We start from the raw sequence: 72,089 nt of genomic DNA on the forward strand, positions 1-72,089 counted from the left end.
GGTGGACATTACGTGAGAGGACAGTAGGCACAAATCTGCGTGTCGATGTGCTGCAGCTATAAGAGGATTGCACATGATAATAGTGCTGTATTAGACTGACTTACAGTGTCTGGGAATGTAAGGAAGGAGGGGGTGGTGATGGTGATAATGGTGGTGGTGATGTATGTGCGTGAGTCGGTGCTTTTTAGCTTTTGTAATCAAAATGCAGAAGTGTGTGTGTGTATGTGAGAGACAGAGTTGTGTGTGTGTGTGTGTGTGTGTGTGTGTGGGGGGGTACATTGAAAAATAGGCTACAGATGGCAGCTGCAGAGGAGGAGGGGGATTCAAAGCTTTCTACTTTTACACAGGTAGTGGTAAGTGGAGGTCGAATAATTGACAAAAAAAAGAGAGAGAAAAAAAAACTTGAAGTCGCAGTGATGCCTGGTGTGCTGCGACTCGGCCACAATATTGGAGGAATGCGCTTTTGTCGCTCGCTGGGGGTGGAGTTACAAAGTGAACGAGCGCTGCCTACCAAACAGAGAGAGGAGAAGGAGGAGAGAAAGAGAGAGGGGAGAGACGGGCTGGCAGGCTGCTCGCCGTAAACGATGGTTGTCGGATAGAGTCTTGAAGACCTAATGAAACTGGCTCGTTGAATTGTTTTGCGGCGGCTCCAGAGCTCAGCAGTCCGGCGTGCTGTGCATATCTCTGGGATCCTTGGAAGGAAAGGAACTGCATCAGAAACGCATGATAACAGTTTAAAAAAAAAAGAAGAGGACTTGCTTCTTATTTAATATTTTCCCACTGATTTTTTTTTTCTTCCCACCTGTAATTCCCACCTCTCCGCGTGAGCAGCACACAACTCTTTTCACAGAGGAGAGGACTGATTCATGCTCAGGGGGACACCGACCACCCGCTTGGACTCACACCGGCCTCCCACACTCCTCTGGCGGGCTCAGAAGCAGCAGTTCCCGGTGAGGAGAGAGAGGACCAGGCGCTGCTCGGTCTTTAAGGGGGGACCCGCTCATAAGGACTTCCAGAAACCCCCCTCCCTTGTTTGAAGCCCCTGGATTTGTTGGGGGAGGGAGGGGAGGAAAGAGGGGAGGGTGGTTCGCAGTGTCTGGTTTTTATTGGGGGGAGAAAAAGGGGGCTGGGGGGGAACCCAAGTCACTCCACAGCACAATAGACTTTTTTTCTTCTTTTTTCTTTTTACAACACTTATTAACCAGAGCAAGTCTTGATAACAGTCTGTGAACGTATCCGTTTGTGTGCATGCATGAAGCTTTTGTTTCCCCCTCCTCTTCTCGTCTGTTAGGCATTTGCTGGGATGTTTGAGTCGCGTTGTTTGGTGGGGTGAAGGGACCGAGAGAGTGGCCGGAGAGACCGAAGGAGGACGGAGGCCGAGAGGAGCCGAGAGCATGGCTCTGATAGCGCTGTCTCTCCTGGTGCTAACGAGTCTCACCTGGGCGAACCTGCTCCAGGTGTCAGCCAACAGGCACTCCGTTTACTGGAACAGCTCCAACATACAGTAAGAGACCCCCCTCAATACTCCTCTTATTTAACTCTGAGAGTGTGTGTGTGTGTGTGCCATTTCTTTTCCATTCCTCTCTTCTCCACCTGTTAAAGGGAAATGTCCCGATCTGCAGGGAATCAGGTTCACACTTTGACTTGAGCTGTGGTTTACTGCATTTTATTTATTTATTTATTTATTAGCTTTGCTTGCATATGTGCCTCTAATGCTTTATCAGGTTTGTAGCATCGAACCGTCCACTAGAGAAGTGATACAGGTCCTCACAAATCCATTTTCAATAGGCCTCTCGTGTGTTTTTCCTGCAGGGTAAAGCTATTTTTGAGTGTCGAGCTGAGCTCCTCTGTCAGACCCCGATTATGAACCATCTTTCCAACACCTTCACTTGCACAGCTGGTCAGACATATTTAGTTTCTGCTCCTAGGTCCAGCACCGATCCGTGCACACCTCCCAATTTATTCAGTTGCTTCCCTCATTTTCTACTCTCCCCTCTCCTCTGCCTCCCAGCCATTCATGGCAGAGGAGTAGAAAGGAAAAAGAATCACATGTGATTCTCTTGCCTTCCTCTCTTCCTCCTCCTCCTCCTCCTCTCTCTGTCATGTGGCTCTCCTCTCAGTCTTTCAGGGCTCTTTCTCTCTGTCTTCTTCTCTATCTGGTTCAATTAGGAGCACTTCTTCATCCTGACCCCATTGTGTTGTAGCAGTGTCACTATTCAATCTCTCCTTCTCGCTCCCTCTCCAACTTGCCTCTCTCCTTCTATCCCTCTCTAACCCCCTTTCTTGTTTACACTCAGTCCGTTGGCCTTTTTGTTATCCTCCTAATCCCTCTCTCCGATCTCGATTCCAGTGAAAGATTTTTTTCCATTCTCTCTTTCTCTTTTTTGAGAGCTGCCTTTTCTTTTCTTTTTTTTTATCACTGTCCATGTGAGTCCGTGGCTCTGCTGCTGGATTCTTAAGAATGTAGTGTCAGTCTGCAGTAATGCACTCTCCTCCAACCATTCACAGTCAAATCCTGCAAGTTTACATTGCACCATCTGTGTTTCATCAGGTCTTCATCTGTGTGTCCACATCTCATTCGTCAATTTTATAGATGCTTCCTTCCCTGCTGAAAATATGTCAACGAAATGTTGCGAATTTACCACTAAATGTCATATTTCACATGAAATATTGGCTTTCTCATTTTTCCAAAGGTTTGATTTTAGTGAGCGGGTCAGCAAGTCGTCATCTATTTTGAGTTTTTCCGATAAGGTCATAAAATAGTGCAACCGTCAGCCTAAATCGTAGGTCTCGGTGGTGCATGAGAGCGCATGTCACACACACTAACACACACCTTCCTCTTCGTTCTCCATCTTGCAGTGAAGCCTGTCGCCTGTGTGTTCACTGTCTTTCTCGGCTGCACTCAGAACATCTCAGTATGTGGTGTTTACATCTTCAGCAGAACGTGTTGGACTCCTAAGATGAGCAGTCGGAAAATACAGCAACTCACACTTTATGACCACACTAAAGACATTAATAATGTGAAAACAGATCTCGTTTGCCGACAATAACTCACGGGCCGATGATTTTTTAGTTTACAGCGAGAAATAAAACTATGAGCAAATTTAATACTACACATGACGTATTTCGTAAAAATAATAGGCGTGGAAAAAATAAGGTTATTGGTTGTGGTGTGATTCTGTAAACAATATTAGTTTTCCTCAATTCGAGAAAATAATTTCCGCACATTACAGAAAAAACTAATATTGCATGCACAGTTGCTTCCAGTGCATTTTAGCTAATATTTTTCTGCAAGTCTGAAAATGAAGAGGGCCCAGTTTCAATTTCAGCTTTTTTTTGTATTGGCCCAGTAATAATTTTATAATAAATGCTAATGAAATTCCACCTTTGGTTTTCATACCAGAGACAGAAGTTGAGTAAGATAAAATTCAAGGGAAAAAAAAGAAAAATGCCTAGAGGCATGGAGGAAAAGGAAGATGAACCCAGGACCTCGATGTAGCAGCAGATATAACCTTGGTGGAATGTATCCTCAGTTAAGTCATATGTCAGCTGTTCTCTGCTGTACATTCAAAATGTTAACTGTAAAAAAAAAAAAAAAGTAAATAAAATAAAACAAGCTGCAGTTGGTGTTTCAGACAACGCGGAGGGAGGACTAACGCAGTCTGGAGCAGCCTAACCTTTAACCTGACTGTCCAGGACCTGAGTACTGCAGAGCCCCGCAGTCTCTCTCTCCTCCCTCTCTCTCTCTCTCTCTCTTTCTCCACACTTTCACTGCCAGTACTGTTTTCATCCCAGCGGCAGAATATTCTTAGCCCCTGCAGTGTGAGCCTTACTGTGTGTGTCTTTTAAAAAAGACTGTGGTTAATTAAAGAATGGTGCATCTCAGTGGACCTGCCTCATCCCTGATCTTCCCATCTCTTTTCTCTCTGTCTCTTTCTCTCTGCACACATGCACAATGACAATGTATGAGCAGTGAGTGGGGATAACTTTTTTTCAATTCAGCCTACTTAGTGAATTAGGAGACAAAGGGGCCATAGACAGTGACACACAAAAGAAAGACAAACTGCAGAATAACCTGTCTAATCTACTCTTTCATACACTTGTGTTGCCATTTTTTTCCTTTTCGGCAGCACAGATCCCATTTCCGGCGTTTATTTTAATCTCGGCACTCGAGCGCCACAACACCCAACGTTTGTAGGGTTGGCTGGCGTGTCTCTAGCCGTTGGCGATCGGCCTCTCTGGAGTTTCACTAACTCGCAGTGCAGTGTGGAGGTTTAGAAGGCCAATAATAAGTTGTAGTATGGCTGTCAGTTTGAGTGGTAAACACATTGTAAAGCCTCAGGACTCTGCAGCTTCTCAACCAGCTTCTGACCCCGAGCCACTCATCAACCACAAGAGACAGGCTGAGACTGTTAAAAAAGATTAACTACACGCGCAGACAGCGACACAATGTGCATGCATGCTAACATCTGGACATGTGCACCGCTAGCATGTGCACATATTTATGATTATGTTGACACACAAACATGCTCACGTCCCCGCTGTGTACTTCTTTTTTTTTTTTTTAACTTTGTGAAGATGGATTATTTCCTATGTTTGCTTCTTGCACAAAGGCTGTTGCCACTGCCTATCAGTCACTTGTCACTGATATCCCTGGGCATGAGTGTGTGTGTGTGTGTGTGTGTGTGTGTGTGGGACCAAGAGTATGTGTGTGTTTGCCCTGTTACAGATGTCTCTGTTCATTGATGGGTGACTGAAACAAAAACAAATCCATCAGTCCGTTAAATCACACATTATCTTCCACCACCTGGCAATTAACCACCGCTGTGAGTGTGAGTGTGCAATGCGTGCATATACATGTGTATGTGTGTAATCTAATAACGCAGCAGTTAACCGATTTGCATAATAGATATCTGGTGATATCTCTTAATTTATCAGTTGTATATTTCGGAAGCGATTAGGTTTCGAATAAACAAAACGCGTAAACATTTGCAGACAGTGTGAGAATGTGTGTGTGTGTGTGTGTGTGTGTGAGATCGCACGTGCGTGTATCCATGACACTGTCACCTCGACGTATGCCACTGGAATGAAGCCAGCTATCGCAAGCAGAATTTGCTCATATAAATTCACATGCATTATGTGTGGTAATCGACAGCAAGGTGGAACTTGTTTTATATTCATCCAGCTCGTCAGAGTGCGCACAGACACGTCACGCAGGGCAGGAGAGAAATAATGCAAGAATATGAGAAGAGAGAGAGACAGAGGGAGAGGAATGCTGTGGGACTGGATGGAGGAAATCAGGAAGAATACAGATGGATTTTGTGTGGAATTATAATAAAGTGGGGGAAGAAGGTCATCATAATAATGATAATAATGCTTGGCTGGTGCCCTGATCCACACACTGAGTTCTTACATTAGGCACCATAACACAGGATAACACAGGCCTTGTTAATGTGTGTGTGTGTGTGTGGGCATGAGAAAGGGATAGGGAAAGTACGTAGACACAGACGAGCAGATTAAACAGGCCAATCAACCATCCCCTTGACAGCAACACAAACCTATCTGTCTCGCAGCCCCACTTAGGACAACAACATTTACATTTATGAATATCTTCACAAAGGAGAGTATTACTCACTCACTATCACAAGGCCTGCCCGTGCACGCGCGCGTGTGTGTGCGCGCGCACAAAACCCATCCATCATGGACGTTTGTGTTGCCTCTACATGTGTCATCCACTACTCTGATGTGTGTTCTACGCACATGCACGGACACAGTGAAATCCCACACCGGCTCGCTCACACACACATACACACACACACACACACACACACACGCACACACACAGAACCCTCAGCGATCATCCTAACAGTTATACAGATGCAGTGATCAGACGATTCATTAGCAACGAATAATAAGGCCACATAGCGAATGGGTGGATGGAGCCAGGTTTGCATCATGATGTGTGTGTGTGTGTGTGTGTGTGTGTGTGTGGGGTGTACACACAGTCGCAGAGACGTCATTAATTAAAAGCAATAGGAACACCTGTATGATGGATGACTGCTGTTTGCATAATAAGATCTAGTGGTCTTCTCTCTCTCTCTCTCTCGTGCTGTTGCTGTGTGTGTGTGTGTGTGTGTGTGTGTGTAGGCGTAAATACATTTTTCTGATTGGACAGGTATTGTCTGGTACAGGCACACAGCAATAAGGGACATGTACAAGAAAGGAGAAAAAGAAATGAGTTATTTTCTCTTCCTCTATCTTTTTTTTCCTCTTTGGAGGTGAGCTAGATTTCAGGAATGTGCTCCCACCTCTCTCTCACACTTTTGCAGGGGGGTATTTTTGGGAACTGTTTTAAATGTGAATGTTATGAGACGACTTCCCTGCCAAATTAAATCCAAATTAAATTGGACTGAATCTTTCCAGTGCTAGAAAACATGTTACCAATACCTTGCATTGAGATTTGCCTCACCTCACCTCACCCCACCTCACCTCACCTCACCTCACCTCACCTCACCTCACCTCACCTCACCTACCTATTCTGCCAATTGTCAACACTGACTCCCCTCCACTCATTTCATGCTTTTTTTTTTTTTTTCTTTAGATTTTTTGACCAAGCCGCCTCTTATGTGGCCCTCTCTTGACATGCTTTCTCGCTGGATCCCATAAATTTCCCCCCAACACACATAAAACACTCTGATCTTGAGAAAAAGACAAGCCGGAAATATTTTTCCATATCTCTTGATTGGCTCTTTCATTTCCTCAAACGCTGTCCCGCTTACACGATCGACTAATCGAAAGCATTGCCGTGAAAATGGAGCACTGATGTTCAGTGGTTGTGCTAGCTCGGCCTGGAGTCGCGCGCTAACTACTCAGTGTAATGGTTTGAATTCAAAGGAAGCCGTTGGTAGGGGTTTTAGGGATGTAATTCTGCTAAGACCATGCTTATGTGAGAGTCAGACTGAGTCAAGCAATTCTGATCAAGCCTGGCACAAAGTAAAGGTCTTACAGGTATAAATGCCCGGCCTAGGATTGGTATTGATTTAAGTGACTGCTGATTCCGCGCTGGTGGCTCGGTGGTTAGCACAGATGCTTCGCAGGCTGTATTTATCAGGCTTTTAAGAGTCATTGCTAGAAATCGCTCTGAATGATTTGGCTGGAGTTAAAAACACTTCTACCTCAGAGAAAGAAAGTGGTTTCTTTCATGAAACTTCCCACACAAAGGGAGCAAGGAGAAGTCCATCAGTATTTTACAGCAAACTGATTCATAATCACAGAGCTTAGAAAGCGGTGATTAGCTCGTCTGAGGTGGATTCAACACATTCCTGACCGTGAATGGCCAGATGATCTATGCAGTAAGGTTGTCGGAGGGAAAAAATGAAATAAAAATGCAGAAAAACAGTGTCACTGTGAATGTTTCCCACTGCTTGAGAAGAATTTATTTTTGGTTATCAACCTCAAGGGAGGTGGAGGTGTAGCGTGGTGGGCTGCAGTGAATTCACAAGCTAAGATCTGCACATGAATGCTGCGCTCTGGCAGCTCGAAGCTCAATTTCATCCACATTCTCACACAAACTTTAACAAGAGGAAACAAGGAATGCAGAAACTGAAAAACTGAAAAGAAAAGTGTGTCTGTGTGGGGGGAGGGGGGGGGGTTGTTTGGATGGGCCACCCAAATATCGTACATGAGATCACACCCCCCTAATGCACAAGTGAGGATAAAAGAGGTTTTTGTAAACTATATATACAAATGATACCTCCAATGAAGTATACATTTTTATAGTGTGCATTGGTCAAAATAATAATGATATTTTGGTGCTGCTGTCTGTCTGTTTTTATGGTCCGGGCACGTCTGTGTGTCATTTGGACAAAACATCAAGGGTAATGCATGCAGAACCAATATGTGTTGATAAAGTGATATGGATTTATTTGGAACGTGTCCTTATCAGTGCTTGGAGCAGTGATTTATGTGATTCATGACACTGACAAATCCGAGAAAGTCATAAATGAAGCCGAAATCTTTTCTCAGTTTTTCTTTTTCCATCACTCCTAATGTCAGGAAAATGTATGGTGTCGGGGCTTCGAGGTGCAATCACAGTTGTTGTTTCCCACGTAATTGCTGTATTTTGTTTTCAATAAAGCATGAATGACATGTTTGGAGGGAGCATTATAGCCCAGATAAAATCATTCACAGTACATCTGAAATATTGGATCCAACCAGTATCTTTGAATATCTTTTGATTTGTTGTTTTAAATAAAACATTCAGTATTTAATATTTCCCCGTCTGCTGAAATGTATCATCTGCCGCCTGCTGGGAACAGCTTAGAGCAGCTGCGCAGCTCTGCTAAATCCTGAAAAAGACAGACTTTTGTCAGTTGAAAAAACTTGATGAAATGATTTTTTATCCAACCTGACCAAATATGCATCACTCGGACACTTTTGTGTCCGTAAGGAATGATTTCCTAATCAGAGATGCTTGAGTGTGGGCGCCATCAGTTACACTGTAGAGTCTAAATTACCTGAAGGTGTGACTGAGAGGGTGAGTGATGGCTCTGCTTGCTCTTCCTCGTGTTAAGACTGTGGTGCTGTCTGGACACTCTGGTAGTGATTAAAGGCTCCTCTCAGGTGTGAGACAAGCCGGACCTGCGTCGCCCAATTACTGTAACTTTCTAAAATCCACCATCTGACAACCACACCTGCGCTGCATCCAGGTGTGCTCTGGTGTGAAAAAGGGGGGTGAGCTCCAAATATGGGGCATTTTTTTTGTTGTTTTTTTTCCTCTCCACATCTCTGTCCACATTCAGCGCTGAGACGCACCAGTCACTTCCATGCTGGCAACAGCAGAGAAGCTGTTTGCTTTCAGAGAAAAGATGAGAGGATCGCAGCCAAAATTGGGATCAACTTCAGAAAAACAACTGGCACAGATATGAGTCGATAGACTCTCATTTCACCTCCAGTCCATGTTTTTGGATCACGCTGACTCCACTCAGGACCTCAGTGAAAACCAGGAAGGATGACATCTTGTTTGATGCCTGTAAACACAAGGCTTTATTTTCTGTAACCTATTAAGCTGTTGCACAAGTGATTGCTCCCACTTTACCTGTCTTCTCTATGTTGCTGCTGGGCAGTCGCAAAAATGTCACAAGACTTTCTTGATATGGTTTATGATGCAAAATATGACTTTTCCTGTGAGAGCACATTCCTGGTCTTTGATTAAATGGCACTGCACCCTCCTGCTTCTCACCCAGTGACCATGAATAAGCAGGTATGGATGATCAGGACAGGACTGGAGGTTATCTAAGGACAGCGACAGTGTATGATTAATGTAAAGGCATAGAAAGGGAATGCAGAGCTCACTGTCCTGTCGCCACACAAATCTTTCTAGGACAGTTTGGCTGGACAGCAGTGTGGGTCTTTTTCTTATTGGATCTTAACAATGAATTCTCACATTGCAATAACAAGAGAAGCTGTGTCAGAGTCATGCAGCGTTTGTGCCGATTTAAGTTAAAGCGACGGCGTCTGAGGCGGATGAATTCCCTTCCCTTGACAGCCAAATTATTGAATGGCCGTCCTCCCTTGTTATCTGTAGTTTTTAGGCAAAAATGCGGGGCAAAACAGGAATTTATCTTCCCCACCCATGTGTTAAATTTGAACAAATTGTCCACAGAGAACAAATCCCTCAGCGATGGGCTGGAGGCAGCGCACAAAAACACTCTCACACACACTCAGGCGCACACACTCGAGTGTTGTTGTTGATATTAACATTATTCTCTGAGCCGATGCCTAAGCTCCAACAGTGTAATCAGGTGCTAATAACAAGGCTGTGATGTTTACAAGCTGTTTCAAAGCGCTTTATATAGTATCTGTGTGTGTTAGCGTATATGTGTGTGTGTGTGTAAGTATTCTCTATGTGATGTCTACCCTATTCCCCGCCAGCACTGTTGGGGCTTTGTGGGTGCAGGGAGAAGGGGTTGGGGGGGGGCACTAATAATGCAGACTGTCAGCTCTTGCACACACACACACGCACACACCAGATGCTCGTATGGTGTGTTGGTGACGTGGCTAATGATGGCAGCGTAGCGGCAGTCTGAGGCCATATGCTGAGCCTGATCGCAACAGAGCAGCGTGATCTAGCATTAATAAACTCTACCGACATGACAATTAGGGATCCTCCACGTAAAAAAGGCAGACAAAACACAGTTCCGTGCGAAAATGCAGCTGTTTTCGTCAAACCTCGCACACTCCAGGAATCAACTGTCGCCGGCCGGGACTGGACAGAGGAGCAGCAGGGAGGAGCACCGCTGCATTGACAAGAAAAGTGTCTATTGTCACTGCTCGCTGGGCAGAAATGATGCACATTGTTGAGCTGTGATTATGGATGATGTTATCGGTTCATCAAGATGTAAACAACTTCAGATCTCAATTGTGAGGAGCGGTTTTGTCCAGTTTTACTCCGGAGGTAGCTTCTCTCTAACAGGTTTTCATAAGGGGCAATTATGGCAGGACATGAGAAAGTCTTGATTGTAAAGGCTTGAGGCGGAATAAAAAGGGGAAGGCAGGGCCGTCTCTTCAACAAAACTGCAGAGGACACAGAATTATGCTTATTCCATCCACACAGAGAGTGCAGCAGAGAGGGAGAGAGTCTTTAATTGAGGTTTTATCCATTTAAGCTGTCACTAAGAGGCCAACTCTGAAACCTTTTAACCACTCTCCTCTCAGTAATGACACAAATCAGAGAGGAAATGTGTTTGTGTGTGAGCGTCGGCGCGAATGTGTGCGGGCGCGCGTGTGTGTCCGCGCGTGTTAGCGTTCACGAAGCAGGAGGGTAATTATGCGGAAATTGGGAAATGGCTAAGTGAATTATGACCTTGTTTCAGCAGAAGGCTTTAATCAGTCCCAGCCAGGCCAGGGGAAGGAGGCAGAAAATGTTGGCTGCACAAGCACTCTGCTCCTGATGGCAACAGCAACCAGTCGGTAAAACTGACAGTCAACTCGTCGTCTGATGTGTCAGTGGAAAGCAGCCAGTCAACCAGTGATTACAGACCAAAGATCAGGGTCAGGAAATTCAAGGGATGATCACCAGGCCAGAACGGTTTTTGAAGCGACGTTGTAGTTTGTCATGTGCTGTGTGTTGTTTCTGCATGAAGGATGAGGGGCCATGTGTGTAGGGCCGGGCAATAATTAGGGCTGCAACTAATGATTATTTTCATTATCGATCAATCTGCCGGCCATTAACTTGCTTGATTGCTTTGTCCATAAAATGTCAGAAAATAGAGAGAGAGAAATGTTTGCTGGGTGTGATTTCCCCAATGAAAAGAACATTTTAGGCATTTTATTTTCTAAAAAATTGTCTGAAACTGTTATTTGTTTAGCCTTATTTTCCAATTAGTTGACAAAGTCTCTCAGTCCTAACATGCCTAATTGAAATGTTTTTTAGAATCGTTGTAATAGAAAAGATTGGGGCTATTGGTGATATCAATTAAAGGTGACACCATTGAAACAAACCAAAAAAAAAAAAGAAACCAAAGGAAACCAAACCAAAAGAAATGAATATTCAGTTAATGATGTAAACAGAGAAGAGCTGCAACTTTTGAAATATCTGATTCAATATTATGGTATTGATTTCAGCCATATTGTCCAACCCTGAATGAGTAGCTCAATATGCTCAAGCTGTGTCTCTCCTATCAGTGCTGTAAAAACAAAATAAAACTCACTCACATCTGGATTGTTTGCTGCAAGGAGATTCATGTCAGACTGAGAGAGTCCTCTCAAATCATCGATTTAAGAACCAGACTTAAGTGACCTATTCTCTTTATGGGCCTGCTGAGGGTTTTATATGTTAATCCAAAGTGCACAAATTTATTTCCGTGTACGTGAACAAATTGTATTTAAACCCCAGGTGAAGTCTCAGCAATAAACTGCTAAACTGATTGATCTCAGAATGAGTGAAGAAAAGAGGAGCGTGAACGGAACTGGGTGGGAACAAAGTAAATGTGCAGCTCAGAGGAGACGTGAGAATAATACAAGAATTCATGTGATGATGCTGACTGATGGCAGGTGGTGCAGCACAGAAGTGTGATCGACGAAAACGTGGAAGCAAGCATGTGGCACGTTGTTGTGATTGAAGCCAATGCAACATGTCATGTTGGTCTCAATCTGGACATTTATCCTATGTTCAGTTTGTGTTTCAGCACATTTCGGCCTCTAATGTTCACATTTCTGTGTGTGTGTGTGCCTGCTTGTGTGTGAATTGAAGGAGAGTGTGTGTGTGTGTGTGTGTGTGTGTGTGTGTGTGTGTGTGTGTGTGTGTGTGTGTGTGTGTGTGTGTGTGTGTGTGTGTGTGTGGTTGTTCATGTATGAATGGCTCTTGCTGTTTGGATGTGTGTAGGGTCAACAGCACTGCTGTGTGTCAGTGTGTCTCAGAGTGCCTCAGTTGGTTCTGGTCTGGCTGTCTATTTCTGTCAGTGTTGGATCGATGGCATCCTACAGACACTGCACTCCTCTCCTGGATGTTCAGCCTGTTTCTCTCTCTCTCTCTCTCTCTCTCTCTGTGTATCTGTCGCTCTTCCCTCCTCCTCCTCCCCCTGCCTCTCTGTCTCTCCTGTTGCCTCTCCTGTTGGCTCGGCCATCACTTCCTCTCCTCCTCCTCATTGTCCTCCTCTGCACCATCGTACTACTCTCAAGTCTCTCTTCAGATCAGTCAATGAGTTCTCAGTGTGTCCGTGTGTGTGTATCTTCAGAGTGATTATTACCACTTATTTATGAGGGATTCCTGTTCTTGGCTTCACATCTTGGCCAGTTTGTGTTGCAGTGCTGAATGCCAGCACGCGCTACAACTCCTTGCTGCTGTTTTAATGGATTTGCATGTGTGATTTAATACTGAAACAGTCAATTATTATCTACAAAAATCAATCTACATGATTTTAATAAGCAGTTAATGGTTTTAAGCTAAATGCCAATTACTCACTGTTAAAAGCTTGAACCAAGGAGAGTCTGGTTCTCTGTTTTATATTGTTGTTTTGGACAGAGTAGGCTGTTTAAAGATGTTATCTTGTGCTGTGGGAAATTGTTTTTCACTTGATTTAATAACTATTTCAATTTGCTTTATTGTTTCACATTTGTAAAGCCAAAACAGCAAAGAAAGGTCTCTCAATGCTGCTAATTTCTGTCTAGACAAAAATGTCTTTGGATTTTAGATGGCTTGATAGACAAATTAAATGTATAATGGAGTGATAATGATTTACTGCCTTTAAAAAACAGTTTCATATCTTAATATCAAGATTAATATAATTATTTCATCAGACAGTTTGGGCATCAGACCCTCATCATGCAAAATTCAAGTTAAACCATTAGTAGTGTGGAGAGTGATACATCTCTTGATCCAGTTTTCGAGTGTCCATGAATTCTTAATTGTTACCTGCTGGAAATGTCAATGAGAAGTCATCAGATGAAATACACAAATGGGAAAGTCGTTTTTGCCTCATCCAGTAATTAAATACCTGACAAATCCAGGCACTTTATCATCTGCGTGCAAAAAATCCATAAAGCACAGCGACCATAAAGCAACTCCAGTCAATGATTTGCAACTTTTTCTGTAATGGCAATTGACCATTTTCTATTGATCCACAGTATATATTGTCTATTCATTCAAAATTACCTAAGGTGTATGTGTGCCCGTGCTTGTGCGATGTGCCTCCATGTTTTGACCCTTGATGTGCAATTCAACCAGATTTTTTTGTTTTGTTTTATGTGCACATGCGTTTATAGTAGGGACAACTGTGTCTACACTGAGCAGAGTGTGTGGCTGTCAATGGAGGGAGAGAGAGTAAGGATGGCTGAGAGCTGGCGATGCTGCCTGGCTGGCCTTAGTGCTAACACCCACGCTGTCTGTAGGCTCTCTGCTCTGCTCCTACGCTTTGAGGCACAGGAATGTGCTAGCTCTGCCGTAGTAAGACCGCCGCATATGAATGAGTGTTTTACTATCTCACACAGCCAACTTCCTTCTCCTGCTCGACTATCATGTCTTTAATGAAAAGTCCGGGACGGCTGCTGGAGGTGGAAATGCACTGTGTTTTAAATTTTTATTTCGCTTGTACGATAGGGAGTGAGACGGAAAAGTAGAGTCTGGAGAGGGGTGGAGAAAAGAGGGTGGAGGGCGGTGGTGGTGTATGGAGGATGTGGGGGTTGCAGGGTTGTTGTAATGAATGTACTGCAGTTAAAAAGAATTCTGTGTCACTTCCCCGGAGAGAGAGAAATAAAGGTGGTGGTGGGGGGAGTAGGAGATGTGGGAGGAGATGTTGCGAAATAGGATGTGTTGTGTTGATGGAGCAGGGTTCTTCGCAGCCAGGCAAACTCTCCTCCCACCCTAGTATGTGAATATGTGAGTGTGTGTGTGTGTGTGTGTGAGTGTGTGTGGTGTGGAGAGAGAAAGCAGGAGGGACGGCAAGTGAATGCCCCACAGCCTACAAGCATACCACCCACACACATTACCCACATGTATTAGACCCATACATATGCATATTTCTCACTTCTCACCTCCATACATGTACACACACACATTGGTTGTCCAACACACACACACATGGTCTTTCCCCAGCAAACACACACACACACAGAGGGAGAACTTGTTTCATGGGGACAATATCTGTCATTACCTCCCACAGATTCCTCATGGGAGTACATTGTTATTTTCTTTCAGCCCTGATCAAATAAAGTGGAGGAAAGAGAGAACACACACACACACACACATAGACAAACACAAACACACCAACATATAGAAAAACACACAGCATACGCTCAATGTTTGCAAAAGCGTGATTGAATAAAACACGGAATGATGACACCCATCCATCGGCCCGCTCCTCGCTGTGCGTGCTGTAAATTGTTGCTCACACCAAACACGCTGAGTGTTGTTCCCCCCCTTGAGGTGAATAGTAAATCCCAGCATATGTAGCTACTGCATCACATATTGTCATTTTCTACAGTATCAGTCCAGATAATCAAAGGCTCCTTGACACCCTCCTCCTACAGCTGACAGGGCTGCAGAGATGGGAAGATAGCAGATAGGCAAAGAGACCAGTTAAACTCTGCATTAGTCGTATCTGTTGGCCTCTGTTGTCGCTGAAGAGAGAGTGAGAGAAAAAAAAAAAGACAGAGCGAACTCGCAAGAAAGATCAGACTGAGAAAAAAAATCATTGATGGAGGGCGAAGGGGAAAAGGGGAAGAAGGGGAGGGCACCGAAGAATAGAGAAAGGAGGGCCCTGCAGAACAGTACTGCCAAAACCGAGGTCAATTGTGATGAAAATGGCCGTTCACATGACCACAATAGCAGCTGAGTGACAGCACTAAAGCAGCATGGACGGGCTTATCCTGATCACTCAGGGCCTTGACTGGGGAAACCACAATGCCCTGGAGATCTGTCCTTTTTGGGCTTGGAGGATCACAGAGCGCCCACGGTCCCAAGCTTTGGCCCTGAAACGTCCTTTACATTACCATATCAATGCCGTCCCAGCCATTCCGCCAAGGAGCAGGGCGGCTAGTGATAGTGCCTCCCGGTTAGCATCGCCCCGCGCCTTCACAAGGCCATTCAGCGGGGAGTCAATGCTAACTCAATGCTAAGTGTGAATGGGAAGAAGTGTAAGCTCACTCCTGTAGCGTGAACCCATGTCTGGCGGTGCATTCAGGCTTGTGTTTGTGCGAGTCTCTCAGTGTCTAGCAGGGGTACTTTATCTCTCTGCCCACTCCGTTTTTTACATTCAAAGTTGTTCTAACGTAGGCTCTATTGGACGGGTTATCGAACCTCAATACGTTTTTTTTTTGGAGCCAGCCGAAACATGTATCAACGTAGCTCAGCCAGTCCTTAATGCTGTTGCTCTTATTCAATAACTCTTTGATCACACTTTCTGTTTGGAGTCAACATTTTGCCGACTGTTGAGTATTTTTGTTTTTTGAGCCAAGTTCTTCTCCAGCTAGACAATATATACATTGAAATTCTTTGTTTTAGATTACAAACAAGAGTAATCACATCTGTGCTCAGAGAAAATGGAGGATTTAACATCTTTTATTCCAAAGACAAATAGACAAACTCCACTGAGACTTTCCATAAATCCATTTTTGAGTTAGCGTTGGATCTATTGTCTAGTGATTTACTAACTTTGGTTGCACCAGTAAAATTTAAGCAAAGACACTGTCTTTTCATACTCAATCAAATTATGTATAGTCACAGTAGCATCAGTTGGCCTATAACCTGTCTTAAACATTACACATAGCCTAATTACCAAATCCTATGTAAATGTAAGACTTTGATTTATTTATATGTGCATAAGTGTAGAAATAAATGAATTCATTCAGTCCATGGACATGAGAGATGAGTGGTTGGTTTCAAAGCTAAGCTAAAACTAGCTTCATTCTCTAGTGGCTGTTGGTGATGTGAGAAATGTGAGCTTAATGCCTCTGATTGAGATGATACAATATCTTCAAGATCTACAGAAGAGCTAGTACATGGACCTTTTGGTGTGTTGCTGTAAAAAATAGTTATTTGGCCGTTGCTAACAGGTATTATATCTGTTGTAGCAGGAAGTCCTCCATGACCTTGTAGGCTACAGTGTCCTTAAAATAGAAGAAGACTAAAACAGCCGAGTCGAGGGTGTGCAAAAGAAGAGCGATTACAACCTTCCTGTGTTGCGAGGATATTATATCACACTCGCAGTAGATGGCCTTTGATAACATTACAATGCAATTAGAGATATTAGCCAGTAAGAGTACAAGCCACAATGCAGTGTTAACCTCATTATTACGCCATGGGGAGGAAATGGATGATCTGGAGGAGAAGGGCCGGTTTTTAACTGATGCAGAGGGGAACGGAGGAGGAGATGGAGAGAAAGGAAGGAGAAAATCGATGGCTAAAAGTAAAGGATGGGAAACTAAAAGGGCAATGAAGAGAGGAAGATGAGGAAGACAGGTGAGATATTGGCCATAGACTTCTTGCTTTGTCATTGGAAATCAGAGCCGTTGGGCAGGACGCTGTTTGATTTGCTGTTCTTGTTTTAATCTGTCAGTCAGTGCACATGCACACACACACACACACAAATAGCCTCCAGTCTGTCACTTAGTATCGGCAGAGAGCTGAGAGGTTATCATGCGTAGTCAGGTGCCAGACCGACTCTTGGTAGCAGGTTTGTCATTTGTAATTAGAGAGAAAAGGAGAGCTGGCGTGTTTTTTTTTCTCGCTTCTCTCTTCTATTCTCTGGCTGAAGGCTGTCTCTGCGTATCGACAGACAAGTGACGGGACACACACACACACACACACACACACACACTCACAAACACAAATACATGCACTGACACACATTTGATGGGCCAAGTTTGATTCCATTAAGTGGAGTTTGTCAGTTAGTCGGTGAAGTGTTGGGGTGAATGTTGATGGCCAGACACTGAAACCCACAGAGATAAACAGGATCTGAAGCAGCCTGTACAGACACTCACAACACTGAGGGTGACTGAGCAGTGGCAGGCCTAACTATGACTATTTTATGTCAGTCACATATACACACACACACACAGACACACACAGCCTATCTGGTGTTGTATGGCTATGTGGTCACGGTCCATGCGGCTCTGAGTTCTGGTCACGGTTAAAAAGGCTTCCTTCTGGAGAAGAGGGGGGAAGTGGAGTCTTAAGACGGAGAAGGAGATGGGGAGGTGGTGGCGGGGGGAATAAGAGGAGCGGGAGATAATAGAAGAGGGCTAACAGTGGGGGAGGAGGGCTGGGATGGACCAAAGAGGGAGTGAAAAGGGGAAGATAGAGGCTGAAGGTGGGTTTTCGGAGTATGAAAGCCTGCGTGCCTCCATTCCTGTGCCATTGATGTATTCTAATGCTAAGTGTGTAATGCTGGGCCTCGACTGGTCTCTGGGAGAGACGAGTCTTTGATAGGCACCACCAAGCTCTGGGACAGATCCCTCGCATGCCATTCATATGCATATCTCTCTCCCTTTCTGTATGTGTGTGTGCGCTTGTACACACTATTTTTTCTTTTTTTTTGCTATTTAACTAACTGTTTTTAGCCAATTGCACCAGATTGGTCTGATTTCCATATAAATGTGAGTATGTTTTCGGCTGTTTTGAGCGTCACAGACCCTATAAGCCTGAGTTACCCCCTAGGACCAACACTGGTGGATGTTTTTTTTTTTATAATCTGGCATCCCATGATTCTGTGTGTTTGTGTGTGTGGGAGTGTGAATTTTCCATGGAGGGACATTTGAACATGCAGCGTCTCGTGTGTGGCCGTGGTGTAACAGACCACATCTGATCATGTAATTGGCCATCTGCAGAAGAGGGCAAAGTGCAGAATCTCAAAGATGCTCACATCTCACCAGTGTGTGTGTGTGTGTGTATGTGTGTGTGTGAGAGAGAGAGAGAGATCTATGTGTGCCTCCATGAACTATATGTATGTGTGCGTGTGAAGAGATGGCCCGTTGTTGTGCGGATCGCTTTGTTTGCCATGTGTTCCGGTCCCCGACCGATTATAGCATGAAATTCTGCACACATTGTATAGCAATGGGGCGTCTCACATGTGGATAGGCACACACAAACAAGCGCACACACACAATGACACACCAAAGTGAGAAGTCAGGGAGGCCTGTTAATGACTGTCGGGGACAGAAAGGGAGCAGCACTGTGGTGGTGTCAAGGCTTTGTGACAGATGCTGGTTGTAAAATGCCTTGCTCACAGGTTTATTGTTATGAAAAAAAGTAACGATCAGATCCAGAAAGATTGATGCCATTCCTTCTTTCAGTCTCTTTTTTTCACACACAGACACACACAGACACTCACAGACACTCACCCTCCGTCCCTAATCCCCCCTCGGAGCCCTGGAGAGTCTCTCTCGTCAGTGACCCTCCTTCCACTTCAGCACTTTGGGGGTTTTTCTTTCTCTCCCTCCTCTTCCTACTCGGATTTGTTCTTCTACTTCAACCCTCCTCTCCTGCTTGTTCATCTTACTTCACCTTCTCTCACCCGTGTACTTCACGGACGACTGTGTATTTATCTGTGTGCGTGTGCCCAGTGCACGCGAGCTTATATGTGTTTTTGCGAGATACAGAGAGGAGAGGGGGGGTGGGGGGGTGGAGGGTGTCAAAGAGCGCTCGCCTTTATACTTTCATTGCTTCTCTTTCTGCTCAAGAATATGATGGATGTTTCAAAACAGAGCAGAGCCTGGATATCAGTGCCAGCCACTGATGTTGCTCTCACCTCCAAGTGTGTGTGTGTGTGCGTGTGTGCATGCGTGCTTAGAGGCACTGGAGGTTATTTGATCTCGTTGTGTTGTTGGAGAGGAGCTGCTCTCTTGCTTTATGACCGGAGCTGTAGGGAGATATTCAACTTCACCTGCCTCTCCTCAACAATCCATCATCCCTCTCTCAGCAGACAAACGCACTCCACTCATCTTATTACTTCCTCTCACACTCTCAGAAACATTTAAGACTTTTCTCTCACCAGCTTGCACTTGCACGAGCCGTAATAAATGTATGCACGTACTCTGTCTCATAGGCAGAGAGGGGCGAGCACATCTACCTGTGAGTTTGTGTGTGTTCCTCGGTGTGTAAACGAGCGACAGTGTGAGCACACTGCAGGTGATTAGAAGCCGTTGCAGTGTAAAAGCAGCGCAGCTCCTTCGTTAAGTTGTTAAGTGTGTGGTAAACTGAACGGGGGGACGAGGACACCCGGCTAATGACTGTTTCTGCACACTTCATCAGATTGCTCACCCACAATATTGCCTCATATCACTCCCCAGCACCATTGGCGCTTAATAGCGTGTGTACATTTGATAGTGTTTGTGTGTGTGTGTACGTCTGATCACAACGTATATTGCTTTGTAGAGCCATTACAGTTTAATAGGCATAGTAGAGAGCGCGGCGCGTTAATGCTCCGGCAACATGAAGTAATGACACAATAAAACAATTAAATATGGTGGAGGAGAATTACTTTTTGAACAAGCCGCACCTAGAAGCAATTTGGACTGAGACGGAATAAACAGAAAGTACTGATCAGGCTTATTAAGAAAAGAGGGGGAGCTCTACCTCGCTCTCTCTCTTGATTGGCTTCCAACTCTCTGTCAGTATGACTTTATATCTGCTGATTCATAGACGCACGCACCAAGAGAGAAATTCTCCTTGAAATTAGAAAGAGGTGATTTCTGAGTGATTACATGCATGTTATCGTAAGTGCGTTGCAATAAGAGGTAGTGTGTTTCTCTATCACAGTTCTCAGATTTAGGGGTGTTATTTCCATTATTGATCAGTCTGTCAATGATTTTCTCTTTTCAGATTAATTGTAAAGTCTATAAGATGGCAGAGAATTCTGAAAAATGACCATCGCAGTCTTGCAGAGCCCAAGGTGACAGATTGATTTTTGTTTCGATAAAAGGCGCAAAACCTAAAGATGTTCAATGCATAGTGAAATTAAATGAGACAAAGCAAGTCTTTGTGTCTGAGAAGATGGAAATGTGAGACATTTTTGCTTGATAAACCTAATGAATGAATGGATGTCTAAACGGTAGACAGATCAGCACCAGATATTTTTTCATGTTAAAAGAATCATCAGACTAGATCAACAGTATTGCATAAAATCTTAATTTTTTTTTTTCGTAAAAACCTCCTAAAAAACCACTAAACCTTTCATTACTTACCCACTTATTTATTACTTACTTGCAAATAGCAAGATGCTGAAAATCAGTTTATTTCTGTCTCTCTGGAATTTCTCTGTGTGGAGCTCCTCTGTGCCTGCAGGGGTTTCCTCCCATCATCCAAAACAGCTGAACTGAAGAGTCTTTGTGCTTGTGGTTGTCACTGTGAGTGCCCTGTCCAGGGTCGTCCTGTCCACCCCTCCCCTCTGCCATCCTGTGTTGGATGAGCATAAGAAATTTAGTGATTTTGATCATTTTTTCATTGTGAGTCTGTGTTATAAGAGGGAAATGATAAATCGGCAGAGTGCTCTTTGAAGCCCTCAGGCTGGAATATATTGGTCTTGGTCAATAAAAAATTTCTGAATACTACAAGTTGTGCTGGAGGTTTGACCACCGACTATTTCCTGTTTTACTGCACCTACAGAGTTGGTGATATTGTGCCATAAATTTATACTCTACTACTCTTGAGCCTAGAGTATGTAAAGTAATTTGAAAGTGTGTGTGTGTGTGTGTATGTGTGTGTGTCAGTGGGTCTCAGTTTGGAAATGCAGCACTACCGTAATGAGATGCGTCATTTTCTAAGGTTAATCTAAATCACATCAACGGTGTCTGGAGTTAATTTGAAACATGCCGCAAATAAACACGGAGATCTTTTCCCAAAGCCTCGTTAAAGTCTGGTCATCATCGGGAAAACCAGCAAACAGAAGGAAACCAATTTGGGTCAGATCACGGCGTGGGCGGCAACCATATGCGTACAACTGTGTTTAAATGTCGATTTGTTTGCGTGTTGGTAAGTGTAGGAGTCAGTGTGACTGTGAATCCACTGAATCATCGACCAGACTGAGGAACCACCAGGAAGTTTTGAGGTGATGTGTTGATTTTCATGTAGGTGTTCATCCAAGAGTCTCCCCCTCTCTGCTTCTTTTTCTTCCTCGACTCTCTCTCTCTTTCCCTTTTTGTCCTCTGTCTCACACGTGTGTCTTTATGTAATCGTTTATAGGGATCTGTTGAGAATTAGAGATCGAAAACCCATTTACAGAGGTTACCTACGTAAAGTCAGCCTATTTGTCTGCCGCGAAATCGAAACCTTACCCTCTGCCGCTCGCTCTCATTTCTCTCTCGCTCCTATTCCCCTCTCCCAAACTGTCCCTCGTGCCCCTCTGTCTCTCTCTTGGGGGGTCACAACTCCTCAATGGAGGAGCGATAAGAGGAGAGATAAGATGATTGGGAAGAAATGAGGGAATTTGTTAAAGATAGAGAGAAGGACAGAGGTCGTTAGCGAGGAATAAAGAGGGGACAGAGTGTCGGGGTGAAGCCACATTAGATGAAGGATGGAGAGCATAAGGCCGTGTCCACATGAAGGCATTTCTTTTATTTTGTTGTTGTGCTGTAACAAGCAGATGATGTCTACCCCAAAAAACAAAGCCCTTTTTTTATTTATTGGTTTTCCGTTTGAACACAGAATTCTCATTACGGAAAATGTCAGTATTGTCAGCATGAAGGTTTTCAGTGACATACCAATGTCTTATTTTATGCCTGATATCACTCCTTACTTTACACACAGAGTATTTTGTAACGTCAAACATGAAACAGCCATACTATATATTACAGTGGTTCCCAACCTTTTTTGGCTCGTGACCCCATTTTGACATCACAAATTTCTGGTGACCCCGCGATCATGTGCAGTCAATCAAGATACGCCAGCTCAGATATTTTTATAAGCTACATTTTATTTGAACTCGATTTATATTCAAGAAAGTGAAAGTATAGTATACAGTTGTTTAAGATTAGGTGTAGTGTTTTTAATCATAATTTTAAAAAGAATAGTAATCGGTTAAAAAAATATTTGTATCAATTACTAGACATTTCAGGCGACCCCATTTGAATTCCAGGCGACCCCACGTGGGGTCCCGACCCCAACACTGATATATTAACTTAAAGAAATTCCAAAATAGTGATGATCCATTATCTAAAATCTCAATTTACTCTTCACCATTGCGTCAATTTTTGAGTGTCTGTAAAATGTTTGATTATAACGTATGGACAAGTGAGGGTTATTTCAGACCTCAGAGTAAAGTAAACCCTAACACTAACCCTTAATGCTTATCATTGCGGTGTTGATGTCGTGCACATGCACACACCTCAGCCAGGGAGCAACACTAATGGGATGATCTCAGCTTGTTAAAGATCTGATTGAGAGTGTGTGTCAATGCAGCTGCACAGGAAGCTCCCAGTCTTATAGTTTAGCTTGTAGCATTTTATGTCCATTGTTCAAATCACTGTAATATTTGCACAGGATGATAACGGACACTGAGAGTTGTGGAGACCTGTGATAGTTCAGGTAGCCGTGAAAGTCATTTTAATAGTCACATGTTCTACACATACTTCAATCACATATGTCCACAACCTATTTCCTCCTGCTCCTCATTCGCTCTTCCTACATCTCTGAGCTCAGAGCTCATATACATCTTTGCTGCTACGCTGCTGCCTGACTCCAGGAATTTAATTCCCTCCGCCAGCCCCCTCAGCCTCCTGCTATTTTAGCATTTGCTTGTGCAGGGACTTTGAATGTTTCTTTTATTATGTGTTCATGTTCATTAAATGTTTCTTAGTGCAGCTTTGAGCTCAGGGAAAGTCCGTCATGGTTTCTTACATTTTGTCCCTCCCACAGAAATCCACATTTTTTTGTGCACAAGACTGAAAATATTGTACCCCAAAATAAAAAAAGCCACTGTTATTTACTGCTTTTGATTACAGCCCTACACCTGGGCTCAACTGAAAGGCAACGCTTTTGAATTTTACAACCTGAAGTTACAGAGGCACAAACATGTTTTCTCTGCAGTTTTCTCTGGATTTTTCCTGCATAAAAATGTGAATATATGACCTGTTGTAGTAGCTTCTGCGTGGGAAACACTTTGTAACAAAAATCTGAACCAACTCTGTGTCAATAGCTGACACAGTGATGTGGGAATCTAAGAATACTTTGCACATGCAGGATCAGGAGTTTTCAAACAATGTATAATTCCTCAAGTTTGTCTTAAGACACACCTAACGTAGATACCAAGGCCAAAGCGTCCCATGGGTGTCTGTGTTTTTAAAGGTTAAAACATGACTTGAATGCCAGTAACAATGTGTTCTGTGTTGGGCTGAATAAGATTTCAGATGGTCATAGGTGACAGAGCAAATGTTTTCTCTCTAAAACCATGTCTGCAATCCTCACTAGATGATAATGACGGCGAAGCACAGTTTTGTGTTTGCCAACTAAAGACAAGGAAGAAGAACAGATTTAGCTTTTTTAATTGTCTCGGCTCAGATGGCAGAGTTTCAGGAAAAAGTATCAGGAATGTAAGGGTGGATGGAAGCCTGTTTGGCACAAAAACTGTGTTTTCAAATGTGTCTGCATTAGTGTTGTCATGGCTAAAGTGAATGAGAGAGGGAAAGAGATGGGAAAAGATGGGTTGGACGGTTGGAGGGGGGTGAGAGTGTGTTATTAAATGATGCGTGGTGACTGATGTGTGTGGAGAGAGGGGGGGGGGGCGAGAATTTCTGGTGAGAAATAGCATGATGTGAGTGTGAGAAAAGAGAGGAGAGCGCGGAATGATGGAAAACAGGATTAGATAGACAACGCCGCAGGGAAGTGGTTTGGGCCTGTAGCGAGGAGGACTGCGTGAGTGAGTAAAGTGACGGAGGGAGCCAGTGCAGCAAAGTGAGAGAAAGAGTGTTTGTTTGTGTGTGTGTGAGAGAGAGAGAGAGAGAGAGAGAAAGAAAAAGAAAAAAGAAGCATGAGAGAAGAGGCATAAATGAGTCAAGGTAGGGAATCAGAGTGGATAAGCTGGAGCTGGGCAAAGGAAGTTGAAGAAGATGTGTTGGTTAGAGGGGGGAGGCATCGACAGGAGAGAGAGAGAGAGAGAGAGGAGGAGGAGGGAGACAGAAAGTCAGTGTAACTGTAACAGAGTCTGACACAAAGCTCCAACCTAAGCTAATAGCTTGTCTATTAATATCTTCAGCTAATGACTGCCACTCCCTGTCACTGACTGGCATAGAGCGTAATCCTTATTCATCAGTTTTTCAACTTTTACTTCCTGAATAATGATCCTAATGAATTCTTTAAATATGGAGGAGAGCAGAGTGACCTGCTGTGTGGTAGCCATTCGAGAATGATATAGGAGCTGCAGCGGCCTGGAACTAGTGAGAAGACTGGGCTTAAGGCTGGAAGCTGCACCCGAGAGGGGGCCGAGGGGCCACCATGGGGCCGACTCCAGGGCCCGAACCATAAATCCGCCAGTTTGAGCCTTCCTCAGATTTATATATCAGTTTCTGCGTTGGTTGGCCCGTGGATGTGAACACTTCTTTTGTGTTTAAACTTTGTAGGTGAACTGTAAACTGTCCTCGCATCGGTTGATCCACTTGAAAAATACAGTTTGTTACGTTCATTCAATTTTTGGATATCTCATTTATATAGGTTTGTTCCACACAACACTGTAGGGCTGATGGGCTTGTGAAAAGAGAGCGTTAAATTATTCATTATAGGCTTTTGCAGTTTTTGTAGTTGTTTTTATTTTTTTTATTTACAATTTGGAGTTCACTGCAGTGCTGCATTGATGCTGTTTTGAACAATAAAAGTAATTTATTATTAAACAGTAAAATGTTGTGCTGCCCTCCAACACATATTTGTTGTGTATGAATCATATTTGATGGGTCAGGCTGCATAAAATGTATAATTATGCATACATTAATCACTAATGTACTGATTATCCCTTTTTTTTTTAACCCCCTGATATCAATATCAAATCGGCCCCAGAATCCCACACTAGTTTGACCCCAGCAGTCTAGTACTGTAGACCTACTGCTGAGGTTACAAAATAATCCACGTTGTTTTTAGTCATCAATGAGTTGTAACAACTATCAGCCCCCAAACACTGGTTTGTAATTTTATAAACACAGACTTTACAACTCATTCAGCAACATCAGTATGACAACAGTAATTTGGATCTTAGTATTTGCCTGGTAAACAGAGATTAGAGTACTGCTGTTAAGTAATCTGCCGCGGGATCTCGCGTGTAGTCGATTGTCCAATACAGGGAGTTGCCAGATGACAAAAAAAATCCGGAGCCAGGTTCAGATGTGTTATTTGGCCACGGCCCCTCTGCAATTGCACCACTGCAATGTGAATGAGAGGCTACATTTTCCATGCAGCGCTAATGCTGCTCTCCAGCCTAATGCTCAATTCTCACTTAACAAATTCCGTCTCTGTGCCCATCAGCAAGGCACTTAAAGAGTGATTTCAGTGACTGGTGTTTTTTTGCTCATATTTTACATTTTTCCTCCCTTCATTGTTAATTCTGTTTTAATACGCATGGTTAAAGACATTTTTAAGTACTTCTTGCCATACCTCTCAGGCTCATTAATTCCCATTCAATTACAAACAGCACAGAAAACCCCAGAGACATCTACTTCAGTCAGTGAAAGTAATCAGTCAGTGTGAATGAGAAGCCAATAATTGTTTCTTAAAGTGTTGCATCAGCTATAGAGCTTCACAAACAACAAGTTCAGCTCGCCTTTTCAGATAAATCTACGCTTTTCTCAGGGAAGTGTGAAAAAACACACTACACATTAAAACCTGAAAACCAGAGGCAGTGTTTGTGTTTCTACTTTCTCCTGCTCAAATAAAACTTAAGAAGATGGTGGTGGACCTCAATTGATTTCTGGGTCACAGGCTGGAGGAAGGAAGGCAGAGAAGGCGTGGATGAATAAATTGGGAATTAAGTAAAAAAAAAAGGATATGTAGATGTGTTAGAGGCTGCCTTTGGAAAAACCACACACCAACAGGCAGACAATGCAAATCCATTGACAAACCGAAGCAAGCTGCGTCTAACAGTTAATGAGATCTAGATTTTACAGCTCAAAGCAGGCGCCTCTGTCATGCAATACTTAAAAAGCTGTTTGTTTCTGAATATTAAAACAACTTGAGGTTTCACGTCCTGCTGAAACACTTTGGCATGTGCACACGGACAACCAGAGGCAAGACCAGCAACCCCTATGTTCAACTATCACCATGTTACGAAAGCAAATTGTGACTAGAAATAGAGAAGAAGTTCGGCTTAGATAATACTTACTGGAAAATTAAAGTTGCAGTAAATTCAAACACAATTAAAATCGCCACAGTAGATTAGCTATGACATCAAATGGATTATTTCCTCAACATTAGTGCACAGAAGTTTTGATTGCAAAATATGAACTTGCACAAAATAACTTTATAATCAATGAAAGGGACAATTCTTAATTAACAGTAACCAATTCCACTATCTTCCCTCTGCTCTCTTACTGTTTATTCACCTTCCCATCATCGCATACACTCCTCTGCTTCTCTTTTTATTAGCCTCTTTTTAACTTTGTTTTTTCGCCTCCTTTCTTCCTTCACTTGCATCCCCTTATTGCTCCTTAGTTCTGCCCTCGTGCAACAGAGGAAAGAGATGTAAGGCTCCAGAGTAACGGACAGATGAGTCGGCGCAACACTGATTTGTTAAGTGGGATGTCTTTGCTCAGTGAAGCGTCTTTGTATACGTCACACGTTCCAATTAAAGTCTCGCAGATGGGATGGAGCTGTGCTTCCTCTCTTCAGGCTTCCATGAAAAGTGTCACCCGCCCCGAGAACTAGATGAAATGTCCCAGACAACAGAGGGTCTGGATCGATTTTTCTGCACAAAAGCTGGAGGATGGAGCGGGGCGGAGATGAAGAACCAAATCTCTCTTTCCTCCATCTCCTCTCTGTCCAGACTGGCTGCCCGCCTGTCTCCATTTCTTAAGAGTTTCTCTCCCTGAACCGTCTCCCTGTCGATCTGACCCCTGGTGCACACACACACACACACACACACACACACACACATACACACACACAGACACAAAACAGGGTACCCAAAAGCCAAACCACACACTCCCAGTGTTTTACTGTCTCTCAGGCTGCCCCACTTTGCTCCTTGCAGAGCAGTTATGTAAAGATGTAACTCGTGTGTTCTCACTGGTAGCACTTAACGCACACACACGCGCGAAACAGCATACATACACAGTAACAACGTCATGTCATTGTTAAATGGTGCGTTTAGCCCTTTTTAAGGCACGACTAGGGGGAGCAGTGAGATGTATAAGTGACATCATATAGGCACAGTTGCACTGGAAGACATGATGACATGACGTGAGTGCCGCCTCTCTGCCATAACGACTGCACGGAGCGGGGTGGGGGAGAGGGGGAGCGAGCCGGGGCGGGGGGATGGTGAATAAGCGGAGAGGAAACTTAACAAGTTGAGGAAGAGAGAAGCGAGAGACAAGGGGGTAATAAAGAGGAGGCAGAGGCTTGAAGGCTGACGCCGCACATTCGTATAGTCAGTGGGAGGTCCAGAGTGTTTGTGTGTCTCCTGCACCTCAGAAGTTTCTTTGTCTCATTTAGTCTTTCATAACAACACAGCATAACACACATGGGTGTGTTTGTGTACGTCTGTGTGTGTGTGTGTGTGTGTGTGTGTGTACGTGAATGAGACACGTGTCTGGGCTGTCTGCTGCTGCATTCACTGACATGCAGAAGACCTTTAGAGTCACTCGGGTGTTCTGAATACACACACACACACACACACACACACACAGGCCTGCCACTTATAAATGAACAGCAATCTGTTCCTTGTTACAGCTATCATGACTCATTGTAACAGTGCATTGCCTCGAAAGGGACACACACACACACACACACACACACACACACGTACACACAGAGAGAACATTAGCCAAGCTTGAAGGTTTATGCTGCTAGAAACAGCACAGTCCTCACCCTCCCCTTCTTTTTCCCCCTGACCTCTCTGGCCTCTCTCTCTCTCTCTCTCTCTCTCTCTGACCACCCTCACTTCCTCCCTCCATCTCTCGCTCCTTTGTTCCACACATCACTCACTTCTCATCCTATTCGCCAATTTCACCACCAGCAAAAAATTAGCTTAGGGCTTTTTCTGTGCTTTGCAATCAGCACAGTAACAGATATAACAACGGCAGCAGCAGCAGCAGCAGCAGCAGCAGCAGCAGCAGCGTGGTGTGTTATGTGCACACATAGACACACAACATAAACAAGGATTTAATTTGTGTGTTTATGCAAAGCCAGCATTTGCTATTCAAACCAGCCAACCACAACCAATTACAACCAATCCAATTACCTTCTACATGCAACACTTGATATCAAGAAAAGTTCTGCTCAGACCTCAGCGAACAATGCTCTGATTCAAACGAACACATGCGGACGATTGTGTGTGTGTGTGTGAGAGAGAGTGTGTGTGTGTGTCTGTGTGTTAGCTAACCTGCAGGTTATTCCCTGGTTGGCTCATCGTCATGTCTGATTGGCTGCCTGCCGGTTTCATCACATTGCACCAGAGACAGAAACAGACCTTGTGGCCTCTCACCCACAGGTCTCTCTCCTCCTCCCTCCCTCTCTCTCTTTCTTTCTTTCTTTCTCCCCTTGTGTGTGTGTGTGTGTGTGTGTGTGTGTGTGTGTGTGTGTGTGTGTGTGTGTGTGTGTCTCTCTCACCCTTTCTGTTTGTCTCTCAGTCCAACTGAGCCGAGCTCAGAGCCCAGTGTTGGCTGACTTTGGTTTTGTCTGGCAGGCCGAGCTGTAGGGAAGCACTTTGATTGAGGAGACAGAACAAAAGCTCACACTGCCATCTTTGAAGCAGCTGTCCTGCACATGACAGTGTCATGGATAATACACACACACACACACACGCGCCAGACAATCCTACTAACTGACTCACAATTACACACACACAGACACACATGTGAGGATGAGTCAGTCTGCAGAAGCAGCTGTGACACCTGTGAATGTAAATGTGTATGTAACCTGTTTGCTGCTCGCACACATTAGCAAACAAATGTCCCTTTCTCATAACTACACACACACACACACATAGACGCCACCACACATACACACACCATCTGCTTATCATCTCTTTGGTTAACAGCTAATGTTGCGGGCACTAACGCTTTACCTTAATTTGCTCCAGTTTTTAAAGGCGCTCAGTGTAACAACCCTCACTCTAATCTTTGTAATTATGCTGCTGCATACAAGGGTGAGTGACACAGCCATCATTTCGGCTGCAACTATTGATTTATATCATTGTCGATTGATTTGTCAATGATTGTCTTGTTCAATAGTGTGTTTTAAACATCAGGAAACATCAAATTCCCCAAGGTGAAGTAATCAGCAGTTTTGTCCAATTAATGGTACAAGAAAAATATTTAATCACCGTGATGGAAGTCAAAGAAAAGCTCAAACACTGTCATGTTTTAGAGCTAAGAACCATAATTTTTTGTGTGTTTGTGTTTTTTGTGATTGAAAAATTACTAATGCAGTGATAAATCACTTATCAAAATAATTGCTAGTCAGTTTTCTTTGGAGTAATCAACTAATCATCACAGCTCTTACTGTTAGAATAATAGAGTATATAATTTTATGTGGGAATAGTATAATACATGTCAAGATATAATACATTTTCTGGAAATTTAATTAAGAATCTATTTTTAGATTTGCCATAAAGGATGGAAATTAGCGCTGGAGAACTTAATTACTGTAATATTTTAAAATAAATACCTTGAATAAGGCAAGCACTTAAACCAGTGATATTACATTTATTTATTGCCCAGTTCTCAGTGTTCACACACATCAGCCTTAATGTCAACTATCACCACTGTCTCGCTGTCTCTCATTCAATTTGCTAAGGAAAAGGAAGGGAAGTGAAGGGATAAGCACAAAAGGTGAGAAAACTGGTTCACTGGAAGTAATAGTGGAGGACAGGGGGAGGAGGCAGAGAGAGGAGAAGAAGAAGGAGAAGTTTGGAGTTTAATGCACCAGTGGATGCGTTTCAGAGTTAACTCTGCCTCTGTGAGACAAACTAAGTTCAGAGTTCAGACAGATGAGCGAGCGCTGGCTGCTGCTGCTGCTGTTAGCTCAGTGGTAATGATAAACATTACAGCAGGCTAATGGATGGACGATTCAGCCGCCCCGGCCTCTGATGTTGCTTTATCTTCTCTCTTAACACCCAACGCCAGATTGCTCACAACCTCCACGGCCTCGGACGGGAATGTGTGCTAAGCAAATCGCCAACCGCACGGACCGATAATAAAGCTCAGGTTTGAATTTCAATCAGCTTGTGACCGGGAGGAGGGATGGAAAGATGGAGGCAGGCAGGCAGAAGGAGGGCGCTGATGAGAGGGGGAGAGATAGAAGGATGGAGGGAAGGAGGGGAGAGATGAAGGGGTCAGCCCAACGAGATAAGGGAGGGCAGGGAATGAGAAATGGAGTATGAAAGTGAAAGTAGATGGGAGATATTTTACATAGAGGCAGATAGATGGATGACAGGGGGTGCAACGAGGGGACAGGGCAGAGAGATAATTACTAAGATAGAGAGGGAAGTAAACGTCAGGAGAGAAAGGGGGAAAAGGATTACAACTTTACACCAGGGTGGATAGATTGGCAGAGGCTGACAGAGAGAGGGGGGGACACAGAGGTGCAGGAGGCGAGAGGAACAGGTGATGTCAAACAGAGATGGAAAAAACTGAAAAAGAAAGTGCGTTTGAAGGGGAGTAAGGACGGTAAGCGAGAGAGAAAGTCCTTGCCGGGGGGGGATGAAAATGTCAAATAGCAAACACTGTTGATTCATGTCTCTCATGTCTTTTTTTTTCTTCTTTTTTTGGTGATGTCAGCTGTGCCCATTTGTGCTCCTATACACATCTGCGAAGGCACCGACACATACAGCATTAATCCTTAGCCAGCTGCAAACACACACACACACACACACACAAGCGCACACACAGCCATCCATAAAGGCACAACAATGGCCTCCCAAGACAGAACAGCATTTTTTCATATTCCTGAAATTGGCTGATCAAAGTGCTGTTAACAAGGCAGGGAGTCGGACTGTCAAAAGAGCTCCGCAGAAGCTGAGGTGAGCAGGTGGCACATGTGGTTTCAAAAGAGGTATTTTTAAATCTCATAGCAGAAGGAAGCACGATACCACACTGTAAAAAACCCAATGAATGACATTTTGGGCTAACCAAAAATATATTGCTGAATCAATTTCTTGGCGTGGTATCAATTGACTGAACCTGTTAATCTATGTTGGAATGATCATTCTTTGGAAATTGTTGAAAGAACTAACATATTCAAATACAGTGAACACCCACAGTTAGCTGTTGGCTCAATTAAAAGACATAAATCCAGTCAAAGAGATGCTGGCTGTCATGTGACATTTCATACGAGTGACTCGTTCAATCAATGACAAATGATTCATTAAGTGAATGAAGTCAAAACTTGTCCACAAGGCCAGTGCAAATGTGCCATTCGAGGAGCAGCATCTTCAGAGACCAGACAAGGTGAGTTTATTCACATCAAGTTGCTAAATAATAAACTCTACTTTGTTGGTAGTTGTATCTTAACTCATCATGGTCGACGTGTTCCTAGCGAACAAGTTAAATAACCGTCTTAATATTTCTTTGGCTTTGATATTCTAGCTAGTTAGCTAACATTAGCTAGCTGACAGACTGACTAGCTAATGTTAATGTTGGCTGGAGGATACCGGCCATTCTGTTTATAGATCAGCTAAACTAACGCTTAGTTTTAATATTTTTTCATGCGAGAAAGAAATCATTTAGAGTCCCAATCTGCGGACAGTTAATCCAAATGACGCCTGTTTGGAAATTTGCTCCCACGTTTTTGGAGAAGTGAAGCTCCACCTGGGGAGCAGCCACAGAGAGTAGAGGGTCGTCAAGGAGTCAGCAGCTGGTTAATTCATGATCTCATTGAATGGTTTGTTAAATGAAAAGTGAGGCTCCAGGTCAGAAGAGCAGCGCTGCCCCGGGGCTCTGGATGTACAGAAATCATCACATTCATATCAATAAATTCATGTTTCACAATTAGCCTAACTGATTGGACTACATTAAATTTAATCTAATCGACATACAACAGAGGGAAATTCTTTGTGACGCGCTTGTGTTTTCACTGTTTTCGCCTGCTGTAACTTAAACAATATTTTTTTTCATATGATATGCAGGACCCACTGTGTATATTGTTTTATGATTTATTAATGTGAAACAATTTTAATGTTAGTAAATATTATCTCCCACGTGTGGCCTATCGGTGCAAGTAATAATGCAGTGTTGAACATTGTGTGATGCAATTTCCTAATTGTTCTTTCTATACAGAACACAACATTACCATGCATCGAAGATCGGTTGCAATCCAAGGCCTGCAGTACTTTCTCAAAGAACCTACACTATCATGAAGACATGTCAGGTAAATCAACATTTCAGGCATCAGGGGGAAACACTTCTGCTATAAATATCTTGAAAGATTTTAACAAGTCTTGTATGTACTTTAATTTAGACAGCTGATGTGGAGACTGCAACTGACGGAGTTAAGGTCGACATCCTGGAGTTGGTGCCAGTTCCTGCAAAGTTGCACTATTTGCATTTTTAATAAAGTTGTGTTAAAAAAAACATTGCTGCTTTCATTCTGTTGATTCAGTATGTCTAGTTTTACATCCAATTAAGAATTTTATGTTGATTGCTTTAATGAACAATTGTATAGAAACTAATTCCCTAGCTATTTTTCATTGGGATGTCCAATGAAGAATTTCTAATTGAAAGTATGATAAGATAATGGATAAACTTTAATTGAGTGAATTCTTTAATGGTTGGGATAATGGATAAACTTTAATTGAGTGAATTCTTCTGATGTTTGGGCAAGCAAACAAATCAAATTGAGCCAACCAAGATTTTTTAATTGAGAGAATTACTTGAACAGAGAAATTGAGTAAATTAACAATAGCTAGGGAATTAGTTACTGAAAGATTTTACATTGGAACAGCTCTTTTTTTTTTACAGTGCAGTCACAGTGCCCGACTATACACTGTCGCTGCATTCGTGTTTGTGGCATATCCAGTTCACTGGAGTTACGCTGTAGCAAACCGGAGGTGCATTGCATCAAGTGAAGGGCGATAAACTTGGTTGTCACTGGTTCTGGGTGCAAGTTCAAATTGTACGCAGGCGGTGTTGGGTGACCAGGAGGTGAAGCACATCACTAGGATGGGCTTGAATCATCAGCACAGAAGTTTTACAACTAAGTTAAATAAATTACATGAGGGGAAAAAAAGGTAGAAAATCTCATCCCTAGAATTAAATAAGTGAAGTTAAAAGCCTTTGTACATAAAAAGAGCAGGAGAGAACTCAATTACGTCTCCTACTATCCAGTCACGGGGCTTAAAATTTAGCTGTGTGTGTCTCTTAAGGTGATAAGAAAATGATTAATTAGAATTAAAGAGGTGGCACGACAAACAAAGTTAACATAAATACACAATAAGCGTCAAAATTGGAGAGTTTATGCCAACACCTGCTGTTTAAGCACAAACTGTCCAGTGCTTTTTGTCTAAACACATCTTATACTTAAATTGCTTTCGGATTATGGATCAATTTTGGACGAATGAAGTAGCTGTGGCACAGCGAATTCTTCCCCCCTTTTAACTGGTTTCTTCTTCATAGCAGCAGCAGCTAATTGGCTCATGGGTACAGTAATATTAAGAGCCATTTGCCCATAACAAAGTGATGGAAAAAACACAATTTCACAATTTGATCATCCGTAATAACTGTTTTTCAGTTATCTAGGACAGTCCTGTTTTCTGTGTGTTGAGAAAACTGGAAAAAAAAAAATCAATCTGCAACTTGTAGTTCCTCCAACTTCTACACACAATTTCGAGTTAACACTGCAGAAAGAGTTCAGCCTCAGAGATTGAATTTCTTCAACTCCTGTCCTCTACTGTGAGGGTGTAAACAAGTTGGACACCGGTAAGAAAGTACACACATGCATTTAGTCCAACTCTTATTCCTGCCTCGTTCTATACAAATAAGATGAGAGCGGTTCACAGGCAGGAATGTGCTGTTCGGGTCGCGGTGTGAAGTAACAAGAGAGCAGTGCCTATTAGTAGACTGATGGTGGCTGCACCCTTGTTGACAAGTTGTAGGAAAAGCATGATGGAGAGATGAAGGAAAGAAGGAAGGGCTGAAGAAGTAAAGAGATTAGATAAAGACCTAACCCGTCTTGTAGCTGTCCTGTTTGCGTGTGCTCCTGTCCTCGTCTGCATGGATGATAGAATATGATGCTGACTTAGTGTCAGACTCCTCGCTGACACATACTATAGTTAGACAGAGATTAGAGAGATGTGAGAGAAAGAAACAGAGGAAGATGGCAGGAGAGAGGGAGTGAGAAAGAGAGGAAAGAAGAGCAAGAGATAAAGGAAGACAGTCGGATAGATTTGGATACAGTGGTGTGCACCCAGTGGTAGTTGGTTTTAAGTTGTTAGTCCCATCAAACATGGGTGAATGAGATCTATCTATCTATCTATCTGTCCGGCCGGCCGCCCATCCGTCCGGCCGTCTCTCTGTCTCTTCTTCATTAAACTTTAATTCCCTGCAGCGAGGGCCAGAGAGCCTGATAGTGACAGAGCTTGACAGAGGTGTGGTAAAGAACGTACAGACAGAGTGACAGCTTAGAGGGGTGGCACATGTTTGTGTGTGTGTGTGTGTGTGTGTGATAGACACAGGAACATTGACATATGTTCATGTTTCTCGGTGTGAGGACTCTGTCACACTGTTATTATGTGACAGCTGTTTGTAATGTCTTTAGATTAAGACTAGAAGTTTGAAGTGGGCAAATGTGCACAAATGACAAATCCTCCTCCCCTTTTAACAAGAACGTGTTAGCATGTGTGTGTGCGTGCGCGCGCATGCCTTTGCCCCGTTACTGCGTGTGCACCGTCAGCAGAAAGTTGGCGCTGAAACTGATAAACCATTATGCACGACGTGGGAGTGCATGTTTATGTGCCATTTTGTGTGTACACGTGCGTGCCAGCGAGCCTGTGTGTGTTAGGTTTAATGATCTTTTTTGATGGTCTGGTGTAGCGGATATTGAGATGGATGGTCCATATGCTCTTTATGGTCCATGCATATTTCATATTCCAGCAGCAAAGCAGAGCAGAGCAGGCATTGCTTATATGGCCAGGATGTTGCACTGGGACGTGGGCTGACTTTATGAGTGCTCATATACACATCCCACTGCTTTGTCCCGTTTGAATAAACACCCAAGTACAAATAAATACAACACATTTCATAAGACTTTCAGGAAGACACCTACATATCCATAAAGCTTAATGTCAAGCAAAGACCATCAGATCTTAAATGGACCCCTGCGGCGCTCATATGAGTCACAGCTGTTGTCACATGCTTCACCTTTCCATGTCACTTAGTGCAGAGGACAGTGTGGTTGATTTGAAGTAATAACCTGCATTATCTTTAGGGCTGCAACTAACGATTATTTTCATTATCGATTAATCTGTTGATTAGTAAACGATTAATTGATTAGTTGTTTGGTCAATAAAATGTTGAAAATTGTTGAAAAATGTGAGTCAGTGTTTCCCAAACTGCAAGATGACGTCCTCAAATGTCTTGTTTTGTCCACAAACCAAAGAGATATTCAGTTTATTGTCATAAAGGAACAAAGAAACCAGAAATATTCACATTTAAGAAGCTGAAATCAGAGAATTTTGACATTTAAAAAAAAAAAACTATCCAAACGATTATTCAATTATCAAAATAGTTGATGATTAATTTAATAATCGATTATTGTTCGATTAATCAATTAATTGTTGCAGCTCTAATTATCTTCCATCGTGTAAATGCCGACTTTGCTATTTTTCGCTCACATTTAGAAAACACAAAAGTGATTCAACCGATACCTTTTCTTTATTTTATTTTTTTTTCATTTCCTGTTCTTTCTTGAGAAATACCCCCAGGCACAGAGAAAGCGATGTCTTTTATGCTTCCGGCAGCCAGAGAGGTTTGTTTTTGGAATAAACAGAATAAAGAGCTTAAAGGTTGAGAATGAAAGAAAAGAGGGAAACCTACAGAAAAGTGCCGGGCTAAAGCACCTGCAGTAAGCAATGATCAGTTTAGCACGAGAGATGTTGCCAAAATAATAAAAAGTAAAGGAGGTCTATGTGCGTTACCACTTAAATTAAAGCAGTAAGTCACTGTGTGCGGGCTTAGACACATGCAGTACACCCACACACAAATACAGGCCGGAGAAAAAAATCCTTTTTCGGCACAGTGGAATTGCTTTGTCAAGTCCATGATACAGTGTCTTAGGTGTTTTCTTGTTATTTTGCACGCACAAATGCACAGAATTGCACAGGATGTGGACAAAGTGACAACTTGTAGCTCACGGCAAACACATAAGAAATATATAATTTCTGACGGCTGAACATGACGATGCAAAGGAACGTGTCATTTGTAATATTTTATTTGCCACACGTGCTCTCAGGATCCACTTATACGTAGACCTGCCCACACCCAAGTGCACTCACACAAAGTCCACATGAATGCACATTTTGCTGACTGTCATACAATGATTGACAGGTCGCCACCACATGGAGAGGCATATTGACTTCGCGGCGGGGAAAGAGAGGGATAGAAAGAGGGAGGGCGGGGACGACAGATTGACAGGCCAGTAGAGGAAGACTGAAGGGGAGGGAGAGGTGTCGTCGGAGGAGGAGTGAGAGGACATCAAAAAGATTGAACCTGAAATGAAAAATTGAACGAGAGACAGATGGAAGGACAGTGATAAGGATGGAGAGACAGAGGAGGAGAGAAGGGCTGAGTGAGTGATAGTAGAAGGGGGAGAAAAAGAGAGAGAATGAGAGGAGAGAGGGAAACGAGAGAGGGATGTTCCACTGATAGACTGTCGAGTCTGACAGAGTCTGTTATGTTCAGTGGAGAGAGTCAGCCACATCATGGGATACTGACACCCCCTCCCCACACACACACACACACACACACACACACACACACACACACACACACTCGCACACAAATTCAGGTGCGGCGGCTTGTAAGAAAACCCTGGATGTAGATACCGGTAATCGTATACCAACAGGTTTTTTTCAACTGCACCACAATTTATTTATTTACATCTCGGTTGCCGTGCGACAAAGCAACGCGTATCTTGTTGTTGTCGCCTCGCCCACCAGCTTTGCCATTTCGCCCCCCATTTTCCTCACCGTCCTGCTCTACTTTCATGCTGTTATTGTTTATATCGACTCTCACAAGCTTTGCAGAACCGCGCGCCTCTGACAGGTCGTTTACTGGCGGCGGGCGAGGGAGACGTGGTGCGGCAGGGCCCAGACTCAGAGCCCACAGACGGCTGGAAAACATTTCTCATGCCTGGTTGGAGGGAAAGACCGATAGCAGATTGTGACCTAAAGCTCACAGCTGCATCCTTTAAAGCCCCCCCCCCCCCCCACCTTATTCCCCCGCACGCATTCATGCAATTGAGCAATGCTGCACAAAGTCAAAGTTTCCACTCTTGAATGTATCACCACTTCTAAGTCCATTGTGTTTTGGATTTTACTGGAGTTAAAATCTGGCATTGATGGAGATTTGGCTCGTTCATCACCCAGCAAAAATCTCTCTTGTTTCTGTTATCAGGCTGGCCTGTGCACCGGGGAAGGTCTCTGCACCGAAACATCTGTGCTCTGCTTGTCTTTTATGCTCTGCTTTGATAAAGAGTAAAAATAGAAAACTCTGGAGATGAAGTGAGCCTGAACATTTTCTTCTTTTTGAATGCAATGCATGATGCGTTTTTTTTTTCTTTCCGTTTTTCTGCTTTCGGTGTTTTACTCCAGTGATTCCATGCAAGGAAATTATTTTCCTTAATGGGTAATTGAGCACGTATCGCTTAGATTAGCATTGTGTCTCAATCTGCAAGCTTTAATTTCAGGCCTTTGTGACCGAATATATGTGAATACACTTAATTAATTCCACACGTCACAGTGCATTAATAGAACATCCATAATGCTTGAACTGTTAGAGCTCGGTGTCATCTTCTATCTGACAAGAATACCCAGATGCATTTAAACACTTAAAGACTTCATGCTGGTGCCTGCTTGTCCTATCAAGTCTGCTATTTATCTCACTGCCCTTGTGTGTGTGTTTCTGAGTGTGAGTGTGTGCGTGTGTGTGTGAGCACGAGCGCGTGTGTTCATCCATCTGTCTTTGCCGGAGAGTAACAGAACTTCTATTTGCCCCTAAAACCCATTGTTCTTGTTGTGTCTCTGGCCTTATTACACGCTGTTTTTGTCTCTTTCTGAGCAAATTAAAAGGTTTGAAAGATGAATTTTAATCAGCAGACAGTACAGTAGATTTCTCAATGGTGCCTTTTTAGAGCTAAGATCTAAACTTTAACAAAACATTCACTTCTGTCCTTATTTCACCTCTGCATGTCCCATTTAGCCACACAAGGAGGCACACAGCGCTGCACACCGAGCTGCTCATACAGTACATGGGATTCAGATTTTGCCTGTCGCCCTTAGTAACACACCCCTGCCAGAGATTTTATTTTGAGATGCCCCCCTCCCAGAAAAAAAAATCTCCCCCTTGAAAATGTTGAAAAACAGAATTTGCCACAGTAATAACGGATGATTTGTGATAATGTGAAATAGTAATAAGTGGTGCTTAATTAGCCATTAGGGAGACAGAGGAGAGATGGTGGATAAAGAGGGGATAGATGGGTTTTTGCACAAAGCAATGAACCCCTGTAGCCCCGTTTTTTTGTTACAATAGCTCCGCAGCTAGGGCTTCTTCTGTCGTCATGGCGACTAATGTTGAAAGCCAGCTGTGGTTTTGTCTTGGAAGCCCATTAGGCTGGAGCTCGGTTGGCACTCCTCTCCGTCTCGCTTTTCTTTCTGGCTTCGCCTCCTTGGACTTTCAATGGCGAAAAAATATCCAATCTGTGTTTAACTTCGCCGTGATATCGGGACATGGGTCAAATAATGGCCGCCGATCATTCACCGCTTTGTTTTACTGCGTTTGAAGTGCCTGATAGGGTGGCGTTTTTTTTTTGTTTTTTTTTTCCTCAACTGAACTAACTTGGCCACCCACACAAAGTTGGCTGAAGCACAGAAGAGAAGCAACATGAGTTTTAAAAGCTTTCCCTTTCTGCAGCTGATGTCTTGTACACGGCAGACCCCACCCACCTCACAGGTCAAGCAGGTTAAAGCAAGTGCAAGACGATTTTGCAAATACTATCTGACCCAGGTCCGCTTGATGGATGGTGCTACTTCCTATTCCACATTGTCCTTCGGCCCGGCAAAGCGCTGTTTCTTTGCCCCGGATCACTTATTAAATGTGGCTCAGGAGGAGAGGGATCTGAGTAATGTTGTTGTTGTTGTCGAGAACGGTGTACACGAGCGCCGGAGCTCTTTCCTCCGCAGCCCTGACATCCAAGCCTCCAGACCCTGACCCAAACACATCAGTCAGCGGGACACAGGTGCCATGTGACTCAGCCAGGAAGTGGGCTGAGGCCGGTGGGAGGGAGGGAGGGAGGGAGGGAGGGAGTGGGGGGGTGATTGTTATGCAGCAGATTGATCAGGTTTCACAGGACGCTGCCAAACTATCAATCTGTAGAACTGTACACACAAGCAGGTGTGTGTGTGTGCATTTTATTTTGTGTGTGCGGTTTGCTCACGGGCAGGGTCAGGGCTAGTGTTGTGCGTTCGGGGCAGCCTTCGCAAGAATCAATAGCCGGGTCAGAGGGTAATGTCTCACTGAGTGCTGAGTCTATACACAGCCATCAGACAGGATCACTATCAATCATGGGAGAGCTTAGGGAACATACACTCTCTTTCTCTTCTCTGTGTTTTCTCTGCTGGCACAGTGTCTGATGGGATCACTCGTGCTCTTGTAAGGGCTTTGGGAACAGAGACGGAGGGAGATGTAAGGACACAGAAGGATAGAGTGGCCCAGGAAGGATTGGTGGGAGCAAAGTGAAAGAATAAGAGAGAGAGATTGCTCAGCGCTGGCGAGAAAGTAGTGAACAACACATGGGGGGTTTGAGGGATAGAAGACGCCTCAAAGTGAAGAAACCCTCTGGAGCATTAAATAGGCCGCGTGGGTGGGGATGGTAGTTAAACGGACGATAAATTAAAGTTGAAAACAAAATCAATAAACACACAAATTAAGGTAAAGACCACAAGTTGCTGATCTTACTCACAGGTTCAACAACATTTCTCTTCATCCAAGTGTTCTGTCTTTCCTCCTTACCGTCGCTGTCGTTCATCCTTTCATCTTCCCACGTCTCCGATCTCCTCTGGCTTTTTCTTTTTTTTTTACTTACTGCGCATGTGTGTCGGCGACTCGGCGCTGGCTCTCGTCATGTGCCGTTTCATGCAGTTGTTCATTTTTCTTCTCTTCACACCCATCCATCTGTGTCATGTGCGCTCCGACTAAATCCACAAAGTAGAGCATGTTTGATTGATTGCGAAAACATACATGTGCAGGGGAACATGGTCTTTGTGTGTGTAATGGCTCGGGAGTGTGTGTCTGTTGAACAGGGGTGGGGGGGCTCTGTGTGAAAGCGAGACAGCTCGGTTCAAAGGGCTAATAACGCCTGCCATTAGGTTTCGTGCTGCTGGTACTCTCTCTCTCTCTCTTTCTCACACACACCACACAGTCAATATCCACAGGCAGAGAGAGGAAGAGAGAGGGAGAGGGTGATGGATGGAGAAGGGGAAGACGGAGAGGGGAAAGAGAAGGAGTGTTTAAGAGCAGGAGAGAGAAAAGAAGGGACGAGGGCAGGAGAACGAGGGAGGAGATGTGAGGAAAGGGTGGAGATGAGAGAGAGAGAGAGAGAGAGAGAGATTTGGAGAACGCTGCTCGTGTTATGGGATCATGTCAGCGCTGAGTGTGAGGCCGCTTGGCAAGAAACCCTGTTCGCTGTAATACTTTGATCAATTACCAATGATGAACCATCACTCTGCAGGGCAGGACTGTGTGTGTGTGTGTGTGTGTGTGCGCGAGTGTGTGAGGGAGAGAGAGAGAGACGGTTTTGTGTGTGTGTGTGTGTGTGTGTGTGTGTGTGTGTGTGGTGGCCTTGAGAGAAGGCAGCATATTCCAGTCTGCTGGACACACTCTAGACAGGTATTGATCTAAATGGTGAGAATTTAGAACCTACTCAACCACTACACCCTATCAGACCCCTCACAAAAGTACCACCCCATACATACGAACACACTCTCACACACTCCCACACACACACACACACACACACACACACACACACACATGCATGTTCCTGTTTGAGTCCAGGGGGATATACGATGGACGGATGAAGCGGAGAAGAACAAAAAAGAATTGGAAGCTGTGAACAGAGAAAGGTTGACGCTCTTATTTCACCAGCGGTCATGTTCATGAACATCTTCAATGCCAACCAATATTGAATTCGATGGCAGCACTAAGGGGCGTACGACACACACACATGTTCTTTTTTTTTTTTTTTTTGAAACCCTTGTCTGCAAGACTGAGACACGTCACAGGAGAACAAATGGAGGCAAAGAAAGACAGAACATAGGGAGACGGCAGAGGAGGATACAGCAGGAAGGACTCCTGTCTGTGTCTGATGAGGGCCTCATTGATGCTACAGATCTCCACGAGTCTCTATTCAATGGGGGAGCCATTCAATTATAACTCCCGCTCCGCTGGCTGATTGGAGTCCTCCCACAACAATGTTAGCATCTCCGTACAGAAGTGAGCCGGGATTAAGAATTCTGGCCTCAGGAGGCCGAGTGGCTTTTAACTCCTGATTGGCAATCATTTGTGACACTGCTGGACAAGTTTTAATCCAGCCCAACCTTGTGCCCATCACAAGTGTCTCCTTTGATTTTCTTTAACCTTGATTTATCTTGGTGTGCATGTTTTTCTGGCAGTCTGCTGATGCTCACACACTCACTGTCACTTACACTCTGGCTACCCAATCAGCCCCTCGTGGTTTTTACTTTTCATCATTGAGTATTCAGTTGTTACAAAAGAAACACAAAAGCTCGGACACCTGACTCATCCCTGTGTCCTCGTGTGCGCCCATGTTAAGGTTACACCGTTATAGTTGGCAGTGAGTCATACAAGATACAAAGACAACATTACATGAACATATTTCATACAGTCTGATGTAAATTAAACTCCTTGAGGTAACATTTACATTGATAAAACATGAAAAAACACTGTCATCCTTAGGGAGATGAAATAACAGTGGCGATAGGGGATATAGTCATATTATCATTATTATAAATAGTCATGCAATCAAGTAGTCTGTGGGTATTTCTCTCATTTTCCTCAACCTGTGCTGCTGACACACATTTACTTGACAAAATTGGAAATTATAATCCTTTTTTAAACAAGTAACTTTCACTTTTCATTGCATTTTTTTTTTATTATTCATTTATTCATTTTCAGACTGCAAAAGATAAACATCGTGAATGTGGGTGTATTGTTGGTTATTAGAAACAGCTGTAAGATTAAACTTGCCTGCTGTTGTAATTCTTTTAAAGGTCTTTTTCACATTTGACAGTTTTACTTGTCACAGCAGGAAAAGCACTAATAACATCACCAGTGGTTTTGCTCTATTAAAGTGTCCCAGTAAGACATAACGCCGTGACACTGAGTCGATACACAACAGCTAAAGAGAAGTCTGCCATCATTCATTTTATTACTTAAACCTGTTCTCTACTGAGGAAATGCCTACTACTAATAAAACGATTAAGAGCTATTTATTAGGAAAAGTTCAGACTTGTTATTTGGGGTTAAAGCATTTAGCCACTTTGCTAACTGGACCTTGGGGTGCTGAGCTGAGCCTCTTCATGTCTCCCTCTGTGGCCGACTCTTGCGTTGTGCTTTCCTAATGCCTTTTTCCTCTCCCCCGGTTTCCATGGCAATTTGCAAGGTCACTGATGAGATTATTTTAAAATGTTGCCATTAAGGGACATTTTTCTACATTTGCTGACCTGTCATGACAAGAAGGTTTAATAAGCCATGTGCAAAATGTGCTTTAATAAGTAACATCTCCCACCTGAGAATATTTAGCACCGCTGACTATCACACCTGCCTCCCAGATGTAGACAATTTGCACCTAAGACAATTCAAACATTGTTTTTTCCAGAGCATTATTTTTACACATCATCAGAGCATAATAGTGGAGCTGGCAAGCAATTTGCTGTATATTCAATATAACACCATGCAGTGCTATGAGGAGGGGAAAGCTACACTCACTGGCTTAAATCTTGTGAGCTCACAGTCACCATTAGCCCCCCACCCTCCCCCCTTTTTTACAAAAAGGACCATTTTACTAACAGAGAACAAAGAGGAGTGATTGCTGTTACTGTCAAAGTGTTTTATTTATATGGTGCTCCAACAGGCCAGGCAGATAATAGTGAGGCAGGGGGTAACTCTGTGGCATTATGTTGCATTTATATAGGCAACATACTCTCTCTCTGTCTCTCTGTCTCCTTCCCTCTCCCTCCCTCTCTCTCCCTCTGATGTGATTTTACAGTAGTGACATTGATCCAGGCCCACTTTGATCTTGCTCTTAGCTGTTGCTTCTTCTCGCTCCCTCCCGCTATCACCCTCCACTCCCTGGTGGCCAGACTCTGCAGCTTTTAACCCCGACTACCCCTCGTCTCATCCTATAAATCCTCCCATCTTTCTCTGCATCGTTCCATCACCGCATCCCTCTCTGATGGCTCCGTATATAAGCACCCTTCTTGCTCTTGGAAGCCGCTGCTCATCTCCTCCGAGTTGTGTTCTTGATAAAAAACCGTGTCCCTCTCTCCATCTCTGGGCTCTCGCTGCCATCGGATTCGAGGAAGGCAGGTATCACTTTGGAGAGAGGAAATTAGTGTTGATCCAACACAAAAGGAAAGGGAGGCATCAGGAGGGAGCAGACAACAGCAACGCACTATGACATCTCATATGCTGCTCCACCTTTGTCTCTTTCCATCTTTCTTTATTTAGAGTTTTCAGGGAGCATTACTATCCAATAAGCTCAAATGTCATAAAGGGGGAATAAAAAGAGCCTCAATAGAATGGCCTGTCTCAGTCAGAAGGGAATTTTATTCACAATTCTTTGGGAAACAAGCTTTTTAAATTAAAATATTTATTACATTCTCTTTTGTCTTGAAGCAGACTGAAGGAATAATGTGATTGTGACGGTATGAAGCTGTCACATCAACTCTGCACAAAAGGAAGAGGCACATTCCCAACAGACAGTTTACAGCCAACTGCTTCACTTAAGTGATGAGCGTAAACATTTAAATGGAAGTCACAGCACGGTCAGTCCACAGAGCTTTCATTCAGTTATTTAAAATGAATCCTGAAATTTTCCTTTTAGTCGTGTCTGTGTAGATTGACAGACCAGATTCATTCATATAAACCATTTTAGATAAAATGGTATGAATGAAAACAGGCTGTGACCATAATCAAAATGCCTTTACAAAACAATATATGCAATAAATGTCACATTAATCAAAAAATACTACTGCAGTTTGTCGACTGTATTTTCTGGTGCATTTTGTGACTGTGTTGTGGTTGAATGGAACTGCATAATGTATATGTTTTTTTTGTTTGTTTTTTTTTATCTTACTGATATATGCACTGCAGGCGCCAATGTTTTAGAAACACCTTTCCAGATTATGCAGCTCAGTAGAACAAAAAACCAGAAGCAGCAGCCTGAGTTGTACAGAGAAGTTGAATCGACACCTCTCTGACACAGCGACAGTGACACTCTAAATTTACAGTGTAAACTGTTTTTACACTGTAAACTGCAGGGATCAGTCTCACTTCCCGTCTCCCTCGTCAAGACCTCCATTCTGGGTTATACGCAAAGCACAAAGCTTTCACTGCGTTGAACTGAACGGAGACATTTTTTTTTTCAACAATGCAACGTGAAAGTTAAAATGTGACACGCTGATGTTTTCACTTGTAGTGTGGAGTTTAATTATATTGTTGTGACTGGGTACCCGCGATGGGTGCAACAGTTACTGTACATTTCAAATAGTTTGTACTGAACTGTTGTATTGGATTGCATCATGCTGTAGAGTAATGTTTTTGGTTTTTTTTGCTCTCTCACAGCACAATGCAGAACACAGAACTTGGCCAACTGGCACAGATGAAAATCATGACTTGAAATACAAAACCTCATTTCCAGCCAAAGCCATACTTTACAGCCTTTTTAGTCATCCTACATGTGTGAGGCACATTGTTGTTGTTGTTGTGGGCCAGAGGGCGTCACCTGACCACCAGCAGTGCGGCCACTAAAGCCAAAATAACAGCCCAGCCCAGTGCTGGTTCTGATGTCTCGTCTCAAACACAGCTTTATTACCTGCACAGCTCCGTACTTGGCTCAATGAAAAACTGTTGATGCAACTTGGGGGCAATTAAAGAATGTTATGTTTGATGCAACTTCTCGCTAATGCAAAATCATTGTCACGTACATACGCAACTGCAGAGACAAAAAGATTAAAAACAGTGTTTTTACTCTCTCTGCAATTGGCCACATGGTTTTCTGATTATCCACAGCCCCGAAACTAAAACATATTGTGGTCTCAGATAGATTAATGCAATATTTAGGGATTATTTTTTACAAGATAGTGGATCTGTTGTTAAGTCAGATTTTGGAGGTAATTGTCCCTTTCTTGTGTGTTTAGTGTTTGTATCAGAGACACACACCTTAAATATATAATAATGTCACACTATCAGATATAAAAGGTTGGCAGCTTAAGTTGATTCGCTTTGATGTCTCACACACAGAGACGCTTGTTCATACACACAAACCAAAGCAGGTGCACACATAGACATACAAACAGACACACATACACAGTGGGGATCCTAAAGCCAGCTTTCTATCTTTGAGAGGTGATTTGCTTTCAGATTACCCAAGATGCTCCGAGCTGCCCTCCCCCTCATTTTTCTCTCTTTCTTTTCTCCCTTTATCCCTTCATCTCGGGGAACGTGCTTTTCTTTGGAAGCGTAAAACTCCAACCGCCTACTTTTTTTTTTCTCTGTCTGCTCCGTTCTGGCTCTCACTGCTCTTTTACTCAATTTGCATTCACGCCTCCCTGGTGGAACCAAACTCATCCCTCACTCATGTTCTTTCTCTCTCGCTCTCTGTATCTCCCTCTCTCTCTTTTTTTTTTGCATTCACTATTAATATAGTTCCCTTGAAGCATTTTACGCCTTTTTCTGGTTCTAATACCGCAAAAAAGTAAATCTCTTCTGCAGGCTAGTAAATGATGTAATGAGAGAAAGTGAGAGAGGAGAGGAGAGGAGAGGAGGAGAGGAGAGGAGAGGAGAGGAGAGGAGAGGAGAGGAGAGGAAAAGAGAAAGATGTCGAACAATTAATCTTGCGTTGATGTTGCTCTGAAAGAAAGGGAGGAGAGAAATGGAGAGAAGAGAAAAAAAGACAAATTCAGGAAGGATTTGAAGAGCATGGTAAGAAGTGATGGAGAGAGGGAGACATTGGGAACAGTGTTTCGATCTTCATTTAATAATTGAATAATAATCTCCCTGGAGACATGACCTAGAACTGGCAAAGAGGGAGAGAGGAAGCATCAGGCTGAGGATGACACACTGCTGCCCCCTTGTGATTTTATGGTGTCACCACTAGAACTTCTGAGAAAGAGAGAAGCTGTGTGTGTGTGTGTGTGTCTCTGTGTCTATTTGTGTGTGAGTGCATGTGCACATGCTCATCGACGTGTGTATGATTTACAACTGCAACCTGTCTCTGTCACACAGACATGGGCCTGTGTCTGTGATGGGGAGAAAAAGAGGGCTTTGGGGTGTCAGGAAAGAATCTATTTCACTTTGTCACACAAACTACACACACATCTACACGTACATCTGCGTACACACACACACACACACAGAATCAGACCTTATCTTCCTGTCAGGCTGAGTCTTTTTTAGGGCTGACGCTGATATATGAGCTTTTGGGGGGGGGGAGAAACGTGGCCACGACGTTGACGGCTGACGTGAGCGCAACGTTGCGCTCAGGTTGATGTACGAGCGCTGGGGTTAGGGGACAACGCTGCGCTGACACTAGGAGAAGGAGCTGTGGCCCTGGGGCCTTGAGCCCATACTAAGAGCCAGCTCCGCATTCTCTGCATGCAGCAGCCCTGCAGCCTCAAATATACGCACACACTCACCTGCTTTGTGTTATTAATAACTGGACAACTCTCAAACAAAGATCTGTTTGACCCACGGGTGAACGCTCAAGCAGAAAGCATCCAAAGCACAACATACCAGACAACAATGTGAGGTGTTTAGCTCTCTCCCTCTCTGCAGTGATGTATGTGACAGGGGGTGTGGTGTTAATGCCAGAAGTGTGTGTGTGTGTATGTGTGTGTGCGTGTGTCTAAAACTGGTGCATGGTTAATTGGAATTAGTCCCAGTTAACGGCAATCATGCAAAATGTGGAACTTTATGTAAACTAAGGCAGACAGAACAAAAATGCGGCTAAGTTGTGTGTGTGGAGACTTCTGTGTGACTTTATTGAAATGGTAGTGCTATAGGGAATAAGTGAAAAGCAATATTTATTCCATATGTGCAGTTTTATTTGAACAGAAAAGTAGTGTGTTGTGTTGTAATGAAACCATTTGATTTTGAAATGTAACATGCAATCTGTTGTGTTAAACCCAACCATCTGTGTGTGTTTGTTTCCAGTCTGCGCAGGGAAGGCTACACGATGCAGGTGAACGTCAACGACTACCTGGACATCTACTGCCCCCATTACAACGACAGCCAGCGCATGGTCGGCACCGGAGAGCAGTACATCCTCTACATGGTCAGTTACCGTGGTTACAGGACCTGCGACCCCCAGCTGGGCTTCAAGAGGTGGGAGTGCAACCGGCCTCACGCCCCCCACGCGCCCATCAAGTTCTCCGAGAAGTTCCAGCGCTACAGCGCCTTCTCGCTGGGCTACGAGTTCCACGTCGGACAGGAGTACTACTACATCTGTGAGTGGAATCAAACCGGCACCCGACATCACGCCAACACACATTACACAGCGTTATGAGCAACCGTGCTGTTTGTCCCCAGAATATAAATGCAAAAGGCGGATAAATAAATCTTCTTCTTGCAGGAGGTGGTCAGTGAGACTAGAGCTATGATCTGACAAACACTCCTGTAGATGAAATGTTAATTTTCTATTGTTAAAGGGATTTGATGAATCCTCTGTTCAGATTAGTCAGAGTTCGTCCTCTGGTGATTTCTGCATAACAAATTGCTGCTTCACATCTAATCATATCACCCTGCAGTCAGGCAGGCTCATCCATTCTGTTGATTGCTAATCAAATTAACTCACAACACCTTGTGCTAATATGACATTGTATAAATAATGAACTTTAAGCTTGTCATAAAACAATTTGAAAACAAATATTTCAGACTGAAGATGAATGTCTTATGCATTAAACGGCTGCATAATGAGCGCTGTGCTTATTTAACCTACATAACTTGATAGGAAATGTCTGGAGAAAGTTGTTTTGCGTTGCAGCTTCACAATCAGGAAGCTGCACCGTGCTTCACTTCAAAGACATGCTTCATTTGGTTCTTTACTGGCCCTAGGAATTCAGTTATGTTCATACAGCCAGAGAAATATTCTCCTCAAGTGATTGTATATAAGAGCTAGACTGATAAGTAAGTCAGCCGGGCCTGTAGAAGCCTATTGCACATGTCTGTGCATATGGTGGCTGATAAATAGCAGAAAAATAATTGGAATACAGAAATGTCAAACTATGTCTGAGGTCAATTAAAAAGAGTGAGAATTACATAACATTTCTGATGAGTTGATACCCCAACTTTAAAATGTCCTGCTCGGTAAAGGATGCATCAAGAGGGTTTTTCCCCTAATATTTACTGTTTATATTGTTTATATATGTTAAGGAACATTACCATGTAGACAATAAATCAGATTTTTTTAAAGCTCCCTAAGGTCGAAATCAGCATCAGCCCCAAAAATCAAGTGTTGATCAACTATATGTTCAGTATGGTATGTAATGTAATATTCAGACTTGGTATGGCGATAATAAAAATTGTGTCTATTTTGCTGAAAAAGAAAACAGTTGTTTCCCCTATCACTTTACGAACCAAATAACATTTGTGATGTGCTGTTGCGATAAGTGTCATCTGACATTTTTAACCCACAGCTATTACAGCCCACACTGTGCTTTAAACTGTCCACAGCGTTTGGTGAATTGCTGTTTCACTCTCACTTCAACTGGACACGAGCAAAATAAGAGCACATGAGTTCATGCTGGCACCAAGTTGATCAGTTGTGCTCTTCATGTTTCACAGCCACGCCCACCCATCACCACGGCCGCAGCTGTCTGAGACTACGAGTGTACGTCTGCTGCTCCACGGGTAAGTCTCTCACTCTGTGTGTGTGTGTGTGTGTGTGTGTGTGTGTGTGTGTGTGTGTGTGTGTGTGTGTGTGTGTGTGTGTGTGTGTGTGTGTGTGTGTGTGTGTGTGTGTGTGTGTGTGTGTGTGTGTGTGTGTGTGTGTGTGTGTGTGTGACCTGTAATCAATGTTTGCAGACTGTACCTGGACCTCCACCCATCTGGCCTCGCTACCTGTTCTGCAGGTGCCAGGATCCTATGAAAGCCGCTTACACACATTCACACACACACACACACACACTGTATACAGGCTGCATACAGATGCATATACAGTCTAAATACAGTCTAAAGGAGGCAGAGCTATTAATACTCCTGCTGAGTTTCCCCTGCAGCATTTTCACTCACAGCACAGAAGAATCCCCCTTTGCTCCCCTTCTTCTTTGATTCTCTCTCTCTCTCTCTTTTTCTGCCCTCTTCTCCACGCTCTTTCTCTCTGTCCTTCTGTAGCAGAAGAGAGGAGCAGCTCCAGCTTTGGAGGCCCTCATCCCTCCACCTTCTTCCTCTCCTCTGCTCCCTCCTTCCTCCCCGTTCACCCCTCCTCCCTCCCTCGCTCCCTGTCAGAATCCATTTATTGCTGTGTGCGGTCAGTGGGTGGCTATGTATATATAGTGTTAACCTCTCTCACTCGCGCTCCTGCTGTCCTTCAATCTCTCAACCCTCTCTCACCCACTCACTCACACACACACACATTCACACTCACATACACACAGACTTTGATCCCTGGCCTGTCCGGTCCTTTTAACTTCCACAGCCCTGTAGTATTAACCTCTCCTCCCTCTTTCACCCCCACCCCCCCAGACTCCATCGCTCTCCATCCCTTTTCACACACTGCCTTCTTCAGTTTGATCTTCCTGCCCTCGCCTTTCCTCTCTCTCACTCCCTTTCTCTTTTTCTCTCTCTTTCTCTCTCAGAGCTGCTGGTGATGTTATAGCTTGTCAGTCGGTCTTCTCCGAGGGGATTTTTCTTTTTTAACCCTTACACCCTTGCATTGCTGCTCTTTTGCGTATTTCTCTCAAGATGTCAAGTTGGATGTAATTAAAATCCTTTTGGTTGGAGAAATGGTTTAACCCCTGCTCCCTCACTCTCTCTCCTTCTTTTTCCTAACTCATCCAATTTCTTCTCTCTCGCTCTCTCCCTCCTCCAGTCTCTGACGTGGACGATGAGCCGGAGCCTACAGAACCAGACTACACACTTAGACCAGGCCTAAAAATTGACGATATTGGTGAGTCATACGCACTTAAACATGAATTTGAGTAGGTGTGGTTCACATCTTCTTGGGCCTGTCTGGATTCACAAAAAACAGACCCAGACTTAGATTTGCATCACAGCCTATGAAATCATGAATCACACACTACACTATTTTTTGGGCATTGTCCACAAATTGCACAAAGTACAAATGAAAGCACATAGTCTTAAGACAAAAAGAAAACAAAATAAAAATAAAACTTTTAAAAGTGGCCTTAAATATTGTATAAAGTTTCATTTTTTAAAGTAGATGGTGCATTTGTTTTCAGCTGCAGATAAATACTCATTTGGAGCACTCATGAGTATTTACAGATACAGGAGGTTATCTCTACAGGATTGACTCAAATTAACCTACAGTGCTCGTGGTCATTGTAATGAAAATGTCTCCCAGCGCCTGTGGCGCATTCATTCAATTCATATTTTCTGCATTTCTAAACATGAACTTAGTAAAAGGCACAATGTGATAAAATTGGTCTTTTTTGCCATTCATTATTATGATAGCATAACATATGAGCTAGGAACAGTCCATTCTATAATATTATTGGCTTAACTCTAGAAGTATATAGATCTTTAAAGGTGTACAGAAATGGCCGTTTGTCCTGTTTGTCGCGCCGAGTTGTCACGAGCTGCAACACGAGTTTACCCGAGTGAGGAAAACGAATTTGATTGGTCGTTATCGAGCGGGCGGGATATTCAAAGATTGGGGCGAGACCGAGCTCCGTGTGTGTGTGTTGTCTCAGACGTTTGAATGACGGATTACGGATCCAATATCAGTGGCTGGTGAATCGTGTACAGGCTGACGTATAATCCGTGCGCCTGCATTATCCAATGCGGAAAAAAAAAAACACACTTTCATCCCGGATTTACTCAAAAATAGAATTTTGCACAAAGTTTGGCCTACATCGTCTGATAGATGAGTTATTACATTCATTTTATGATCCAGAGTGGGCTCAAATTCAGTTTTCTTTTCTGTACACCTTTAACCAAATATCAGTTGCTATATAAAGAGTGTTGTCGTCTCCTGTCCCATCTTTGTTTGATGAACTTTATATTTGGTGCTAGTTTCTGCAGAGCATCCTGTAAGGCTGCATCCAGTGCAGCCTATCTCCACCAATCATATAGTCTGGACAACCTGTATCTATCTGACAGGCAAAACTCAGACAGAAAAAAGTCTCCAAAACCACTTTGTATTGCTCTGACATAGTAATGCTGACACAGTTTAGAGAGATTTAAGTCATTCAGACAAAAACTGGATTTAGAAAAGTAAAGGTGTAGTAACCTACCTTGTCCCTTGTCTTTTCATAGTATTTGTTTGATAGTAACAAAAATGTAGATGTAGTATAACATGTGGTGCATATGTGATGGCAGAGCGATCAGTTCATCGGCCGCACAGTATCAAAAGTAGATGAACAAACTGAAATGTGCTGTTCTCAAAAGAAACCTCCAACACAGTTAACTTCACAGCACCAGCTGGCTTGGCAAGCTGCTGATCCTGCCAAACAACTACATGCATATTCATTTCACACTCGCTGTTTTCACCCGGATAAGCAAAGAACACAGAGTTTCACGATGATTTACCAAAAAAAAAAAAAAAAACCTCAAAATTCATTCAGAAAAGGGGAAGGCCTGTTTGGATTTCCTGTAGTTCTGTAGTTCCTGATCTTGGCAAGTGCTCACTGTTTGTCCTTATGTTGTTCTCATCAGGATTACACGACTAGTGCGTTCGCAGGAATCATGGGAGTCGTGCTAAATCGTGCTAAATCTGTTACGGATGGAACTCTGTAAAAATCTGGCAGCAATTCAAGGGAGAAGCAGAGCAGTAAATCAAAAAGTGACAGACTTTAGGATAATATCTCGGCTCATCTTGTGGCTGCTTGTCATTGTTATGGCAACGACAGTGCAGCAACACGTACATCAGGCCTGGCCTAGCTAGTTTCCACCCATTAAACAGCCTAGACATGTGTATCAATCATCATCGTGTCTAGTTATCACGCTCTTCACCAAGGTAGCCTGTTACACTGTGCTGCTGTGTTGTTGTTAATATGTGTGTATGTGCATGGCTGGATGTGTGTGCTTGTGTCATAAATCAGTCTGTTCTCACAACTGTCATAAGAAAACTCATCACTGGCTGCGGCAAATAGCTGCAGGTCATGTGAGTTTGTTGAGATACCTCTCCCTCACTTTTTTTTCCCTCACTTCATCATTCTTTCATCTCGTTTTTCTCTCACTCCATCTCCTTTCTTCATGCCCTCCTCCTCCTCCTCTTCCTGCCCTTTAATTCCCATCCTCCATTTTTCCTCCCAAAGCACAAGTAGGAATGCAGTGGAGGGGAAAGCCACTCACACTCAGTTTATTCACCTTTTGATGTGTGAAATTGAGTTTTACCCTATTTTAATGTCTATTTTTTTCAAAATTATATTAATTTCAGGGTTTCATTCTACATGTTAATGCTATCACGTGTAATGATGTAAACTACACACAAAAAAATCATTTTATTTCAAAATGATATTGTGTCTGTGGGTTCATAGTTTTTTACCTTATGGCAGCAGATTTCACCAGTGCTTTTGTTTGCCACTGTATCAAGTGATTCATATTCCCATCACGTATCCTCAGCACTTACTCCCTCTCGCCTCTCCAGCACATACTTGTAAACACATAGTAAATTCAAAAGATACTCATCCCAGTAACATAAAAGATCAACTTGAAAAAGACACACAAATCACATGCAGTACACAGCTATTTACAAGGTACAAAGAAAAGCAAAGATTTCCACAGAAGCCTCCCAAGGAAAATGGAGTACATGACAATACTGTTAATATTTAGTGAATGGCTGACACAATAGCAGAGCACAAATTACCTCAGCTCCTATGGGTCATTTTCACCTGTAGTGCTGTGTTGCCAATTAAATTAATTGGATAACCCTAGTGGTGCGAGAGGAAGTGAGGAAAATCAGCAGGGAGCTGTGAAATGAACTGAAAACAAAGAAGCAGTACAGTTTCCTATTCCCCTCCCTCATTCTCAGTCCTCCTGACTGCCGATTAGACTCATCACATCATAGTTTTAATTACTGTTATTCAAAGTTCACGTCACCACATTCACACAAACACAAGGCGACGCGCACAAACTGCTCAGTTCCAGTCCGTCTGATTGTCGCGTCTGAAAATGTAAAACAAAGCTGAATGTTGCAGACTCAGATTGTAAACCTCTCTCTCTCTCTCTCTCTCTCTCTCTCTCTCTCTCTCTCTCTCTCTCCCCCCTTCACTGCTCACAGTTTATTTCCTGGACACTGCCCCTTTCAATCAGTGTCTACAGCTCAACAGTGGTTCCCTCCTGAATACGGCCTCTAGTATTAGATTTCATTTAGATCTCATTTACAACACAGATGGAATGGTGCTAGCGGCTCCCCATGCAGCCATGTGATTACTGATGGCTTTCAGTGGGAGGATACTCATTTACCAACCCTGTTGGCTCAGGTTACCTTATCTGACGATCAGGTCCGGCCATTAGTGGAGAAATCAGAAGCTTTTTTCTTTAATGGGGTTTATTGTAGCAATTACCACTCCTTTAAGGGATAGTGTGTTTGGTGTGCTTTGCCAGCAACATCAGGTTGAATGTCAGTGGCTGAACGCACGCACACACACACACACACACACACACAAACTGTTAAGGACCGTCTCATCTCTGTTTTCATCACACTTGTGGGAACATCTGTTGTATTTCTTAATTCAAACAATTCAAAAGAGACCAAATGAAGGCCTGTGAATGATACTGGATAATTTATACTCTCCTATGTAAAACTCTGAATGTTGTCTTGCAATGTTATGAATCAATACATCATTCAGTATATATGTGGTAATAGAAGCTGCTAAATGACTGAATGTTTATATCTGTCAGCAGTGATTGCATTTTATGGTTTAATATTATGGATTGTTCATTGATAAATCTTTATTAAATCAGATGTCTATTAGGGATATAACAATACAACACCTCATCGTATCAATTGTACATTCCAAATAGTACTTCTGTGTCGGTTTGTTTACTTCGAGTGGTTCTGCCAGAGGCTGTTACTAAAATTACACCATGAACTGCCTCGGCTGATGTTAGAAAATGTGCAGGTTTTCTCGGAAATGAAGTCAGAAATATTCCACCAGTTTATATTTAGTTGTACGTCGTGGTCGGGCAATCAGTGCTTCTCTAACCGAGTTTAGACAATAGTTTTTTATCTTATGATGACTCTATGCTTATTCTGTATGTGACTCAATTTGCCAGCCACAAAGAGAAGCACTCAGACTGCTACTCACTGGAATGACCTTCTAATGAGGATGCTCTCGTCGGGGAACACCGCAAATTATTAGTTCAAAGACAAAACATAACTTAATCATCGCTAATCTGACAACGTGGTCAGCAGCATTAAAAGATAATTATTTTCATGAAGTACTTATTATGGGACTTTTGTACTGAAATGCATTGAATTGAACAGAAAATAAGGCGTTTCTATTTTTAGGTCATTGTGTAGCATTGTAGTTTTACATTGTAGCTCAGACAGAAGCCGCTAAAGTTGATGGCTAATGACAAACAAACACAAGTAAGCCGCTCTCAGACAGACCACAATAAGACACCGAAAGTCTCCTTGTTCTTGTTCATTGTTGCCTCCAGGTGTCTGAGCTTCCTCATTACCGGGCAGATGATGCTGGCTCTTCAGTGTCGTTCACTCACACACACACACACACATAGCTTCACGTACACACCGTTGTGCACACGCAGCTTCCTTGTATTGTGCAACCTGATGTTTGGCTCAGAACACATCAGGGCCACGACATAACGTCACACGCAGTCCCGCACAAACACAGCGCCATAAAAAAAATCGCACGCTAATGATTATGTGTGTATCTGTGACAGTCAGTGAGAGACGAGGGGGTACGTGTGTGGGTGTGTGCGGGTGTGTAATGAGGTGATTAGTTGAGCCACACTTCCTGAACCAGTTGTGCGAGATTCTCCACAGTCTGCTGTTTGTGTCTTCAAATCCACATTCCTCTGTCTGTCAGCGCCAAAGTTACACTGTGTCCTGACCCCGCAGCCGCATGCTCAGTTACAGAGCGGTCAAAGCATTTAACCTGAGCTCCACTGCTGCGTAGACCTCATTAGATTGGCCAGCGGAGCATACCAGAGGAGGCCATCTCTAAAACCAGGTGTCAGCCAGTCATTACTCTGCTGTCTGACCCACAGAGCAGCTGCAAATATTCTGGGACTAGACAACGGTGCCTAGTAGTGGAAACACTGACAACATCCTCACTTCACTTCCATCCCGACTGGACCGTAAACACCGGAGCTTCTAATCAACGTCAACGTGACTTTTGTACAGACATAAGATTGTGCTTCTGTCTGGGCTACAGTCTCATTAATCATGTGACTGTACTGTGGAGGGTGTGTCTGGCCACACGTGTGTCTCATAAGTGCTGGCATGCAGTGAACTGTCTGCTGACTTGTTTTTGTACATCGACTAGACACCAGCCGAAGGAAAAAAAAAAAAAACACAAATTATTTTTAGGCCATGGCCAGGTGCACACATGGATGGATTGGTGGGTGGGGGGGGGGGGGGTTGCGGTTACAGAGTATATACAGTGTTGTCTGTATGTAATAGTGGTGTTGTGCGACTGGGAATGTGTCACTGCATCAGAACAATGAGAGCTTTTTAATGACAGCTGCAGTCTGCTGTAGCTCTGCTGTTGTGTTGTCTTTGTAGCACGCTAACCACATCTCAGTGGGAGTGAGACAGTGTGTGCCGCCTTTTGTTCAGTCAGGCTGTTGGTCATGTCTTAGTGACGGCGATGCTGTGTAACAAGATTACAGCACATTTAGAAGCCCAGAAAAACTTAAATCTCCTTTCAAGGTTTCCCTGTCTAGAGAAAGGCTCTGCTAGCATTGTCTTAAACAATACTAACGACATCATTCTTTCTCTTTCTCTTTCTCTTTCTCTTTCTCCTCTCTTCTTCTCTGTCTCTGTATTTTCAGATGACTTTAACCCCTTTGTTCCCAAGCTGGAGAAAAGTGTCAGCGGAAGCAGCCCATCCAGGGATCGCCTTCTCCTCACCGTGACGATGCTACTTCTGGCCGTTCACTTCATCTCCTAGCAACGGCCGTCCCATCAGCGTCACCATGCCAACTAGCCTTGGGAGGGTGTACAGTATCAGAGGGTGGGAGAGAAGTGGGGAAGTCAGGAGAGGAGAGGGTAGGAGGGGAGGAGAGCGGAGTTAAGATACCACAAATAGAGCAGAAGGCAAGAGGAGCAAGACTTTGCAATGAGGAGTTTTCAAGCATCACACAGTGTGTGAATGTGTGTGTGCGCGTGTGTGCGTGTGTGTGTACAGCTGTGTGTTTGAGGGAGTGGGGTTTTGGTGGAGTTTAAAGACCTTCAGGCGCTTCGTGACACAGACTGAACTGTATATTGCATTAAAGTCAGCCTGTGCACACAGATGCAGGTGTGGTAGACTGTGTGTGAGTGTGCATATATATGTTTGTGTGTGTAAGTGTGTGTGTGTCTGAACAGGCCATACTGTAGGTTGAGCTTGTTGAATTATGCACACCACACAAAACATTTATACAGCAGGAGAGAGATGGGGCTGAAATCAAAATAAAAGGAGAAAAGGCATCAAATCCACCCACCCAATTGAAAACCATTTGAAGACTTTCCCCTGGATCTGATTGGCTAAAACACTTCCTTTGGGCTAGTTGCCATAGTTTCTTGCAACAAGACTTAAAATGAACTCAGATGAACTGAATCAAATAGATTTCAGCAGAATTGAACTGAAATTGCCTTTTTTTTGCTGATGTTATTGTTGATGTTATCTTGATGCTGGGAGCTTGCCCCCAGTCTGTAGAGAAAAAAAAAAGGAGCCAGCTTGATGAACTGTGCTGGTCCTGTGTAGGAGACTGGTCAACGTAGCTGATAGTTCAACACAAACACAACCCGGGACTCCAGATACCAGTGTTTTAGTTGCCATCTCCACTCTGCTGTGTCATCCTGCGTTCACCATCAGCCTCAAACAGACGGCAACAGGACTGGATCGGGTCGGGGGGAAATACAGAGCATTTGAATGATGAATTATTCACTTAAAATAAGTTTTGGGGGGAGGAACTTAGATGTGCCATTGTCACCGAAACTGCAAAGGTTTATTGATGTTATAAGTTGCTTTGTTACTTTTCTGTCCCGTCTTTGAAGTACTCGGTTAGTCCTCTGTCATCTCCGAGGTTAACTAAAGCACACGGTGGCTACAGAGCAGCCATCGATACACTCAGCAATACTGCCCTCCTCTCAAACGACTGCAGGCTGTTTGGAGGAGAGAGAGCGAGAGGAGCGAGGAGGAAGCGAAAGAGGGATGAAGGAGGAAGGACAGTCACTCACACAAGCATCTAAAGGACAGGTCCAGTCCAATAAGAATTTCACCACTGGTCCATGTTGGTGTAGCAGCCTGCTCTACCAATCTCATCTCTGTAAACTCATTTGTCAGATGCAACATTTAAACGGTTTTCTGTTACTGTGCGAGTCTGTGTGTGTGTGTGTGAGTATGAGAGAGAGAGAAAAGCACATGTCTGAGTGTGCCATGTTACAGTGTTTGACAGGGTGCGAGTATATTTTAAATGGTACTAACAGCCTGAAAAAAACACATCCACATACTGTACATCTTATAAGTCTGAAAATGCAAAATAAAAATAATAAAAAACACAACTAAAGCAACAAGTAATACATACAAACCAAGTGCTTTGGTGGGGAGGTGCAGGCAATTCAAAAACTCAAACTGTACCAGTCCGGTGCTTCAGAATAGCGTTTCCATAGCAACTAGCACCTTATTCACCATGGTTACGCTACCCTGCCAACAATGGACTCTAGTAGGGCATGGCTTACCATAGTAGCTGGTAACAATGATGAAGGTGATGATAATTATATTGATAATGAATAATGTTGAAGATGATGATGATGATGATGATGGACTGCAAGCTGATCGCTGGCCAACCAGGTCACACGGCGGCGGTGTGAGACGTTCAAGTACCTATGTAAATGTCAAAATGGACAAAGAATGGAATTACAATGTTCTGAAATCTGCCGAGGTGAAATGTGATGTAAGCATTTTTACAAACTTGAAACTCTGTTTTCTTTGTGGTTGTTTTTTTTCCCCCCTCCATTTTTTTATTATTACTTTGTTGAGTTTGTTGTGGTGTAGGATTGGTTATCTTGAGGGGGGAAGATGGGGGGGTTTAAAAGTTGGAGTATTGGGTGGGCTGAGCCATATGTAAACCTGGGCTGCACTCTGAATTTGCTGGCTGAGTGATTATTCAAATTCACAGCTGAATTGTTTCGTAGAGGGAAACTTTTTGGAAATTTTGGTTTTCTTAAAGGGACTCATTAGCAGAGTAGTCGGCCTGTGAAAACTTTAAAGATCTCCTCTGTGGCTCGGGATGGAACTTTTTAAAATCTGAGAAAATAACCCTGACTATACCATCAGAGAGCTCTGACTTGAACTGTGTCTTAGAAAATAGAAATGTCGGCATTTACCAGCCAGAGATGGACTAAGTGGATGTTATCAAGTTGTATCATGGGAATTGTAAGAACACGCTGACCTCCGCTTTACCAGTTTGAACGTTATTTTTTCATCTGCTTCTTCTGAGTCCCCCAGTTTTATGGGTGTATGATACTAAAATTACTGGGAAACCCTTTAAAACAAAGCTATATCGATATCAGGATATATATAAATATATATATAAATATGTATGTGGTCCAGGCTGTGACCAGTTAAACCAAAGGGAGGCTGTTCCCTTAGAGAGTCGTTTTTCAGTACTTTTTTATAGCAGGTCAAATTATCTAATAAGACACACAAAAGACTAAACCTGATGATTTTGTGCAGTAAGGACGGCGAAACAGCAAAACATCATACTTTTAAATTCATAGGAACTTATCAGCTCTGAATGAATAGAAATATAGACCATAATAATGTGTGTGAACCAGTCCAGGTGTATGTATGGCTCTTGGTGGGAGGGTGAGTTGGGAAAGGTTTGGGTTCTGGTGTGGTGCGGGAGGGTTGAAGAGCTGTGCAAGAGGGTAAATCACTCTTCAAGAAGTTGCACTTAAGAACTTAGACACGAGAGCAAGACTGTGTGTGTTTGTGTGTGCGTCACCTGTCTGAATGTGGGTATTTGTCAGGGGGTGTAAGAATCAGAGCTCATTTCTGTTAATTACATCATGGCTGCGTGCAGGAGCTTTAGCATGAGATGCCGTCTGTCTTTATGTGTACTGGTGTCGGTGTGTGTACATTTGTGTGCGTGAGAAAATGAATGGGCGAGTGAGTAACAGTCTCTTCGTTTCTGCTCTTTCCGTGTGTGTGTGTGCGTGTGTGTGAGTGTGTTTGATTGTTGTCTGGCAAAACAACAAAAGCATTTAATAGTGTTGGAAACAACAATTTACAATCATGTTTACCTTCGACTGGAATGACTTTAAATGAACTTGAAAATAAACTGTAAACTGAACAAACCATAACAGAGGTTATAACAATGATCATGATAACAAAAATAATAAGCTTACAAATCTTACTTTTAACAAGATGTGTGTTTGGCTCTTTATTTGCCTCCCTTTTCCAGCCCCCTCCTCACCTTCCCTGCTCTCTTTGTCTTTGAGGATGTGAAAAAAAGGGGCAATAAGCATGGAGCTAATCCAAGACAACAGATGCAGGAAAGGTTTTACCTGGTATATTCAGTTCTCTGTAGATAATGTTGTTTGGGAGCTCACAGATGTGATTTTCCATATCAAAGTTGGTGTGGCGACGCTCTCCCTCAGCAGTAATACCTTTACACGCTCCGATTAGGAGAGATAAGCACTTCAATCACCAGCCCAACATTTGAATGACAATGGGACATGTCGGCAGTGTGTACCTGTGTCTGTCTGGACTGGCTGATGGCGGGATAAGACCACTGCTGGCCGTGTGAGCGCAGTCAGGCTCGCTGTCTGTGATCTTATGCAACAGGTCTTTTGTCATACAGGTGGAGTTACTCTGTGACAGGACATCACGAGGGAGAAGGTGGACAGATAGAGGCAGGGTAGAGAGATGGAGAGATGAAGGAAATAGATATAAGCTACAGTATGAAAGACAGAAGTTGTCAATAAATGATATTTTCTGGCGCAATGCAAATTAAGTGTAAAATGCACATTTCACCAAAGAGTGCTTAAATACTGAACAAAACAAGCCATGTCAATACAGGCTTTAAATGAAACGATTTCATTATTACGTAAACACAGATTTATCTTTCTTGTCACATCCATAATCTGTACTGTACTGTATAGTTTCTTTCTTTCTTTCTTTCTTTCTTTCTTTCTTTCTTTCTTTCTTTCTTTCTTTCTTTCTTTCTTTCTTTCTTTCTTTCTTTCTTTCTTTCAGCTTTATTACAAGTGCCTATTCACTAATAATGTAATGAACTGACATACAGTACCTGTCAAAGGTCTTTGAACTTTTGGCTTGAATTGCATAACACAGGTTTTTAATCATCTTGTTGATCGAACGTTTCCAATAAGCATCATCGTTTCCATCTGGAAACTGGTGCATCACCAGCTCAGGGGAAGAAGATCCAGCCAATGATTCAGACTTTGGACAGAATTTGAAAAGTATAAAGTGAACCTGAGGGATGAATAACACAAGTGACACCACCCAACAGAACATATTCTGCCTTGTCTGTTTTCTGAGAATCAGCCTGACTCACTGGAGGCTGACATCAAGCTCCCAGACATTTTTGTTGAGATCGTCCAGACATTCCTGATCTTATTACTCTCAGATCCCTGGTCTTCATCAAGCTTCCTGCTGCCACTGGGTTCATACAAGGAACTAATATTAGTTGGATTTCATTGCTGGTACATTTTAATTTCATTTTCTGTTCATTGGAACGGGTTAATGACTCAAGTGTAATGTATGAAAATCACATTAGATTAAGGAGCCAGCATACACATACACACATCTGAGAGACCACTGGTGAATTGTGGGAAGCCTATCAAGAAATCCAAGACCCCCCTCCCTCTAAATCCACACTGCAGCAGCCAGGGCTGACCACGTGGTGTCGCTGTTCAGTCACAGCTTCAGTGAGTAAAGGTGCTGCTCCCTAGTGCCCCCGCCATGTAATCCCTCATCTGAATACATAACTCCATTAAGGCCACAATGGCCATTGTGTAACTGGAGGCATTGGGATTAAACATGCAGATTTATTTTACTGAGCTGTGATATAACTGTTTATTTTCAGTGTGTGAAAGTGGGTGAATTCATGGGGAGGGACAGTTTTGATTCCCCAACAGTGGGAAAGTGCTTGTGGACACCCAAGGACTGTACTCTCACACAATGAGCAGAAAGAAATAAGAAATTATGCAGTGACTATCTATTCAGCAAATACTGTTGTCAGTTGAAACTCAAGGTCCTCCAATCATGAAGGCAGCTTTTCTATCTGCATTCATTTATCACAATGAGCCAGGCTGAAGAGGGGGGGGAAAAAACCTCTTTCTCTGATTGTGTTTGTTTTACCAAGAAACCAATGTTATGCATGGGCAGGCTTGTAAATATGAAGCTGTTTACAATTGGCTTGCTCTACCAATATCTGCAACACACACGTTTGGATTTTTTTATTTTTTTGTATCCTTTTGTATGCGACCACTGGTGTTACAATTAACTCCAACTGTCTGCACCACAAAGCTCATCTCCAGTCTCATCTTGAACTAAAAGTGTTTTATTGTGTTGTTTCCCACAGCCACCCTCATAAAGAAGCAAAAAACACCTTTTTTCATAGTAAGCAGGTAGACTCATTTATGTTTGATTATCTTAAGTATGATAGTTTTGTTCCCAGGAAAGTATTTCACAAATGGAGAAAAGCCTGTAATGGTGGTGATAAGGGCTCATCACACAGTGTGCGCAACTAGAGCGATATGTCAAGGTCAAACCAGGAAGTGAGTCTGTGAGCTGCACTGGATGTTGTTTTGTGGACAACTTGTATCATCTGACAGCTCATGCTTGTGACGTTGCAACATTCAGAAATAACTTCAGTGAGCACTATGTTTTTGGAGCCTATACAATCAGTGCAGCAGTATTTTTATTATGCCATATGGTCTTCATATTTTGGGAGCCCACCCCTCCCTTACACTCATCCATCTCCAACACATCCAAAGACATGCACGTAAGCAGAAAGACCACATTACATACGAAACAGATGATCCCCCCTGGTGTGGACACGTACTCTGCTCCCCATGTTCCCTAAGTCACGTCCGCGTGGCGATGAGTCCTGTGACTGGCGTGGCGAGGCAGGGGAAGCCCTCCTACTCGGCCTTATGGCTCCTGCTCACAAAACATGCTCCTTGCCACGTGAACACGCCTTTCTGCCTGCACATTAAGTCAACCGATGAGCCTTGAATATTATGTTCTTTGCCGTCGAGGAACATAAGGGCCTTCTGCGTCAACATGCAAGCACGCAGTGTTTGATGCTCGTGCATGTAGTGTGGGCATGCAACCTTGGTGTATTTGTGTGTGTGTGTGTGTGTGTGTGTGTGTGTGTGTGTGCACTGAGTGATGGCACCAGAGACACAGAAGGTGAAAGCTCTGCTGTGTCACCCATGTCACGTTGTGGCACCTGAGGCCAGATTCAGGAAGAAAAAGAAAAAAAAAGAGGCCAGATTCAGAAACCATCTCCCCCAGCTGCTTCCTCGTTAAGTCTGCTGATTACACTCAGGTGTGGCTGATCAAGTGATTGATGGAGGTGAACCTTCGTCCATGCTTCAGCAGCTTCTCCAACACATTTGTCACTAGTTTGTTGCCTTTCCATGTTTTTATTTGGATTTCAAATCAAAAGGAAAAACTTGAAACACGTTTCTTATTTTTTTCTTTTCTTTTCTCACAGGGACCTCAGCAGTTTTTAAAAATGCAATTTCATCTCTGATGCCAATCATTCTGTTTTGCAAACCTCATGATGAGAGCTTTATGGATGAAAGAATAATATTTGGCAAATATATTTCTGCTTCTCTTTTCCATATTAAATCGACATTTATTCATGTTTTCCATTTCAGATAAAATGTGAAACTTTCCTGTGGAAATCGTCCCGTGAAGAGGAAGTAATTTGTGTTTGTTCATATGTATAACGCAACAGGATAGGATTTATTTGGAATAAATATTGGAATGACTCAGATATTCATTTAAAAATTTGAAATAACTAAGAATTGTGAGTGGTGAAAGTCCTGGGCAGGCACTGAAAAAAGAGCCACTTAAAACAGCTTACAAGTTGCAGCTGCCACTCTACTGTCAATACTTGCTGGAGACCTGTCCAGTTTTATGTTCCTAGATTTTGTATTGTTGCTGTCATTCTCAGAATTGGTTGTATATATGTATACTTATTTATATATTTATTGAAGGTATTGCAGTCAGCAGACATCTTCACACCCCTTTATTGTCACACTGTGAGCAGCCCACAAGCTTCTCGGCAGAGAGTTTGGCCACCAGGCATGAAAAGGCAATCAGCCTTTTCTGCCTCATTACTTCCTAATGTAATGTTGTGTCTCTATCTGACATGTGCAAAACAAATGACACTGTGATTATAGCTTCTTAAATGCGCCCAGTTCTCTAGCCTGCATGGTCTATTTGAAGGACAATTGGAATTCAGCACTGCCTGGAGACCATCACAATAAAATAAATTAATGTAGCGAGAGCCTTGTGGGTTATGACTTCAAGTTATCACCAACTGCTCATGAAGAAAAAAAAAAGTTTTTCTCTTAAACCCCAAACATTTTTGGTGTGAATGCAGGAGTTATGACTATTCTAATCTCTGAGATGAAGAACGAGAACATACATACACATGTGCATAAAAAAGAAACTTTTGTATTTTGTTGGCATATTCAAGGAGGAGCACATCAACTCCCTGCACACCAACAAACACATCCCTGTGACTTTATTATGCGGTGGGTATTTTTAACCAATCATATTTAAGGCTTTGATAAGACGCGACCTCGTGGACAGAGAATGCTTCATCTATTTCAACCCATCTTCCTTATTTGTACATTTTTCCTTATCCCTCGCATGGATGTACTGTGCTTGGCCCCCATCACAACATTACACGGCCCGCTCTACCGTCTCTCCACTTTCTCATCCTCCCTCTGAACGGCTGCTCTGATGCTGTCAGTCGCCCCCAGATTTATGCCTCTGGTGTTAGTCACCGCCTGGCTTTCCCCTCGTCCTCTTATCACATGTCCCCCTCTTCTCTAAGTTTAGCACTAATCCTCTATTTCTGAGACAGCATCTGTACAGCCCCGACAGATGGGAGGGTTATATTTACTCTGTCTCTCTCTCTGACATACACATCCATTCACTACATATGTACTTTAACACTGTGTAGAAATTAAATAGAGATGGAGGACTCATTAATAAAACTCCTGAGACTACAGAGTAAATATTTAAACTGAAAGTGTTATTTGACCTTTCAACTCATCTCTGTGTGGTTTGTCGGCTTATAGAAAGGCTTACAGTTTATATATGATGCACCATGACACATGTGACAGTGTTTTCACACAAACGCTCAGCGCTGTTTATAGATATAGTGTGTCAGCCCAAGGTTAGTGCATCATTATTCCTTCATTAGCGATGTCTGTGTTGTGTGTGACTGTGCATATTAAAGTGATTTTGTGCAAATGTGTGCATTACTGTTAAACAGTGTTTGCGCTTGTCTGTGTGTGTGTATCAAACTGTATCTTGGAACTGATCTTAAGGTCAGACAAGGTATCAGATAGACTTAATGGATTTAGATTTAATTGATTAATCAGTGCGGTGAAGCTGTGTGGTTTAACCAAGCACGTCTTCCCTTCTTATCCCCTAATCACCAGATTATCAGATTTCCGGAGTGACGGCTTCTAGTCTTTATTCTGGAGTTTGTGTATTACAGATGATGACAACAACAACAACAACTTGTCTTGCCTGTTTAGGTGACACGGACAGGGAGGAGTCCACACAGTGCTGTACTATCTGTGACATTATGACGTCTGTTCCGACTGTTTCTTGGTACTGTCACCAATGAACGGAAAATACCTCTCATCTCTTTAAAGGTATAATCTGTGTTTCAAATGTAAAGATCCACCGTCCTATCCTCTTATCTGAAATTTAAATTAATCTAATTCCCCATTTTTTCCAAAAGCCCAAGGTCCACAAACACTGAAGGTCTATTGGTGAAATCAAAACACCTTTTATAATCGCATATCAACAGATAGATCTCAATGACAACTACAGTGAGCATACTCCATCTGCTGATGACAATCATCATGCAATACCACTGAGCACCAGAAGAAACTTTCAAGGTCACAAATGAAGGTAATTGTTTTCTGCCGAAAGACTGTTGTGTGTACTTGCATTATTGTTGTTAAGGCCTGAGCTTTTGATTAGGATCACTTAAATAACAATAACAAAATTCATCATTATGGTGAACTCCTTACTTAGATATGCAGAATTTCTTATAAGTGATATGTAAAGAGGACAAATTGTTATATAGAGAGTATATGAGAAACAGATGATTCTGAATTCCTGATATGTTGTTTCACTTTTCCTTTGATACGTAAATAGCCCACACATGGCACTGGCACCATTAAATCACACATGGTAAATGAGACATACGTGACGAGCCTATTTGAATCATTGCTGTCGTCAAAGACATGACACACACAAATTCACATACACACATATACAGTACACGCCCTCACAAAACCTTCTGCTCCACATAAGTCCACATACGTATGCATCACACAAACACTGAAACACACACGCAGACTGATGCTCACACCCAGCACTGCCATCAAGTCAAGCTACGTGAGGACCTCAGACTTCACACATGTAACACATGTGCACACCTACAGTACCTGCAGCACCCAGTATGGCCGCTATTCCGTGATTCATGCATTTATTTGTTTGCTTATGCCACATGTGAGGAGCAAAACATGTTTTCTTTACATAACAAAAGGTCAGGTTAGGGTGACAGAAATGATTCTCTGATAAATAATTAGATGCGATGCTCACCAACATCAGACTAACCTTTTTGCTTGTGTGACAGTTGATGGTCCTGTCACTATGCCTCCAATTGATCATGCACTCTGGCTACTTGGCCACAGGGATGTCCCTTTGGTCGAATGGTCAGCGCACATGACTCCTACCCAGGAGACTGGGGTTCAAACCCTGCCCGGGCCCTCCTTCGTCCTGCCACATTCTGGCAGGATTCATGTAGCACCAGTGGTGGGTCCATGGATTCCTGATGGGTGGCAGCCTGCGTGGAGCACGAGGACGTGCTTGTGAAAAGAGGGGGAGAGATGTGACAGTTGACGGTCCTGTCACCTCCTTCGTCCTGCCACACTTGTGGGACAGTTTTTCATGCATTGTTTTGTACTCGCATATTGCTCAAAATTCCATTGAAGTGGATTCAATTCTTCGAAACAAAAACACATCTCTGTTACGTAACTCTGAGCAGAGGCTTTAATCTGTTTTTAATTTTCCAGATTTGAATGTAATGTGATGTGATTATGGGTTAAAAAATATCAAGGAAAAAAAAACTTGTGTTTGTGTTCATTAATCATTTTTCTACCATGTTACAGCATTGTTCTTGCTGCCTTGAAGGAAAGGTTAAACATTTTGGGGAAATGCAATTAGCATAAAACCTGAAACTCAATTAGTACCACTACAGCTCACTAATTTAACGCAGTATAGGTTGTTTGTCACTTGTCATTTTGCATTTCAACCAGAGAGAGAGAGAACCAGGATGTTTACCAATGCTTATTCAACCAAAGTTAAATCCAGATATATCTCCCAAAATGACTCCAGTAAAGTATCTGCTTTTAAAGCATTGAGGTTAGTGGTTGGCACTAAAAAGTCATATTAGGTGATGTAACATAAGCTAGTATAAAAACACATTTTCTCTCAATGAATTACCGTCAATCCACATAAACCTCTGAAGAATTCAGTTGTTCATGTCCCATTTATCCAACTGGATATCAGGAGCAAAATAAAAGGCTTAATGGTCAACTCGTTGTTTGGCTAAAGTTGAGCTTTGAAAATCCACAGGGTGCAAATAAGTGCAAGCTAGACTGTGGTGGATAATGGGCCATGGGGCATATGGTGCGTCATCTAGCTGCCGTTTTGTCCCTAGATTTCCTCTTAATCTCTTCTGTGTCTCATTTTGACTTGTCAGCTTCTCTGTCCAGCATAATATAGCTTTATTTCACAGACTCCAAGTCCATCAAGACACAAACAAGGAAACATAGACAAACAATATAGACAGTACACAGTCTGTCCACACACAAACTAAAAACAGTACAGTTGTTTAGACCAGCATTTCCAAAACATGGAAGTGTATTTCGTATCACTCTGAGTTGGATCAATCAGAGACATTATAATTCCATTTTTTGAACGATACAGTCTGCAGGTAAATTTATAAATAAAGTTTCTTAACAAAGCATTGAATGTGGGGACATTACTGGACACAAACAAATGGCTTGCACTTTCCCACCGTGGGTACTTCAGCAAAATACGAAGGGCGTCATTATACGCAACCTTGATCTTGTTCATCTTACCTTTACTATAACTGCACCAGAGGTGTGCTGTATATAACGGTGTACAGTAGGCTCTAAAGAGAGCAATTTTAACATCCTTTGAGCACATGTGAAACTTACGAGCAATCATATTTGCTTGCGCATACAGTTTACAGCATTGCCGTTGCACATCATCATCATCACAGAGATCATCTCGAATAATATGTCCCAGGTATTTAATCTTGGTGACAACATTGAGTGATTGCTCAGACAGACAAAAGGAGGGAAACTTTCGCTTTTGGTCCTCCTTAGTTCTAGCTATCATAACCACACTCTTTTTGGGATTAAATTTGATATCGTATTGCACACCATATTCAGTACACACTCTCAATAGTTTCTGTAAACCAGCACTATAGGGTGACAGGATGACTAAGTCGTCCGCATACATCAAATGATTGATAAGCCGATTCCCCACCATACATCCAGTCTTGCATTTTTGTAATCTCTGTGACAGACCATCCATATACAGATTAAAAAGGACCGGTGACAATATCCCCCCCTGTCTGACTCCATTGGTGACAGGAAAGCTGGGTGACACCGCCTTGCCCCATCTGACCTTCATGGTTTGTTTAGTGTACCAATAGTACAAGATACGTATCAAATAGGGGGGGACCCCTCGCTCTTGTAGCACAGTGAATAGCTTGCCGTGGTTGATACGGTCAAAAGCTTTAGTTGCATCTAAAAAACACATAAACACTGTTGTATTGTGCCTCTTGTATTTAGACACTACTTCTTTTAATGTATACACACACAGATCAGTGCCATGCTCACTTTAAAAACCAAATTGATTATCAGTCGTTGTTACATATTCTTGGAGTCTGCTTAATAAAATCCGCTCTAGTACTTTAGAAAGGGTACTTGCCAGAGCAATAGGTCTATAATTATCTAAATTTGATGCTTTACATGTTTTATCTTTAATGACTGGCACTAATAGTACAGATAACATTGTATCAGGCAATATGCCATGTGCCAACAGTCCAGAGAAACAAATAGCAAGTAGGATGCATATTCTGTAGCTCGCATACCTGAGGTGTTCAGTTGTTATCAAATCAGGGCCACATGATTTGTTTACTGACAGTTTCTCAATAGCTGTGTACACTTCATCTGGTTTAATCCCCATACCATGATTGTCAACAACATTACTAACATTAAACTCAGCGCTCTCAACACAATTAAAAAGCTTACTATAATGTTTTCCCCATAACTCAGCAATATTTTCATCACCAGACACACCATCAATATTGGAAGATAGGGGTATTTTACTGTTGTTTATGACTTTAACCTCCTTCCAGAAAGCATTGACATCATTCTGTTGAAGTTTCCTTGCCATGGAGTTAGCTCTCATCATCTGTTCATTCTTTTTAATATAACGTATGGCATATTTAAATTTAGCATTAGTTTTTTTCCTGTGTTCAAACTCAGGCCCATGTCTGACTTTTCCAGCTAGTACCCAACTATGGAAAGCTTCTTTAGCCTTTACATATAACTCAGACACATGATCACTCCATCCTGGCATGGTTTTATGCTTTCTTTTCTCTTGAACAAATAATTTACTGACATTAATTAGACTGGTCACCATTCTCTCATACATATTAAGAATATTACTGTGATGCTCCACATTCTTACAATTTATATCATTGCATATTATGGCTTCACAAGGAACATCAATATTACTGAGACTTATGTCAGTTTGACAGTTGTATTTCCAAAGATCATATTCTGAGAGCTTTGTCCAGTCTATTTTTCCACAGTCCTGCTTAACAGAGCTGGTCAGCTCTGGTAAACTCTCCAGATCTAGTGTTATGGAGACTGGGATATGGTCTGCTACAGTTAGCTTGTACAAAATCTCAGCTTCCACTAAGCAGTTGTGCGCGTCAGCTGTGCATATACAGTGATCCAGCCAAGATGTTGTATGCCAGGCTTCACTAATATATGTATAGCTGTCTGTTGGTAGTAACATTTTACTAGAAAGCATTAATTTACAGTCATGACAAAACTCAGTCAAATGCTGCCCGAATAGGGACTTATCATCAGACACATCGGCATTCATATCACCCATGACATATACACATGTACATTCACTATCGTTAATAAAAGAGCTAATGAAAGCTAGTCTGTTAAGATATTCACTTTCATTCTGGTAAGATTCATAGGGAGTATAAACATTTAAAATAATAAAGGTGTTCCTCTCATGTGCAACTTTAACTGCAATGGCCCAATCAACCTCAAGCCGAATCACAGAGATCAGTGGGTCATATTTCTTATGCCACAGAATGGCCACACCCCCCGGTATTCTGCCACGCAGTATGCCCGTACTTAAATCCGTTGTTGACTCCCCAGCCCCATAGAAGTCATTGTGCACAGAGTTAAGTTTGGCCAGCTCTTGTTTGGGTAGCATAGTCTCTTGTATACATAAAATATCAAAGCTCTCAAAGAGTGTGTCAATAACAATACGTCGCGCCTTATCCCCAGCCCCTTGTCCAAGACGCAGGCCACGCGAGTTGTATGACACGACTTTCATAGGTCATTCAGACAGTTCATTGCTCGTTTACCTCCCTTACTGGAGGCATAGTGATCTTAGCTGGCCCGGTTGCATTCACCTTCCGTGGTTCATAATACCGCCGGACCAGAGCCCCCTCGGGCCAGAGCTCAGGAGTGTACATTTCATTAATGTCCTTACACTCTGCTGTCACTTTAAAAGAGCTAAACCGGCTACGGACACTGACAATTTTCTGGCAGGTGACATCTCTACTGAGCTTCGATTTAAGATACTCAGAGAGCGTCTCTGCATCCAGATCTGGGGAGAATCTTGTAGCAAAGACACTCACCATTTTAGTCTTTATAACTTTTATGGTACTTACAGCTCCAGTGCCAATGATGATAGATACAGGTCCAGCTCTCTTTCTTCCAGTGACATCAGATCCTGCAGTAGTATTCTGTATCTTCTGCCGCGGCCGGCTTTTTTTCACAACTTTACTCCACCGCGGAGAGCCGGTGAGGGACACTGGGCCAGCTGGATCTCTCCTTATTGCGGCTCTGCTCGTACTGGGGCCAGCAGCTGTATTCGCAGCCACATCGCTGCTGAAGGGATGAGGTCCAGGACTGCATGCAAGCGTTTCGCTCACCTCCGCGCTCAGGTCCACCGGCTCCCGTGACGCACCAGGGGGTCCCCGCGTTGCGTCCCAGCTGCTTTCGC

At 43.0% G+C, this 72,089-nt stretch overlaps 1 protein-coding gene across 1 annotated transcript; it reads left to right on the plus strand.

Annotated features, from left to right (window-relative positions):
- Positions 1-522: 522 nt before the first annotated feature.
- efna3b (ephrin-A3b) lies at positions 523-58,822 on the plus strand. Its single transcript, XM_085801295.1, has 6 exons — positions 523-950; positions 1,292-1,504; positions 48,295-48,587; positions 49,924-49,989; positions 51,170-51,247; positions 57,283-58,822. The coding sequence occupies exons 2-6, from the start codon at positions 1,395-1,397 to the stop codon at positions 57,399-57,401; spliced, it is 666 nt and encodes a 221-aa protein (XP_085657421.1). The 5' UTR covers positions 523-950; positions 1,292-1,394; the 3' UTR covers positions 57,402-58,822.
- Positions 58,823-72,089: the final 13,267 nt, after the last annotated feature.

Source organism: Trachurus japonicus, chromosome 16 (assembly GCF_045865225.1).
Source record: "Trachurus japonicus isolate A0001 chromosome 16, Traja_1.0".
NCBI lineage: Eukaryota > Metazoa > Chordata > Actinopteri > Carangiformes > Carangidae > Trachurus > Trachurus japonicus.

What these genes read in the sequence shown, in the direction of transcription:
- efna3b (XM_085801295.1), top strand. Translation starts at nt 1,395, where the DNA reads ATGGCTCTGATAGCGCTGTCTCTCCTGGTGCTAACGAGTCTCACCTGG. An exon ending in ACAGGAGTACTACTACATCT is followed by an intron (nt 48,588 to 49,923) that starts GTGAGTGGAATC and finishes CATGTTTCACAG; the next exon opens with CCACGCCCACCCATCACCAC. An exon ending in GTACGTCTGCTGCTCCACGG is followed by an intron (nt 49,990 to 51,169) that starts GTAAGTCTCTCA and finishes TCCCTCCTCCAG; the next exon opens with TCTCTGACGTGGACGATGAG.